General features: G+C 39.9%; 1 protein-coding gene and 1 non-coding gene across 2 annotated transcripts; both read right to left on the minus strand.

The window, feature by feature from the left end:
• Positions 1 to 7,493: 7,493 nt before the first annotated feature.
• l(2)k05911 (lethal (2) k05911) lies at positions 7,494 to 36,485 on the minus strand. Its single transcript, XM_067146202.2, has 8 exons — positions 36,379 to 36,485; positions 34,750 to 34,976; positions 25,035 to 25,538; positions 21,191 to 21,279; positions 20,711 to 20,846; positions 19,665 to 19,803; positions 19,429 to 19,574; positions 7,494 to 9,349 (listed from the first exon to the last, which is right to left on the minus strand). The coding sequence occupies exons 1-8, from the start codon at positions 36,416 to 36,418 to the stop codon at positions 9,197 to 9,199; spliced, it is 1,434 nt and encodes a 477-aa protein (XP_067002303.2). The 5' UTR covers positions 36,419 to 36,485; the 3' UTR covers positions 7,494 to 9,196.
• Positions 36,486 to 40,912: 4,427 nt separating this feature from the next.
• LOC136872838 (5S ribosomal RNA) lies at positions 40,913 to 41,031 on the minus strand. The gene has a single exon (XR_010860003.2). It is a non-coding gene; the product is annotated as a 5S ribosomal RNA (ribosomal RNA).
• Positions 41,032 to 72,089: the final 31,058 nt, after the last annotated feature.

Raw genomic sequence — 72,089 nt, forward strand, 5'->3', positions numbered from 1 at the left:
CAGCCTGGGTACAAATGTTTAGCTCGATAGAGCACATATGGAGAGTTGTTACTCTCCTGAGCCTGTTCCTGTCAACATGACAGAAGTTCCATTCTTTGATGAGTCAGTAATCCTCTTCAGGGTGTTTACTTCCTCTTTTTAAAATCACTTTAACTCTACCCGGATCATCCTCAAAATTAGTTTCATCGTAGTTTACAATGTTTTCTGGAGGAATTCTGTCCAGTGAGGTTTCTAAGTTGTCAAAGTATTCACAAATTTCTACTGATTCTACGGAGGCTCAAGCATGTTTGATATTTTCCGCAAAGCAAAACGATAAATCTCGATGTCTACGAGAAAACGTTTTTAGCCAGTCTGCACCAGGCACATTATCTTTGAAGATGGAAATTGTTTTTCCCTCTCTGTCTAGACAATCCTTCACCACAATTCTGATATCTCCAGGTGTTAACAGATATCCCCATACAGCACACATAGTAAGTCCATGAATGAGTCGGCTTCTTCCAGAAAACAAACACCAGAGATAATAGGTAAATAAAAATATCTCGGTTAGCAGTACCTCGGGGGTATAAAGGAAGCAGATACATATAAGCGTCAAACCAAAACTCAGCTGAAAGAATGTATGGACGTCCTATTTTTCCTGTGCGCTTCTTGTTCAGCTTGTCTTGCAGGGTCGATCGCGGGACAGCATCTTTGTCCGAGGCTTGCCGAATCGTTATTGTGCCTTTCTTTATCTCTTCTAATGCGTTTTTTAGGTAAACGGGATTGTAATTACAATAGCCATGGCCACCTACAACTTTCTTGTATCTTCTTGGCATGGCCGAAGTTACTGTGGAAGAGGACAACTTTTATCACAAAACTATTCCATGAAAAACCTATTCGAATAAAATGCATCAAATTCAGTTGATCAGTTACCAGACATACTTACTTTCTAACACCATAAACCGCCAGAGTAGAGAATCAGATGCTGGGGCTGGTGCTGCGAAACAAATAGCTTTACTCGACAATAAGCCTAGTGTTGATAGAGCATTCTGTTGCGCGTGTATTTAAGTTGTTGCAAGTGATTCATCTTTTATAGTATAAGGTGCAGGAGAAAATCAGTGTTGCCGTGCGTCAGTGGCCAAATTTACCCTGGATGGCCGAAGTTACCCCATTTTACAGTATTAGTATTCACAACTTTTGTCCGACTCGTTGGCTGAATGGTCAGCATACTGGCCTTCGGTTCAGAGGGTCCTGGGTTCAATTCCCGGCCGGGTCGGGGGTTTTAATCGCTTCTGATTAATTCTTCTGGCTCGGGGACTGGGTGTATATGTCCGTCCCAACACTCTCCTCATCATATTCAGACAACATAATACACTACCAACCACCACAGAAACACGCAATAGTGCTTACATCCCTCCATAGAGGGTTGGCGTCAGGAAGGGCATCCGGCCGTAAAACAGGGCCAAATCCACACGTGCGACGCAGTTTGCACCCGCGACCCCACAGGTGTGGGGAAAAAGCGGCAGGAAAATAATAATAAGAAGAAGAAGTATTCACAACTTTTGAAGTGTACAGAAAATTGCAGAGATCCAGAGAACGTCTTAAGACCTAGATAACAGAAAAATAACACATAGCAAAAGAGAACTTTCTGGCTTAACTGGTAGCAATGTGATAAACACATCTTACCAGTTCAGGTGAATGATGTTTCATTTGTTTATATTGGTTCCAAGCCCAGTCACTTGCTGAGTTGTATGTCCCTCACCTGTTCAGAGAAAGCTCTCCCTGTGGTAACCCTCTGGGTGGGTTAAAGAAATGCTTTTGGCTCTTGTGTGCCAGTGGATCTGAGAGGTCCATGATTTTAACTAGTGCTGTATATTGACTAATCGTGTACTGAACCTGTGTTTCGTAAATAGTTTATGGGAAAGGGTGAATATAATTAAAAGTGGTTGGAGGAAAATAATTTAAAGAATTTTTTGACTTCTTGAAGTTAAAGAACCCAGGGCGTAGTTAATTGTTCATTTTAAGTTGACTGATGCCTCTAGGCATACATGCTCATTAGGTTACGAAAAGAAAGTAACAAAGAGATAGTCGCCACTCTGCAGAAATGAAGATGAAGTGGGCTTAAGTACAAAACAGCATGGAAGTAAAATATAATGATTTTGTTTGTGGTGCCATACAACATAAACTTCACGTATTTCTGTTTCAGAATGTCCCACCACATTCAGGCTGTAATGAAGCAAGTAATGATGATAAAGACTTATCAAATCTTAAATATTCGGGTCATTATCGTTTGGTGAAAGAAATGGAATTTGAGTTTTGAATAGCAAGAAAATAAAGCAATACTGTAATGATAAAAAGAAATGATCATATTTACAGAAAATTGAAACATTTAGGAACAAATGAAAGAATGAATACGCACGCTCCACAATGCCTTCATCTTACCCAGAGGTCCCAGGTTTGATACCCAGCCAGATCAGAGATTTTTACCTGGATCTGAGGGCTGGTTTGAGGTCCACTCAGCCTACTGATTACAATTGAGGAGCTATCTGACTGTGAGATGGTGGCCCCAGTCCAGGAAACCAAGAATAACAGCTGAGAGGATTTGTTGTGCTGACCACACAACACCTCATAATCTGCAGGCCTTCGGGCTGAGCAGCAGTTGCTTGGTAGGTCATGGTCCTTAGGAGCTGTTGCACCATGGGGTTTTGTTTTGGTAGGAATGAATATTGTATATTTCGATGAAAGTTGGGTGAATATAGGGCATAGTGTGTCAAAGGTTTGGAGGGAGATCCCCCTGTGGGTGGGTGCAGTAGAATAAAACTCACTGAATTCCATACCTGTCATAAGAGGTGACTGAAAGGGGCCCCAGGGGGCCGTAACTTTGGAGCGTGGGTTGGCCACCACGGAGCTCTTAGCTGAGTCTTGGCATTGCTTCCACTTGTGCCAGGCCTCTCACTTTCAGCTATCCTATTCGACCTTCCTTGGTCAACTCCTGTTCTTTTCCAGTGCTGTTAAGTTTCTGAGGGCTAGGGAATCTTTAATTTTCACGCCCTTCGTCGCCGTTGTTTTTCTTTGACCGATACCTTAATTTTTTGAAGTTTTGGATCCCTTCCATTTTTTCCTGTGTGATTAGTGTATTATAGAGTGTGGATGCGTAGTTGTACTTCCTCTGAAAACAATAATCACCACCATCACTTTTGGAAGGACAAACCAAGCTGACTGTCCACTGGTCTTACAGTATCTGTTGTTCATGGACCACAATTTGTATTGTTGCATGCCAGTGATAAGAAGGGCTTTGTAAAAAAAAGGAGCAGAACATGCTTTCTTAGCAAAAAATAATTGCTGGCTACCACAATGAAATGGTTGAAATTATTTCAACAGTGTTTCAGAGATCAGCTATTAGCCAATATTGAAGCAAGAATGCCCATTGTTATGGAAATGCATCTTAATCAATATAGGAGTATGAAACCTCTTCCCACATTTGAAACCTGTAAGGAAGGTATTAAGAAATGGCTGACTACAGAAGATATACCTTATTCAGATTATCTTAAAAGAGTTACTTGTTGTCATAAATTTTGAGCGAGATCAATTCATTATCAATATAGACTTCCTGGTGGTCATCATCATCATTAAGGCATCAAGTCTACAGTATATGGTCTGACAACACAGTTTGAGTCACATTAGCAGAAAGAAAAAAGTTACCTTCAGAATGTTGGCTGGCAGAGTATGAGAAGTGGTTGTATACAATTACTAGTCACTAGATTGTGTGCCAAAAAGCCTGGATTCAATTCCAACCTCTTTGAAGTGTTCAGATTGAGTGAGGGCATATGACACTGTTGATGGTGATTTGTCTGTCAGATGGAGAGGTTAAGCCTTGAGCAGACCCCTAGATGTTATTCGACAGGTGTAGGCTATATGCTGATACTAGGTTTTACCCTCTCCTGACCTCATTATCGTCCAGATCACCCATGGGCGTAAAACAGAAAGACGTGCAGCAAGTTAGCCGAACATTGAAATCTGTGCGCTTAAGAAAAAAGAGAAAAAAAAAAAGAAAACATTCATGGACTCAATACCAGAAGATCATGGAGCAATTGTTTATAGCTTGCCACCATACCACTGCAAATTGAATCCCATTGAAATGTCATGGAGTCGTCGGTGTGTTGAATAACATAACTTTTATTTCAAAGTGAAGGAAATAGAACAATATTATAAATAATGTATTTGAATCAGTCACCCCGGAGCAGTGGTTGAGTTACTGTAGTCACGTTAAAGGAACAGTTATGTAGATGGTAGATATGTTGCAGGATGACATGGGGCCTCTAATCGTTAGGTTAAACAACAGTTTGAACAGGCGCCCCTCGCTGATGGAGGGTGCTGAACTACTGCCTGATTAAGGTAACACTAGTTATATAAAGTTTAGGTAACATGTTAATTTTCCTTTTTAAATCCAAAATTGGTCAACTATGGACTGTGTAGAAACTTTTTTTCTCTCCCCAGAACCTATTCATTCTTTCATTACTGATCTTTTCTATGCTCTTTGGATATTATCAATTTGGGTGTACTTTTTGGTGGTTTCTTTTGAAAGTCTTGATGTCAGTTTGGCTTCTGAACTCCTTTCTGTTGTTGATCTTCTGATCTTTTTCGTCAATCAGTCCTAGTCTACTTTCAGCTGATGTCTGTAGAATTTCAACCTTCTTTTCTGCATTGAGAGTGATCTTTTCAGTGTGTCTCTAAAGGTACTCATTCTTTCTTTTCTTCCATTTTCAATCACTATCTGTTAGTGGTCCTAGAACATTTTTCAAGGTTTTTCCTTTTCTTTTGATCAGTGTGAGGCACTCTGAGCCATACAAACCATCTGGTTTTACTACTGCACTCTAGTGTCTTGAGTTTAGCCTTGTAGGAGATTGTTTGCTTGTTGTATCTGTTCTGAGTTAGTCTGTAGGCCATTTCCAGTGCTAAACATTTAACTTTGAGGTTCTAACCTTTCCTCCCAAGGTGAATTCCCTTCATTCCTTCCATTTCGAAAGCTTTCTCCCAGTTTCTCATGATTTTCGCCAGATTGATGTTGAAGAGGATCGGTGATAGGCTGTCTCCTTGTCTGACTCCTGCCCTTATTTCAAAAGGACAAGAAATTTCTCTGAAGAACTTGACTTTCAAGATGGTGTCTGTCATGGTTTGTTTTATTATTCCTCTCTTTTTCCATTCTGTCAATCTCAAACTCCTCTAGAGCCTCGAGTCAAGTTAGCCTGTCAATTGAGTCGTATGTCATATTACTGCGGTGTTCTGACTTTTGAAAGTGCTTGTTCTCAGAATGCTTTTGATGTTGAATATCTGTTCTATGCACAACCTCTCTTTTCTAAAGGCAGCTTGGTATTCACCATTGAGGTGGTGTGCTTGTTCTTTGACTGTGTTAATTACTAATCAACAATTTTTAAAGAGTGAATTTTAGTTTGTTCTTCTGTGTGGTCTTTTCCCAATTACTTATCTGTAGGAGCAGACTATGCCTTTGCTGGCAGGACCTAGTGTTTACAGTGCACTATGTCTTCTGTTATAGGCTGGAGCAATTTTGTTACTTTCATTGATCTGTCTCTGTCTTGGCTTTGACAATATGAAAGTGACCGAGGTATGAGCGATGCTAGTAATGCCAATCCTTATGCAGCCCGTCCCTGCTATGAATGGTGTGAAAATATTGCTCATAGGGTCAGTTGTTGCATGCATTTCAGTGGGCTTGGCAGACTGATATGTAATAGCAACTCTGGCTCGGTGAGGAAAGCAACGGGAAACTACCTCACTCCTCATTTCCCTAGTACACCTCTTCAGTGATGCCTAGGCCATCTATGACAGCTGATGGCAGAGGATCCTACCAGCGGAATCACTGACGGACTGAACATACATACAGGAGCAGACTGGAGCAGGTTGACCACTTTTTATACGATATCTGGGACGTATCCTCTCAACAAATGCTAACTGCTCACAAGATGTGGATAGGAGGATTGGTGCTGCCCACTCAGCATTTGGACGTTTATCCCGTCATGTCTTCATGAATAAGGACCTTACAATGCATACCAAGATCATAGTTTGCCATTCTGTTGTCATATCAACACTGCTTTATGGTTGTGAAACTATCACCCAGGATATCAAAAAGCTAGAGCGCTTTCATTTGCAAAAACTTAGATCCATCTTGAACATCAAATGGGAGAACCATGTCACCAACCGTGCAGTTCTTGAGAAAGTGCATGCTATAAGCATTGAGGCTACCATTATTGGCCACCGTCTCAGATGGATAGGGCATGTCCATTGCATGAGTGAAATCAGTCTTCCTTGTCTACTCCTGTATGGTCAACTCTGCTCCGGCACAAGACTTGATGGAACCCGTTTAAGGCGTTTCAAGGATCAGCTAAAGCACACTGTGAAAAGAGCTAGAATGGAATCAACACTCAATCCTGGGATACACTTGCTGAGAATTACACTTTGGTATTGCACTGTTTCTATATCAGTTATGACGACGATGTGAAGAGGATAAATGACAAGCACAGAAGCTCCCAGCCATTCCATGTGATCTGTGTGGACACATGTTTCATGCCAAAATTGGGCTACTAAATCATATGAAACATATTCACAAAGCATTGTGACTGTGAAAATGTAAACTGCTGAAGAATATGTTTACTCGGATACGAGTTGCAGCCGTTGCTGAGGATATGAACAGTTCTTCATTTGACATGTGTTACTTAAATAATGTAATGTGATTGTTGCCAGTTAAATATTTTTTGAGCCACTATATACAGGCTGGTCGGAAACAACATGAACCGGGTATGTGAGTGTTGGAGGGTTGGTCATACTGATAAGCAATTTAAAAAAATGATATCTCGTGCTGTTGTCATTTTATCAGGTGCTGCAGTTAGCCAATCAGATTGCTTTGCGGGCAACTTCAGAGGGGCTTTGCCAGGCAGTGTTGCTAAATGTTTACGTGGCTTAGGACTGGCTTGAGAGCACCAATAGAGGATACAAACTTCAAACTTGAGCAAGGACCTCCCTGCTGTTAGGCTCGGCCCATAGCAAGCACGTTACAATGGTATTGGCTGAAACCTACGGAGTGTTAGTGATTGATGCGCATTTGTCTGTGTGGCTCTCAAGCCCGACCAAGCCACGTGCAGATTTAGCAACATCGCCTCGTAAAGCCCATTTGAATTCGCTCACAAAGTGATCTGATTGACTAACAAAGCAGCTGATAAAATAACAACGGCACAAGATATCAACGTAACTTTTTAAAATTCCTAATTAGTATGACCAACGCTCTAACACTCATATACTTGGTTCACATTGCTACCGACCACCCTGTATAGGCTATTTACTAGTGCCTCTAGATTCCAAGGTAAACTCACCTGAGATTGTCTGTATATGGCCCTGATCTTAATTTTCTGGTAGGAGAAAGGCAGACGAATGAGGCTGGAAAAGGAATTGAGTTCCAGAAAGTTGAGAATGGATATTTGTTTTAATTTAAAATATATTAAAAAACATTTTCACAATAAGTTAAGTTTATTTAAAATTGACTGATAGTTTATAGAGATACAATTATATATTTTGATACATCATTTTTAAACATTGGTGTTTCTTATCACCAGTTACTTCATATAATGTCTACACTTTCATATCAGGCATGAGAAACATTTTGCTTTCAAATTATATTCACTTGCTATTCAACATGATGGCACAAATAGGACTGGGATTCCCTTCTAAGGGTATTCATTTATAAATAATATTAATTTGCTTCAGGAATTAGAATGTTTCCTATGTTTGACTGGCATAGGAAATTGGCAATCCATGGCTTTCAGGACTTCAGTATTTTGTTTTCAAGTGATTCCATCTGTTAGTGAGGGGATAATATTCAGAAGATGTATGAGAGTTGATTTAGAACTATTATTGTCCTTCATTTAGGAGCTGCCCAGGCAAAGTGGTAAAGATGTGCTTGGGTTACCAGGTAGGACATGGGTTTGATTCCCCATCAGGAAGCTGAAAAATTTAAGAAACAACATCTCTACTTTTAGAGGGCCACATGGCCTTGGGGTTCTTTTAGTCTACATCAGAAATGTGTACCAGGTTAATTCCTGGGAGCAAAGGCAACTGGACATAGAGATAATCTCTCCATCCCTCTTAGTGCCAATGTTACAGATAGTGGAAGCCTTAATATTCCACTCCTCCAAGGGTCTTCATGGCTGGTATGGAGATAATTTGATTTGATTATTGTGCTTCATTTAAATGAAATGAATTTTTATCATGTAACTGAAATGTACTGAAATTAAGTCTAAAATGAAACAAATCTCAATGTATTACAAAGTTTTATGAATTTACCTCTTTCAATTCAATGTTTTAACAGACTCTTGTGTACTGGTGCTATGTTTAATTTTCCTCAACTTTTGTGTATAAATATCTCATAAATTAACTGTTGGCCATATACTTTTTTCAATTATAAATTTGGTAATCCTCAAGAGAGGGCAAAGAAGAAATAACTTATAACTCACCAGAAAAATTATTAGATACTGGTTATATTTTGGGGGGGGGGCTGAATTGAAACATTTATAAGACAACATGTGCATGTTAGTTACTCTCCCTTCATTTGGTTTCTATCATATCATTGTAGCTGGATACATTATTATTATATTTAATATTGAAGTTATCCATGATTACTCAGCCATTATGACTGTTGATTGCAAAATATGATAGGCAAGGTAGAGAAATTATGTTTAAATATTTTGTCTGTTGCACAAGCACAGTTTGAAAGAACATGCATAGTTGTGTATGAATACAGAAATGCATTTAATTTCTGTATGTTTTACTCATTTTTAGTGGAATTAATTTTTGAAACAGTTCTCTTCATTGTAGAATGTCTGGCTGTAATCAGTCCCTATACAAAATCAAATTATTTATAACCATTTGTTCATTTATTCAGCTAATAAGTTATAAAGTACAAGTTTCTGGTGGTAAATCTTCATTGAATTTTGCCATGGACACCATCAGTTCACTTCCATTTGGCAGCTTCAAGGAAGATTGTACCATATTCATACATTCATAATACACAGGATTTTTGATTGATGTTGAGTCTATGAGATATCACAGGAGTCTATGTTCTGTATGATGTTTCTAGAACTATTGATGCATTACACTTGAAGGAGTCTCTTTTTTCATATAATTGTATCATCAGTGTTAGTCTCTGTAGTCCACTCTATTTGAGATTCTTTGTAATCCAAGGCATGAAATGTGTAACACGAGTGTATACACCAGGATACTGCCCCTTGCCACAACCAATTCCCCAGCTCACTATTCCAACTTGAGTCCACCTTCCAGAATTTACCATAAGAGGACCACCACTGTCACCCTAAAATAGAAATAAATAAGATTAAGGTTTATTTCTGTTGAAAACCATAGTATTCCATTCTGAATATATACACCCTAAGAAATAAATACAGTAGTGAATGCAAATCTAATGCTAACTTACTAGGAACATAATAGTAACTTAAATATTAATTTTCTTTACATAGGCAATTTATTATCATAATGATAATTTATGAGCATAATTTTGAACAGTAAAATGAAGATTAAAGAAGATGGAGGTAATGGTATATGATCGCCAGCTAATGGATATCAATATCCAAATTACAGGCACTTCACTGAAACAAGGGAAAACTTTTACATATCTAGGGTGGAAATTAATTCCAGATGGATAAAGCCCAACTGATATAAAGAGCAGAATTGCCCAAGTTAAGGTAGCATTCAACAAGAAAAGACCCATTCTAACAACTAAAAATCTATCAAAAGAAATTAAAATTTATAAAACATTACATCTGTGTAGTGTTGCTCCTAATGGTTTGGAAACACGGACTGTTAGAAAAAATGAAAAGCATTCAAGCTGTAATATTGGAGATGAAAGAAAAGAATACCCTGGATGGCAAAAGAGACTAATGAAGATGTTCTTACCAGAGTTAGAGGAAAGATAAACCTTTGGAAGGATCTATTAAAATAAAGAGATTTGTTTATTGGACACATGTACAGGCACAACATTTTAATGGTTATTGTTTTAGAGGGGAAAAGAGGAAGAGGTATGCTAAGATTACAGTTCCCTAACCAAATCATTGATGAAATAGCCCGCCTGGTGGCCATGATCATTAAGGCGTTGAAGTCTGTATGGTCTGACTAAGGTTAGCTGGTTCGAGTCCTGTTGGTTGAAAAAAAAATTTACCATCAGAATGTTGGCTGGCAGGGTAGGGGAGGTAGTGGTATACAATTTCTAATCACAAAATTGCATGCCAAAAGCCTGGATTAAATTCCAAAACCTCTCCGCAGTGCTCATATAAACAGAGGGCATATGACGCTGTTGATGGTGATTTGTCTGTCGGATGGGGATGTACAGCTTTGAGCAGACCCCTTGGTGTTATTCGACAGGAGTAGGCTACATGCCGACACCAGGTTTCACCCTCTCCTTACCTCATTATCATCATCATCCATAACCAGACATGCAGGTCGCCTATGGACGTAAAATAAAAAGAACCAGGCGAGCCAAACACGTCCTAGGACACTCCTGTCACTAAAAGCCGTACGATAGATAAATAAATAATTGATGGAATGTATACAAAATCCTATGTTAAAATGCAACAACTGTTTTTTTTTTTCAAGTGGTTTTACGTCGCACTGACACAGACAGGTCTTATGGCAACGATGAGTTAGGAAAGGGCTAGGAATTGGAAGGAAGCGGCCGTGGCCTTAATTAAGGTACAGCCCCAGCATTTGCCTGGTGTAAAAATGGGAAACCATGGAAAACCATCTTCAGGGCTGCCGACAGTGGGATTCGAACCCACTATCTCCCGGACGGAAGCTGACAGCTGCGCGCCCCGAACCGCACGACCAACTCGCCCGGTATGAAACAACTAACAGAAGAAAGGGTGGAGTGGAGAAGATGAATCACTGCCCACTAAAGTGGTATTTATGTATTGGTCATGTCCAAAGTAAGAAGGAAATGCAATGTGCAACTTTCCAACACCTCTGTCTGTACTTACATGTATCACAAGAAAATGGCTGAACAGAATTGAATGAAAATCAGGATGTGAAATCTGGGAATAAGGCACTACACTTTGGGGCTATAAACAATTTTATTCATCCGGAGTGAAATGATCAACTCTTGTTCTTTTCTGACCCCGATGGTACTAGAACACTCGGGGCCTGGGGAGTCTTTCATTTTCGTGCCCTTCATGGCCCTTGTCTTGCTTTGGTTGATACCTTCATCTTTCGAAGTGTTGGATTCCTTCCAGTTTTTTCCTCTCTGATTACTATTATATCGGGGATGGTTTCTCTTAAAACAATAATCACCACCGCCTGAAGCTGGGAAGCGGAAATTAGCTTGTTGGGAGCTGAGAAGGATAGATGTAAAAAAAATTGTCCTTTTGTGTTTTCATATTTGTCCTTGTCTACTCCTGTTGCTCTCTCTTCCCACACTGACCTAGCATTATGTACGTCCCGTTATGTGTTAGTTGTTCTGTTCCATTCTCTATATATATGATGTGATTTGACACCTTGTTTGTTTTTTTCCAATACTTATAATATGTTTAGATAGTTGGATGTAGGATAATATCCAGGTTGAGAAAGTGACTACTAAAATACTAGTGAAGTACTGAAATGTACCTATGATAACAAAGATATTTACAACAGTAGTGGCGCTAAGAAGCTCCCCCCACAACCCGTAATAATTGAAAATGGGCCCCTCATTTAGTGATAAGGAAAGTTACCGTTACAAGTTTATTTTGTAGTACAACGTTGCATATTATTACAATGAACAGCAACGGCAGTGATAATAATATTAATAAGTTACACAGTTTAGTTTTCAAATCCAAAGGAATTAAAATAATACACTTATATGGTACAAACAGGAACAAACAAACACACACACAAACAAAAAAATGCATATTCCAGTTATGGTGACCAAAACACACACAATATTAAGAAATAATCTCGTTCCTAGGACCAAATAATTCACAACTCAACTGTCCACCATAGGCCTATTTAGTTACTCTTGACTGCCGAGAGTTATAAGCCGCCTCAGAACTTCAGTATTTAGAGTTTAGATAAGGAGGATGTCTTTGTTATTGCATCTTCATTGACTACTGGGTTTTCAGAACTGGCTTATTACTTCAAAACCCTTGTTGATTGTTGTGAGTGGCAGCAAGGGATGGTTATTATTGATGAAAGAAGCTCTGCACTACGACAGTCTAAGTTTGGAATAACCCTCTGTAATACAAATTATACTGTGTTATGTGCTGTAGCTTTATCAATATGTCAAATCACTCTTCAACTACTGAATTAAGAAATAGTCATGCCCCGTGCGGGGTCTGCAGGTTTCTTAACGCTGCCACTGCTTCTGTCAGCAGATTTACTGGCACGTTAGAGAACACCTTACCCACACTCTGGCATATCGTAAGATCTATAGTAATTTAATGGACGTTAACCATCCATATAGCATTGATATTATGAATAACTGTTAATATTCTCGAGGTAAGCAAGGTGATGGTGTGCATGTTATGTACACCAGAAAATGAACTGGAATTTATAAGATTTCTGGGGATATACTAAAGGTAATGGGTTGGGAAATAGTACCATATCAGAAGTACTGTTATTTATTTTATTACTGAAGGAGCTAATAGACAGTTGATGTAGTAGCTTCCGTCAACAAAGGAAAGGCTGATAAACATAAAGCGGACAATTACAGGCCAGTCCATTTGACATGGGTTGCATGTGAGATCTGGGAAAGCAATTTTTTTAATTATATCTGACACGTTTGCAAAATTACTAACAGGTTTCGTAGAAGGCAGTTTGGGTTTAGGAAAGGTTATTCCAGTGAGACTTAAGTTCTCCAGCAAGATACAGCAGATATTTTAGATTCAGGAGGTCAAATGGACTACATTGCTATTCTGACCTCTCGAAGGATAGATCATGAGAGACTCCTGATGAAAATGAGAACTACTGGACTAGCCAAAAGAGTGACTGAATAGTGGTGGGGGTAAATTCTAGAATTAGAATAGGTGAAGTATTATCTGAGCCTGTAATGATTAAGAAGGGAGTCCCAAAGGTAGTATTATTGGACCTTTATGTTTTCTTGTATATACAATGTGAGAAAAGGTGGTGTTATATTGTGTAGAGTAATAAATAAGTTCCAGGATTCTAAGTAAGTGCAAAAAAGACCTTGACAATGTTGTGAGGTGGACAGTTGACAAGGATATGGTGGTAAATGGTATGAAAAGTCAGGTTGTAAGTTTCACCAAGAGGAAAGTTTTCTCAGTTTTAGTTAAAGTGTTGATGGGGTGGAAGTACCTCATAGGGGATCATTAAAAGTATCTAGATCTTCATTGGGGTAATCACATAATCACACTGATAGGATTGGAAGTAAAGGTTACAGATCTCTTCATATGGTTACAAAGGTATTTAGGGGTAGTAGTAAGCCTTTGTGGGTGAGGTTAACTTCCAAAAGTAACCAGGGGAACCTGACCCCAACAGAGTGCATCCCCAGATGGTGAATAGGGGGCCCCTACAGTATGTAGGGCTGGTTGAAATACCCAATACAACCCGTGGACCAACAGGTAGCCCCATTTCTGGGGGCTTTAAAATACTGGGACACCCTCTCTCCAGGGGTCATAAATATGGAGGGTTCTTGCCCTGGATTATGAGGGAAGTCCTCGACAGCATCTACGGTGGAGAAGATGAACTTCGGTATGGTGGAGACAGCGGAAGGAGCAAACCCATAGCGTCTGTACTTCAGAGGAGCAGTTATGTAAGGCGTCTGTCTCCATGTTAGGGGCGGCCTAATTTTGAACCTGGCAGTAGGTATAAATACCTTTGGGTGTGGCAAGCCCATTGTAACAATAGCCTATATGGATAAAGCAGATATGTGCCTCAGAAAAGTTTAGGGCATCCCCTGCAAAAAGCGACGCGCAGCTCTTTGGGTGCTGGGAGAACTGTGAGAAGTGGGCAATCAACACCATCCAGATTGCGACAGTAAATGTCCTGACAATTACGGGAAAGACAGAAGAAGTGGTTGACTTCATGAGAGAAAAAGATATAGCTATACTTGGATTGTGTGAAACCAAGAAGAGGGGCACAGGAGAGATTCCTCTGAAAGAAGGATACAGGCTGTATTACAGCAGAGGACCTTTAGCAGGAAATGGAGTGGCCATCATACTTAGAAAAGAAATCCAAGAATATGTGGAATCTACAAAATGCTTCAGCGATAGAATGATGGTGATGAGACTCCGGTTCGAAAATGGCATGAAACATCTATTTCAGTTGTATGCTGCATAAACGGGTTGCATAGATGAACATTTAGAGGACTGTTTAGAGGAACTGGAGAGACAGAAGATAAGGAAGTGCTATTGATGGGAGATCTAAATGCACAAGTTGGAATGGAAAGACAAAGAGAGGAAGATGTTGTAGGGCCCTTTGGATATGGAAATGTAAATCCAGAAGGTGAGTTGTTGGTGGATTTTTGCATAAGGAACCAAATGATTGTTGGAAACACCTGGTTTAGGATGAAGAACAGTCAGAAGATTACAAGGTATAGTTGGGGAGATAAACGAACAAAGACCATAATTGATTATATAAACATAGAGAAAGAACACTGGAAGAACCTTTTAGATGTTACAGCCATGCCTGAAGAAGCCTTTAGTGGAGTAGAGTTATGATAAGAAAACTGAGAGTGGGAAAGATTTAAAAAAAAAAAAAAAAAAAAAGCATGGAAGTTGAAGGAGAAAAGCATAGAAGAAGAATTTCAAAGGGAAATAATACACTTGGTACCTAGGACAGAGATGGGGAATGTTGAAGATGAATGGAAAAGATTTAAGGAAGCACAGGTTGGATGTGCAGAAAAGGTATGTGGTAGAACATCAGGAAATGTGAAAGATAAAGAGACACATGGGTGAAATGATAGGGTAAAGATTAAAGTGAAGGAAAAGAAAGTGGTATGGAAAGCATGGAAAACATCTAAGACTGAAGAAAGTAGAAAATATGTGGGGGCAAAGAATTTGGCCAAGAAAGTAGTGGAGGAAGAGAAGAGGAAAAGCAGGGCCTTATTCATACAGAAATTGAGAGATGATATGTAGGTCAGCAAGAAATTATTGTATGATATCTTAAGAAACATAAAGAGAGATCAAGTAAACACCAGATTTGTGAAGGATGAAGGCAGCATAATATTCCAAAACCAGAAGAAATAAGAAATAGATGAAGAGAGTATTTTTAGAAGTTGCTGACATGAGACCTAATGACAGTCATTCAACGGATCACCAGGAAAGGCAACTAGCTGATGAAGAAATGGATAAAGAAATTACAATGAATGAAATTGAAATGGCAGTAAGAAAGGTGAAGAATGGAAAACTGCTGGAATAGATGAAATTTCAGTGGAGATGATAAAGGCAGCTGAAGCTATAGGCCTTCAGTAGATATATTGATTTCTCAGGATTGTCTGGGAGAATAAGCAGGTCCCTGAGGATTGGCAACAAGGAATAATCATCCCAATTTTCAAGAAAGGCAATAAGAAAGTATTGAAGAACTACAGGGGAATTACTCTTATATTCCATGTTGCTAAGATAATGGAGAGAATACTAGAAAGTAGAATAAAGTTGAGGGTTGAAAATCAAATACTGGAAAATCAGTTTTGTTTCAGAAGTGGAAGGTCGACAATAGAGCCTATTTTCATGATGAGATAACTAATGGAAAAGCAATGGAAGTATGGGAATGATATGGTGATGACATTCATTGATAGTGAAAAGGCGTATGACCGTGTCCCCAGGACTAAAGTTTGGGACAATTGGTGCAAAAAGGAATTGGACAAGGATTAATAAAAATGATCATGGCAGTGTACAAGGAATGTTGTAGTTGCCTGCAAACACAAATTGGCAGGACAAGTTGGTTCAAAATCACTAGCGGGCTGAGACAGGGAAGTGTTCTATTGCCAATTCTGTTTACAATAGTAATGGATGACATCATGAGAACAGCAAAAGCACCATATGGAGGAAGAGAAATGAACATCATGTTATTTGCAGATGATATTGTGATTTGGGGAGAAGAGAACATGAATGTTCAAGAACAGTTGGATGTGATAAATGGGAAGATTGAAGAATGTGGTTTGAAAATAAGTGTAGAAAAGAGTAAAACTCTTGTTATGACTAGAGGGGAGAAAGAACGGAAAGATCAGATTAGTCTTGCAGACAAGCCCCTGGAAGTAGTGGAGACGTTGAAATACCTGGGGAGTGAATTAATAGAGAATGCTCGACTGGATGCTGAAATCAGTAAGATGATTCAAGCTGGAAGGTGTTATCATAGTGTAAGAAACATGTTATGGGACAAAGATGTGCCAATGCAAGCAAAGGAAAGTATGTACAAGGTGTATTACGTACCCATAGCAACTTATGGAGCAGAAACTTGGACAATGACAAAGAAGGATTAGAGTCTAAGACAGGCAGCTGAAATGAAGTTCTTGAGGAGTATGATACAGAAGAGTAGAAGAGACAAAATAAGGAATGAGAAAATCTGGGAAGAAATTGGAGTGGAAAAAATGAATGATAAGAGCTGACTAAGATGGTTTGGGCACATAAAGCAAATGAGTGATCTGATGAAAGAATACCAAAAAAAGGTGATGGAAATACAAATGCAAGGAAGGAGAGGCCACAGACGACCACGATTGAGATGTAAGGACACAATCCAACGCAGTATTAGAGAAAGAAACCTGGACTGGGGCACAGTGTTGGAGGAGGAGTGGTGGAAAGACCAAAGAAAGTGGAGAGTAACCATATTTGCCTCTACCCAGCTACAGCTGGATTATGGGAAATGATGATGATGATGAGTAAGGATACGAATGTAAGGATGTATGTCATTGGTCCGACTCCAATTAGAGTATGGGTCCAGTGTATGCTACCCACACAAGAATTACTTGATTCGAAAACTGGAAAAGATCCAAGGAAAAAGATGATTTGTTTTGGGTAATTTCTGACAAAAGAGTAGTATTAGAAAAATGCTGAGAGTACAGTAAGGAGATGAGCTGCTTGTCTAAGTGGCATGTGCCAAGCTGTCAGCGGAGAGATGGCGTGGAATGACACTGGGAGACAAATAAGTTTAGATGGAATTTTCAAAAGTAGGAAAGTCATAGTATGAAGTTGGAATTCAGGAGGACAAATTGGGGCAAATATCAATCAATCAATCAATCCTGATCTGCATTTAGGGCAGTCACCCAGGTGGCAGGTTCCCTATCTGTTGTTTTCCTAAACTTTTCTTAAATGATTTCAAAGAAATTGGGAATTTATTGAACATCTCCATTGGTAAGTCATTCCAATCCCTAACTCCCCTTCCTATAAACAAATATTTGCCCCAATTTGTCCTCTTGAATTCCAACTTTATCTTCATATTGTGATCTTTCCTACTTTTAAAGACCACTGAAACTTATTCGTCTACTAATGTAATTCCACGCCATCTCTCCGCTGACAGCTCAGAACATACCACTTAGTCAAGCAGCTTGTCTCCTTTCTCCCAAGTCTTCCGAACCCAAACTTTGCAACATTCTTGTAATGCTACTCTTTTGTTGGAATTCACCCAGAACAAATTGAGCTGCTTTTCTTTGGATTTTTTCCGGTTCTTGAATCAAGTAATCCTGGTGAGTGTCCCATACACTGGAACCACACTCTAGTTGAGGTCTTACCAGAGACTTATATGCCCTCTCCTTTATATCCTTACTACAATCTCTAAACACCCTCATAACCATGTGCAGAGATCTGTACCCTTTATTTACAATCTATTCCATGATAGGCAGAGGAATTAGGGACTGGAATAATGTACCAAGAGAGATGCTTGATAAATTTCTTTGAAATAATTTAAGAACAGACCAGGTAAACAACCGATAGGGGATCTGCCATCTTGCACTAAATAAATGGCGTGTGGCCTCCAGAGAGACCTGGTGCAGGTCTTTCGAGTTGACGCCTAAGAGGGAACCTAAAGCTGAAGACATCACAAGCACCCAGCCCCCGAGCCGTAGGAATTAACTAATGAATGTTAAAATCCCCGACCTGACTGGGAATCAAATCTGATACCCCGTATACCAAAGGCCAGCACGCTAACCATTTAGCCATGGAGCTGAACGAGCATTGTACTTATAACTTTGGAATATATGCATTTGGTAGTGAGGGAGGTGTTCTCTCTGTGCTCCTGTGCAAATTAGTGTGGGGTTGACCATTCATAAGGTGACCACAATGGATGTTATTTCACTGTATGTGGATGGTACCCTCTCATGGTTCCAGTGTTGTTGTATTGCGAGGCACTGTCACCATTCCCCAGTGAGTGGAAGTTCTCTCACAAGTCAGGTTTATTAAAAGTTATGAATTTCTTTTAATTTGAAAAAATTTTCACCTGCCTAAGTTACCACTTAATTCCCGTGAGTTCCGATAAGACTGATTTTACAGAGCCAGTGTCATTATGTCTGTTTAGTGTGGTTTTGTAAGAGGTGATATGTGTAAAAGTAGAAGTCATGGTAGTTGTTTTGCGTTTGTGTGCTCTTGGTCATGAGGTTTTTCCTGATTCCTGTTTTGATGAACAGACAACTAGGAAAGGAGGCTTCGTGGTTATTCTTACAGCTGACAAAAATTAAGGTAGTTGTTGACAGTTGTGCAACATCGAATTATCAACTGCTGCAGTGGAAATTGAAATTTCGTTTTACGCTTGGGAGGCATATTTTTTCTTTTTCCCCATACCCTAGCTATGTGGATGGTTATTTCTTTGTTTTTGGAACAAGGAGTGTGGGGAGAGAGACTGGTTTAGTACTACTTTCACACTGGTTTTGGGAGGCTGTTGCCTTCAGAGATATGTTGGGGTTTGATTTCGGTCCTGTCCCAGGTTGTTTCCTTTTTACAATTTCCTTTATGTCACACCAGCATGTACAGGTCTTATGGCGATGATGGGATAGAAAAGGGCTAGGAGTGGGAAGGAAGTGACCGTGGCCGTATTTAAGCTGCAGCCTGAGTATTTGCCTGGTGTTAAAGTGGGAAACCACGGAAAACCATCTTCAGGGCTGCCGACAGTGGAGTTCCCACTGTCTCCCAAATGCAAGCTCTCAGCTGCGCGACCCTTACCACATTGCCAAGTCACTTGGTCTGTCCCATTTTCTGGTTATGTTTGTTTTGTCTTTGTACTAAAGACCCTAGAGATTTGTATACCTTTAGTTTTTGGTTTTGGCATGTTTGAGCATACTTGTATGGTTTTTGTGTGTGTTTATTTGAGTGCCAGCCTGTGAGGTGGTTGTTGTGGTAAATTGAAGGTCTGTTTGTGTAGATGCAAAGGTGGTGTGGGTTGATTGTGATATAGTTAAAAATGAGCTGTTTCATTTTTGTATCTCAACAATTTTATGAATATAAATACTAGACCTAGCAATATACTTACACTGCAGGAATCACGACCTGCTTGCCCTGCACATAAGAAATGCTCCACAATACCTCCTGGGGCAGCATTACCATACTTTGCTCGACACTCTTGGTTTGTCCAGATTGGAATGGTAACTTCTTGAAGTACCCCTGGCTGTTGACCACCTGTAAAGGCATAGATAATCAGGATTATTGGAATGTGAATTTTTTGATTAAATTTTCCACATTATCAAAAGGATCACAACCAAATCTTACTTTCATAAAGACTGCCCCATCCAATCACAGTGGCATCTTGACCAGCGTAGAGAGCACTTCCACTAGGTAGACATATTGGATGTACCTGTGTGGTGAAAGAAACTGCAGAATCTAATGTGAGGATTGCCACATCATTGTACTGGAAAAGAAAAGTAGAAACAATTACAAGGACCAGTAGATGAAGTTACAAGACATAATGTTTCATACACTTTGGTGTATATTATATTAAAATATGAATTATAGTAGGTATATTTCTTCGTTAAATTTGTTTTTAAATGTTATTGTTTAAAGTGTTAAGTGTAAGAGAGGGCTATGGGCCCTAACTTTGCCACAAATGTAAGTCAAGAATAAATAAATAAATAAATAAATAAATAAATAAATAAATAAATAAATAAATAAATAAATAAATAAATAATACAATATAATAAGAAAGAATGCTTTCCCAAAGCTTACATGCAACACATGTCAAACTGACTGGCCTGTAATTTTTGGCTTTTTGTTTCCTGTTTCCTTTATACACAGGCTACAATAGCAACTCTCCATGAAGCCTATTTATGCAATACTTTTTTAAACCTGTATTTAAAAAAATTCTCCAATTTCTCTCTCTTTGTGAGATAAACATGTGAATTTACTCCTAATTAGATATTTAGTATGGTAAATTAGTACTAGTTTTTGACCATAGTGATCTCTGTGGCTATAGTCACCCCAGTTGATGGTATGGATTGGTAATATTAAACATTATTCTTCCAGATTAATGTTATTTTCAATTGCTGTTCATATCGTACTTCATTCCATGTTAGATCAGAGAGAGAGAATTAGATGTCTAGATTTCTAAATTAATTTTTCAAGAAACAGTTTATATGACATCTTTAAAATGTGTTGTAGCTAATAAATGACTTTTTTATCATTTAAGTATGGCAATGTGCATGTTTACATATATTTGGAATTTTACTGAATTTATCATCATCATCCAGGTGAGAGAGATGATGAAATCAAAAGTGACTTTGCAGAAGGAGACGATTTCATTTCCCTCCATTATGACTTACCAAAGTTCTGGAATCAAACCCACGATGCCTCACAACTCGTTTCACTTTCTTCTCAATGTGACGTACTTCATAATTCGTTTTAATATTATGGTCTCCTAGCCGGACTGTGAGTCGAGCTACATCCCAGGAGCTCATGCTGTAAAAATTTTAAAATTGATTAGTGTTTGAAGTTATATCTATATTCATTGAAGGAATTTCTTCATTGTATTTCTGAAACATAGTGGAAGGGTTAATTGATTATTTTTTGTTTTTTGTTTTGTTATCAGAAGATCTTATGATGTACTGAAAAGTGTCTTATTTACTGACATAAACAGATTATAATGAAGTTTTGAGGAGTTGATTATTTCTAGGGTAAAAGTTTATTTTCTTGGACTACATACTTGTTTTGATTGTGTACATGAGTGGAAATCAAGACATTTTTATAGTTACTCCCTGTTTTGTACCATCACTAACTGCTGGATAAGTAGTAAATTTACTTACTGTGCCACGCAGTGAGCAGCTGTTAGAATATGGATATCATCGATTAGTGAGCCACCACAGAATTGTCGCCCTCCATTAAACAGTGCTGCCTAATTAGAAAAGAAGAAGAAGAAGAAGCAAAAACAATGCATTAATTAGAGAAATTGATAGTAAATAAACACTATACTGCAGATTAAATAGTACTTTATCATTTTAAAATATTATTCATTTTATTTTCAGTTTTTGGGAAATACTTTGTAAATCTGTGAATAGCAAATTCAAAATGTTGGATCCATTAAGTTGAACCATTATTGAACTGAATCATTAGCCTTATTTCACCATTTATTGCTGTATTATTCATCATCATAAACTCACATTATAGATATACTTTTTTGGTGCACAATTATGAAGAAAAATGGGAAAGTTATCGTCTAGACTTGATGAATGGTGAAAGCAAAGGCTTAAATAATCACAAAAAGAAACAGTTTGTGAGGAAAAAGGATATTATGAAGTGTTAGGCCATGAGCTAGTAGCAACAAGAACTATTTCATAAAATATAGCAATAGTAATATTTGAATATTTTCTTTTTTCTTTTTTTTTTTTTTTACCAGGGTAGATACCTTTTTTTCTTTTCTTCCATGTCGCTCTATCCTTTGTGAAGTTTTCAAGTAGCTGCCTACAAATGTTTGGAACATTGTTGGATGTGTGGTTGGATCAGTTTATAAAGGCAAACAAGACTAGAGTAGAAGGAATCAATCTGAAGGAAATTATTAAAGTAATACTCATTACTTAAATACCGGTACTAAATTAAATAAAGCTGGAAATCTTACAACTTCTAATTGGTGGATGATGTTTAATTTTTCTTCATTATACAAAGTAGTTGTTTAGAAAAATGAAGTAACAAAAATAAAATGCAATAGTGACTTACGAGCAAGTTGTAGTGAATCAGCTCTTTAAAGCAAGCGGGGGCAGGGGGGTCGAGTAACTGCAAATGCATGCTGTACAGTAGAGGCCAGTGTAGTAATGCAAGGGGCTGAATGAGTTGTGAAGTGACAGTGTACTGAAGCATGTTCAATAATAATGGAGAACATAGTGGCATGTAATAGTGAAGGACCAGCAACTGCTATGACCTTTATGTGAGATGACTAATTTTATTTAACCCGAGAGTGGTCATGGTGGGTCATTAAGACCCACACGCTTATATTTCCATTAGCCCCACCTCCACCAATGGTGACAATGCAGCCCGACCTCCCACTATCATTCTAATTCTCATCCCTCTACACAGCGCAGTAGTCACTGATCAGTTCAAACCTACAAGTTGTTGATCAAAATTGTTTGCATATCATCATGACTCACCATGACCGTTTTCGTATGCATAATTTTTTGTCACTTTATATCTGTAGGAATATATTCTGTGGAAAGAAAATCCAATATAAGGTCCCTAACTATAAATGTCACAACTATAAATGCATTAGTTGTCTATGCTTGGAATAACAAAGACAAACATCTCATAAGGGGGCACTTCATGAAACAACTTGCCAAGAAACTGGCCCTTCCTTACATCAGGTCTCGTTTGCAGCCTGGAAATCTTAACCGTAAGCTAAGATCAGAAATAATGCATATCCTGAGAGAAGAGTATCCAGTCCCTAAAGACCATCAAATAGACAAAGGTGCCAGGAAATGAAAGAGATGTGTACTGTGCCACAGAACTGGATACAAATGTTACCAATCCTGCAAGAAGTTCATGTGTGGAAACCATGGGAAACTGACCTACCTAGACTAACTGGAAAATGTCTAAACTAGTACTTTAATGCAGCAAGAAGCTGGATTAGTGTAAACTTGTCTATCATCTCCATTGTTTGTAAAAACATCGCTTCATTTACTAATTTGTTAATTTTAGTTTATTTTCTCTGATTTTCTCTATAGCAAAAGTTCATGTGTGAAAAACATTGAAAATTTTAGTATGACGTCCATTTGAAAACAAATTTAAGTATTGTCTAAATTATCCTAGATATCATTCCAATGTAATACTTTTGTGCTTTTTTAATTTCCAAGAAAATATGGAGAATTTTTGAATTGCCTGCAATTTTTTGGTAATGATTTTTCAATAATAAATTTGTAATTCTTCTTCTTCTTCTTCTTCTTCTTCTTCTTCTTCTTCTTCTTCTTCTTCTTCTTCTTCTTCTTCTTCTTCTTCTTCTTCTTCTTCTTCTTCTTCTTCTTCTTCTTCTTTTATGACCACATAGGATCACTTTAGTCAGTCCGTCGTTCAGGTCTCTTTGAAGGGATTGTTCGGGCTTTGCGGTCCTCCCAGTACTTCTTCAGACGCTCCGATCTTCGTGCCCTTTCCTCAGTTGAAAATGTGCGTGTTGTTGGTTTGTTTTGTGTAAGGGTAAAGCGGAGGTTTGTATTCTTGAGTTTTGTATTCAATTTTATCTTATTTTTGGTGTCTTCTGTTGTAAGGCCTATTTCCTTCAGATCCTCTCTTACTTCTCTGATCCATTTACATCCTGTTGTGGTATTTTTTGAGACGAGATTGTGTTGTACTAGTTGTTTCAGAAGTCTTGAGTCCTGCATCCTCATGATATGTCCAAAGAATCCCAGTCTCCTCTTACGCATAGTATCTGTAATGGGTTCTAGCTCTTTGTACACGACTTTGTTAGGTATTAACCGCCACTGTCCATCTTTCTGATATTTTTTGTTGATACAGGTTCTTCCAATCCTCCTTTCAATTTTCTGAAGTCTGTCAGTCTTTGATTGTTTATTCAGGTAAAAGAGTGTTTCTGCTGCATATGTAGCTTCCGGTTTTATAACTGTGTTGTAGTGTTTTATTTTTGTATTTATTGATAGACATTTCTTTTTGTAGATATCCCATGTTATTTTTTGTGCTTTAGCTAATCTATTTGTTCTTACTTGGATTGAGATTTTTTCATTTAAGTTATGTGTTATTACTTCTCCAAGATATTTAAACTGAGTTACTATTTTGATTTTATTACCATTTATGGTGACTTCTTTTAGCTGTGTTGGTTTTTGGGGCATAACTCTATTGTAAAGATTTAAATAAAGGTATGGACATTTTCATATTATAAAAACACTGTTAATTGATATGCTGGAATAGTTTGTATAAAATATAAGATGTTATATAAAGCAAATCAAACAATATTTTGTGACCCACTGCAATCACATTAAGATGCACCAAAGGCACGACCATTGCCAGGTTAAGGATTCAAATTTCTAGCCATGTTGAGATCATTTATAATGTCTACTAACAATTCTTCTATGCCAAGAAGGTAGTCATTGTTACAGGTCATAAACTTCATTCCATATTGACAGTTAATTTTTACATTAATATAAACATTTATAGAATAAAAATTCATCTCAGCAGTTGAAAACTGTTTTGAATAAGAGGATAAATGTTTATATTACTCTAAAAGAAGGTAGTCTTCAAAAGTTGATTGTTGAGGGCAAAGGTCAAGGGACCAAATCATGAGGACGAGTACCAGTGCAGTGAATCGACACGGTGAATGGCCCAGTACAGAGTTCTCTCCGAGTAACCACAATGAAGGCTTTGGGGGAATATGACTCATCATCTACATAGGTGAATTATGATAGTCATGATGCTTCAGCCATGATGTAAGATGAATAATAATAATAATAATAATAATAATAATAATAATAATAATAATAATAATAATAAAAACCATTGCAGAAGAATCAAGCACACCAAATTTGTCAATATTTAGACTTTGAATGAAATGTAAAGAACTGGAAGAAGATTACTGAGACTTTTAGGGCTTATGTTTATCTAATCTTGTGATACATGCATTACACACATACATACACACAAACAACTTTTCCAACTTACAATCCATGGCCATTCTCCAACATCTGCATTATGTCCTCCCACGATTCTTTCTTGTTCCATAACGCCATTCTTGGCTCCACATGACGCATCTCCTCCTATGACTGGGGGACTAGCTTCTGTTGCTGGAGCTGCTGTTGTAGTAGTTGTAACTGTTGGATGAGTGGGTGCTGGTGGGTGAGTTGGTACGCTAGGAGGCCAGGGCTGGGGCTGCCAAGGAGGTCTAGCGGTGGTTGGTGGCCTTGTTGGGAGAGTTGGCTGAGTTGGTAGTGCAGGCTGCGTTGGCTTCTCAGTGGAAGGGAGTCCTGGCCAGCCAGGGGAAGGAGGATGGGTTGGTAAAGGGGGGATTGTATGGTTAGGAGGATGGGTAGGTATAGGTGGAGGCCAGTTTGGGGGAATAGGATTTATGATAGGTTTCTGTGGTGCTTCCGTTGCTGGAGGTGGAGTCGGTCTCGGTGGTTGCGGTGGACGTTGCGTTACAGGATTTGTACAGCATACTCCAAACATCTGAAATGATAACAATAGGCATGGATTATTTCAGATGATTGTACACAAATGATGTATAAATGGACAATATCATGTATTCTATCCTTTCTTACACAAACATATTTTGTTATGCAGATAATACATCAGAGTAATTAATTTGTATTCACTTTAATATAGGGGCTGCCTAGCCAATGTGGTAGAGCATGCTTGCTTCACCTGGAAGGACGAGCGTTTCTTTTCTCGTCAAGAAGTCAAAAAATTTAGAAACTTGTAGAGAGGAACCTGGTCCTGAGATCACTCAGCTTGCACTAAAAGTGAGGAGGTACCACTTTAATTCCTGGAGCATTTCCACTCCTCCAAGGGTGTTTTAAGACATATGGAGATGGCTTTGTTTTTTATTTACTCATTCTAATATACCGGTACCTTTAGAACAATTTTTACTTGATTCATAAATAATTTTTACTTGATGTGGCACATCTCTGAAAGGAAATAAGCTATACTGGTGTATGGATTTCAATCTCATGAAGTACTACAGTACCGGTATATAACTGAAACGAATGAGAAGGTTAAGGCTGAACGCACACTGGATCCGTATTCGTACGAAATTACGTCTTACGAACATGCACTAATATGTACGAACAATCCATATGCTAGTAATGCTATGCAGGCTCGCACACTGCACACGACTTAGTCGTGTGTATACGCGCGGTGGAGATACAACGTTCGATCACGTTCCCAACATGCTAGGATTTTACCGGATCTTTACCTACAAACTCCGAGCAATTTGAAAAGTTCATTACCGAGCTCGATAGCTGCAGTCGCTTAAGTGCGGCCAGTATCCAGTATTCGGGAGATAGTAGGTTCGAATCCCACTGTCGGCAGCCCTGAAAATGGTTTTCCGTGATTTCCCAGTTTCACACCAGGCAAATGCTGGGGCTTTACCTTAATTAAGGCCACGACCGCTTCCTTACAACTCCTAGCCCTTCCCTGTCCCATCGTCGCCGTAAGACGTATCTGTGTCGGTGCGACGTAAAGCAGCTAGCAACAACAACAAACATTATGACACGGTTTTTATTGGTCATATATACTTCATTTTAAATAAAGTCATATTTAATCAAAATGATAGGAATGGGCATCTGTGGTTGTATTGTAATTGCTTTCTTCGTTCTCCAAGTATTATTATTATGCTTTGTGAGGATAATGCAAAGTTATTTTGTTTGAGTTTTGTTATTATCTTCAATCAATCACTACTGATCTGCATTCAGGACAGTCACCCAGGTGGCAGATTCCCTATTCGTTGTTTTCCTAGTCTTTTCTTAAATGATTGCAAAGAAATTGGAAATTTGTTGAACATCTCCCTTGGAAGTTATTCCAATCCCTAACTCTCCTTCCTATAAATGAATATTTGCTCCAATTTGTCCTCTTGAATTCCAACTTTTTCTTCACATTGTGATCTTTCCTACTTTTAAAGACACCACTCAAACGTATTCATCTACTGAGGTCATTCCACACCATCTCTCCACTGACAGCTCGGAACATACAACTTATAATACCAACATAAAAGGTCCGTTATTGGACATAAATTTTCCAGCTAACTCATTCCTGGTTGCCAGCGTTTCGCCCCATATATACTGGTATTATAAATTTACTCATTCAGGACAAATATTTCAGGTTCCCTATGGGAATCAATATCTATATCACATACCACTCAGTCGAGCAGCTCGTCTCCTTTCTTCCAAGTCTTCCTAGATATGATGTAATTCCCCTAATTATTCCCTTTTCAGGTATATTTCATTAACCCACTCACTTCTACGATACTGTCTTTTGCATCTCAGAAGATAATTCTCCAACATAAAGAGGTTATTCACGTTGACAATGGAAGACAAAAGCGAACAGTGAACAGTCGTATCGGACGAGCTCGCTACCAATGTGCGCGGCTCATACGTACGACTGCGGTCGTACCTAGCCGTACGAAACAAATACGGATCCAATGCAAAGTAACTACACTATTAGGTAGGCTACTCCGGAGGTTGAAGCTCCCATTGGCTGGAGCGCTATGACGTCACGCGGTATGAACGATAGCGAACACAGTCGCTGTAGAGCAAGCCTGTCAATTCTCGCGCCTGTGAAACATCTTCCGAATCTTTCATCAAATAATAATCTGGTTTACTCTGATTCGATAAGTAACGGTACTTCCAATAGATTTAAAAAGTGGGCTGCCGTTGATCTGATTGAGGAGCAACTTATACATTTTTTTTTTTTTAAATCTACTGTATGCACACCAACAGATTTTAAGCACGCGATGCCACTAAGTACCTATGTATTTAGTTTTACGTCCAGTGGCGACGCGTGACGTTTTGAAAAGTGTTACCACATTCCTTTTGAGAGTATATTGTAGCTCGCACTGCAGCAATTTTATGAGCAGTACAGTTGTCATTTCATAAAAGTGAAAGATTTGATAATTGATATTACTTGTGTATAAGATAACATCATTTGAAAATTATGAAATGACACCAGTAGCGTAGCCAGGATCGGCCAATGGGGGGGTTACAGTTACAAAATTAAGATATAACATAATGAAAGTGCTTGTGCTTGTGCGTGTCTGGTACGCGCATGCATGACTGTCATAAGGATACTGATACAAGAGTGAATTACTGTATGTGATATTCAGATTGCAATACACTACAAAATTCTTACTCTAAAATACAGAACAAGAACAATATGATCGAGGTCAGCAGTTTTATCTCAAACGGTATGTTCAATTTACAATCTAAAATCTAATTTTCGAGGCTTCCTAGAAAATAAATTTAACACATCTGTTGGTTTTACAACTATGTCTCTGTGAATGTTCAAGGGAGCCAACCCGTTGAGTCGACTTTCACTTGTGGTATTTCTGAGGTAGGTTTTAAAGCGTTTTAATGTTGAAAATGATCTCTCACTGGCTGCAGTGGTAACAGGTAGGGTGGCAAACACTCTCAACAAGCAGTAGATTGCAGGGAGTTTATCTTGATCACATAAAAGAAGTTTATTGTTTACTGTCAGTTTCTATTTATTTTCTTTTTGTGAAAGTTCAATGGGGGGGGGGGGTTCTAAACCCCAGTAACCCCCCCCCCTGGCTGCGCCCCTGAATGACACATACTATATTGAACACTAGTGAGCATCAACATCATAGAAACTAGTAGTCTCGATCATGCACTAATTGAAAATAGTTCACATCATGGAAAACGTATGGCAGGCTACTTATGCACTCATAAACATAAAGTTTAAAATTAATTTCTAACGGAGCTTCAAGGCTTATCTCAGTATTTCCTATTTGTACTTCAGGTCGATACGACGTCACGTTGTGGCATCAAAAATATCTATCACAGCATCGTAGAAATTAGGCCTCTTCAGTAATCAGTCGCAATCAAAGAAAGTGCAGAGAGCCTCTCCTGTACTTGTGAATTTCTTTGGAAGGCGTGTATCCTTTTTAAGGCCGAGAAGCTTCTTTCAGCGGAAGCGCTAGTTGCCCTGATGGTGAGAAGTCAATCAATTTCGTTGCTTCTGGATATGCTTTTTTTAAGACCACTGGTGTGCAAATATTGGTAGGGGTCATATTCATTATTTTTCACAAGGTGTAGACGACAGACAGAGTTCACTATTAAGTTTCATGCAGTCAAAATTTCGTCCATAGGTCTTCACTAACGACTGATAGGCACTGTTCGTGAACTCCATCGCGAAATTGTTAAACTGGTTAATATCAATTAACCGAAGGAACTCTAGCTTGTTAATATCAGAAAATCGAACTAATAGTTGGTCGGATATGATGTCAGTTATTTCCAAATACAATCGGAGATATGATGATTTCTTAGTTCCGATAAAATCAATTCTCTCGCGCTTTTGAGGGTAATCTTGCCTCCCTTCATTGTCTTGCAACTTTGACCACATAGTTTCAAAATTATTTCTGGTTGTGTGCAAAAACGCTTTAAATTGCTGGATCTCTTTGGAGCAGAAGGCAATATCACATATTTTCTTCTGAAGGATATGATACAGAACATCGGATTGACGATGCACTTCATCAAATACATTTAATAGGAAATAGAAATCAAAGCCTTGCAGGGTAACATAGTGACCCTTAGTTTGAATTCTCGTTCCACCGTCCCATTTGTCTGCGTTATCTTTCATTTCTCTGAAGAATTCAAGGATATCTGTATAGAGAGAGGACACAACATTAACGAGCCTACCAGCATATATCCATCGAGTAGGCGCTACTGTTGGTAATCGTCTCTGTATTACTTTGTTAAGAGCAGCTGCCCTTTTAGGAGATGATGACAAAAAACCTGCCTGCTAACCCAGACAAAGTCTGAAAAGATACTTTGCATTCATTGATGTGGTTAACAGATTGCTGTAATACCAAGTTGGGCCTATGACCATAGCAGTGAACAAATTTAGTCTAGTCATATTTATCCCTGACTAACTTCTGCAACCCACTGTGCTGTCCTACCATCATGCTGCGCCATCAAATGTTTCTACTACTAACTTTTCACCGCACTGAAATTCTTGTAACACTCCAAAGAGATGTTTAGAGAGAGAAACAGCAGAACGGCCACCGCTTACATCACTGAATATCAAAAATCTCTCTTGAATTTCGCCTTCGGGACTAACATATCTAAATACAGCCGAGAGTTGTGCCCTGTTAGAAACGTCTGTATTTTCATCCAAAATAACGGAAATAAAGTTTGCTTTCTTAACCTCGTCTTTAATTTTGCCGGTCGTAAAAGTAGCTATGGCTTTGTATATCAGATGAAAGTCCTGAGAAAACTGTAGATGTTTCTAAGTGGTGCCGAAATACGTCATCTTTCTTAGCTAGTAACTCCCTGTAATTACCTCTGTTATCGGATTCTTCAGTTTCTCGATGACTCCTGAAAGGTAATCCTTGCTTTAAAAGAAAACACACAGTATCTATTAATGTGCCGACAATATATCTGTTATTTTTTACTAGCTTATTATGCTCGTCAATTTTCTTTCTGTAAGCTGTACTCAAACAGAACTCTATTATGGACCTTCCGAACTGAATCATATCAGCAACAGCGTTGATGTCTGCTTGAGACACCTCATGGCGTCTCTTTAAAGCTCTGAAACTATCTAAATTGTCCACACCGTCTTTATTCCAATCATGATTTTCTGAGGAAAATAGAATACATGGTCAACAGTACAGTTTATTCATTTTTGCACAACCACATACCCAGTCCAGATTTATGTAACACGAGTCATGAAAATATCGTACTGTTCTTTCCGATTCCTTGAATAAATTTTTAAGACAAGGCGTGGGTCTACCTTTTTCAATTATGCATTTCTTTTCTTCAAAAGTTCTTAGCGAAAATGGCGTGTTCATTAAGCTTTCTATTATACATGAACATTCTGGGCCCGCCAACTCAATTATTTTCGAGGTGGAAGCGAGAGCACTCATTTTAATGTTTAATACGTTGTGCAGTCCTTAGCTAACATAAATCAAATATAAATTCATACTTTAACAAGAGAAGTCACATCGTATTATAATAGAAAACAACACAATAATATAACAATACACTGTTGAGCACGGCGGAACGAACGGACGGAACAGCTCAGCACCGACGTTATAAGCTTTTGTTTCCACTTTCCACTGTGGTAACACGACCGGAGAACGTACTAGGATACATCTCAGTGTCGAGGGGAAAGGGGCTTTGCTTAGCGCAGGCGGAGTAATACTCGCCTAGTTGTTAGAAGAGATTCAAAGCGTAACCACTGCATGGAGTGGTAACAGCCTCTCGCTCAGATTTGACGGTGGTAAACTGCTACAATAGAGTTCTCGCGACACATTCAGGTGAAGAAACAAAAATATTAAATATGAATATTAAATAATATTCGATTTTTATATTTTCAAACTGTTACCAGTGGTAACAGTGGATACTAGCACGCTTCGCCACTGTTTACGTCGCATCAAGTCGTCTTATGGCAACGATGGGTTATGATATGTTTAGAATTTGGAAAGAGGCGACTGTGGACTGCATTTACCTGGTATGAAAATGGGAAATCATGGAAAACCTTGTTCAGGGCTGCCAACCGTGCGGTTCGGAACCACCATCTCTCAAATCGAAGCTAACAGCTACACACCTTGAACCACATAGCCAACTCACTTTATAATATCTATTAGATTATTTTATTTCATAACAATCTGGAGAGAGGAATTTAATGATGAGTATTAAACTGAGACAGTAGTCTGGTTCCTTAAGTCTGGCCTTCTATAATGAAAACTCCCCAACCCGGACTTTACATGAGAAACGACGTTTCTCGGGTAACACTAAGAGCAGTGCAGTCTAATAAAATGTTCTTATAGCTCATTCCATGTTAAGAAAACAGTCTTGCTCTAATGGGCTCTGTTCAGCACCATCACGGGGAAACGACGTCACATAAATTTGTGAAATTTAGTATTTAAGTTCAAGACAAAAAAGCGGAAGAAACTAAGCTGCAAATTATTTTTGTGAGCTAGGGGACGGGGGGTTTACAGGGGCTACTTTTGGTTTGTGCAGAATCGGAGGTAAACGACGGCACACAAAAAACCTCAGTATTGAAATGCAAGGCAAATTGAGGGAGAAAATAGACAAATAATTGCTATGGGCTCGAGTGTTCACGGATGCTTTTAATTGCGTTTAATAAATTTCTTCAGGCATTAAAGGCTAGAAAAACCGATGCAACAAATAAATACCTACTATAGATGACTCTACAAAAGATCACAGTATTAATGTTAAAGGAAGAAATGACACACGTAAGTTTTATCGCATAACTCTCACTCAACACAAGAAAAGTACGCACTGATGTAAAGCCTAAAAACACACACACACAACTAATAAATACTGTAGATGTCTTCACAACAGAAGTGAGCTTCCGACTGATCACAGGGTGAGGGACTACACGAGGCTTGTACCAGAGCAACATAGAAGAAGGAAAATGAAGGAAGGCAACTAAGCGATGACTGCTCCAGCCATTGTGTTTCCCTAGAAATGTATTTATGAAAAAGAAAATGTTATATAGTTATTTTAATAACTCAGGGCAAAAATGTCTCATCCGTTTTATCTGTCTTTCATAATACATTACAAAGTACAGTATAATATCCTAAGAGGGGATGTGTTCACTCCTTGTAGGTCCATAAGAGCAATACTGTTTTCTTAACGTGGAATGAGCTATAAAATTCCGTAGTTAATATAGCTGCCTTAAAGAGTATTTATTTACGATTCGTACATGCATACAGAATCGGCTCATGTTGTACGGAGATTGTTTCAAGAGAGATTCAGCCTCGAAGTCTAAGTTCGATTCACTGATTTGTAAATCAATTTCGTAAAAGGAGAAGTATTCACGATAAAGCGTGTACAGTCACGTGCAATATTCGCAGAAGAAACTATAGATGATCCCGTCGATGTCTTTCTCAGCAAACGGGAATTTCCTATTCTTCTGTTCAAGTGACTACAAAGTTCTTGTTTGAAAAGGGAGAGTAAATTTACTTTTTAAGCGATTATTATTATTATTATTATTATTATTATTATTATTATTATTACATGATCTACGGGCTTCTCTGTAATTGGTCTACCTCTCTAATGCATCTAAGGTATCCTTTGCCTGTCGTAAGGGAGACTAAAACGTGAACTTCCTGGTGCTCTCATCTTGGGGAGGCGTGCGTTGTTGGCCTTTAGATGTGTATGATATTGCTTCTACTTACGGTACTTCCGCCATGCTTGTTGTCTTCCGCTCCCGATGTTAATAGGTTTTGTGAGGCCTGGGGAGTCGTTCACTTCTACGTCCTTTGTGGCCTTTCGCTTTCTTTTCTTTCTTCGAAGGGTTTGATCTCTTTCTTTTTCTTTTTTGATTAGAGATAAGAGCCTAAGAGAGAATGGTTGCCTAGTTGTACTTGCTCTTAAAACAATAATCACCACCACCAACACTTCACCGGTGCTCTTCATCTTTCATACCCTATTCCTGTCGTTGGTTGGATACTCTCATTCTTCGAGGACCTGGAGATCCTATCCTCCTCCTTCGATTAATATGAGGAGTGGCTGAGAATTTCGTTATTTTCCCTTTATTGCCATACATAGATCTTATTTATCCGTCCGAGTCCATGGATAACTGGAAGGAGTCCCGATTTCAATTCCCAGTTAGGTCGGAGATGTTAATTTCATTGGTTACTTCCTCTGGTTCATCTTAGAATACATTAGTATTCATCGTAAGTAGGGCTCCATTATCATAGGCGCACATGTCGCCCATAGGTGTCACCTCAAAAGATCTTCAGCAGGCCTCTCCGGAGGCCATACACCATTATAATTCAGTACTGTATACCATTATATTTATATAATAGGCTACTTCGCAGTAAACTTTGATTGAAATACAGTAACATTACTTTCAGTGGCGGCTGGAGAATTCTCAGGACCGGGGGGGGGGGGGATGGCGTCCATAGTACTTTTTCCAACAATTCTTCTTTTGCTACTGACTAGTACTCATTCAGGTCTTCCACGCGAAAACAAACTAATTCAGTGCTGCCAGCCGTCACAAAACGCGGGATGCAAATCAGACGCCCAATTCGAATCAAAATTCCTGGTCTCAAATGTTACATTTCAATAGAATTATTTATTATTTTTCTTCTTAATAGGGAAAACAAGGTCATAAATTATTATGTAATTTTATTGTATGCAACCATGGAGATTTGGCTGGCGCGTGCTATTTACTGCTACACTGCTATGGACTTTGCCCACGTGAAAGCCTCTTCCCGCACACTTCCTCCCCCCACCCCCACCCCTCCCCGAAACCGTCCACCAGCGCGCTTCCCCCTTACATCTCAGCCCCCTCACCGTCACTATATCCTCGGACGGTAGTTCGAGAGTCTGTACCTTATCTTGAACCTGAAAACATTCACCAGTGAAATACGCGCTGAAAGTCGGTCACCTAAGTTTGATAACTTATTGCCGAACAGTCTTCCTTATTGATGAGAATATGCAGTTTTACAATGAAATGTCATTTTCTTAGCATTATTCGAGTCCAATATTTGACTTCAAATGTCGAGAGAAAATAAAACTTTCTAATTTTCTATTTCAGAATTAAAATAATGTTCGCATATCTGTATTTACACGATGAAATCCGATAAGATTAACAATGTCCTCATAATTTCGATGTAAGTCATTAATTTATATTAATATATTTTTTATTCAGTTGTATGTTTGTTATTCACCTGTCTGCCCGTGGCTGTGAAGTAGCTGCAGGTATCGTACATTCCGAGGATCCATGTTTCCCAATTGTTGAGTTCGGGAAGTTTGAAGTAGGGGTAACACTGCCGGAAACTTGTACAGCGTCCCAGTACGCCTTTACTCGTAAAACAAGGACCTATGGGCAGCACTCCCGGCCACCCACCAGGATACTGACGTTTTTCTCTTGAACTGCTTACTTCGAACGGCGCAGCTGCGGACAGAAAAGTACATTTCAGGTTCAGTCTTGTTGAGTGAAAATTGTAAAACTAATTCATGTCTGGAAATACAAGTAACACATAATGTTTCTACTGCAATACCATATGATTAAGTTATAACTTATTAAATAATAATAATAATATTAATGTTATTTGCTTTACGTCCCACTAACTACTTTTACGGTCTTCGGAGACGCCGAGGTGCCGGAATTTAGTCCCGCAGGAGTTATTTTACGTGCCAGTAAATCTACCGACACGAGGCTGTCGTATTTGAGCACTTTCAAATACCACCGGACTGAGCCAGGATCGAACCTGCCAAGTTGGGGTTAGAAGGCCAGCGCCTTAACCGTCTGAGCCACTCAGCCCGGCCCTTATTAAATAACCCTAGGGGCCGATGACCTTAGATGTTAGGCCCCTTTAAACAACAAGCATCATCATCATTAAATAACCCGATCAGATTAGTGAGAACGTTTTAGTGTATTGGTACTGCTGACTAAGTAGTAGGTTAAGGACTTGTATCTGTTGGTAATCTTATTTAGACATGTAGCCTACTTTAAAACTACTATATCACAGCGTTCACAGTCTGCTAGTTTCAGTTTTATTTATGTTGCTACGGGCGTACAATGCATAGAATATAAAGTGTAAAAGAAATTAATGAGAGGTAGAACTTGGAATTGTCTTTCCCTATGTTTGCTTTACGTCGCACCAACACAGATAGGTCTTATGGCGACGATGGGATAGGACAAGGATAGGAGTGGGAAGGAAGGTACAGCCCCAGCATTTGCCTGGTGTGAAAATGGCACGAAAAAACATCTTCAGGGCTGGCGACAGTGGGGTTCGAATCCACTAGCTTTCGAATGCAAGTTGACAGCTACGTGGCCCAAACCGCACCGCCACTTGCTCGGTTTTTTGGCATTCCTGGAAAGAAAACTCGAGTATCAAAGAAGTCTTCGATGTTCACATGAACAATTAATAAAATCTTCTACTACCTGATTTTAAGTTCTAGCTTATATTTAAAGGTAGGCCTACACAGACCTGGTAGAGGATGGTTACCTAGTTGTACTTCCTCTTAAAACAGTAATCACCACCATCACTACACAGACATGATAATGCCAGGGATTGTGATGGATAATTCGCTGCTACCCCTTTTTATGTCGGCAAAATGAACGGAAACATTGACATGTCCTGTTTTGACCCCTCAATATTGCTACGCCACTGTCTACTAATACAATAATGTGCAGCCTACTGCACACGCTGACTACAGCTGAACCTAAGTGCCGAGTTTCGAGAAATTCTGCTTAGGCGTTTCCCGTGATGTTGAAACAAACAAACAAACAAACAAACAAACAAACAAACACACAAACAAACAAAACAAAACAAACATTGGACTGAACTTACTTTCGACTTTTGTATCTCTAATCCGAGATAAGTTCGACATATGAGGCAAACATTGACGTTTGCAGAGAAAATCATAATATTGCACTTATATCGATGTGAAAAATCTGTAGGCTACTTTATGAGCTTCTATATTACACAATCAAATGTTGAGATTATGATTAAAAAAGATGCGTTACACTCTTCACTGAGATGTGTATGTTCTAAGAAACCGTATTCACAATGAGCAAACAGCTGACATTCAACTCGCCTACATATTTACAGCTTAGCACCACCTATTAACCACACGCTGAATACAAACAAAAGGCCATTATGTCTTCAAGCTGAAAGTAAATAATCTCCGCCTGCTCGATTAGTCACTCAATATTAAATACTAACAGAGCACCGAGCGAGTTGGGCCGTGCGGTGAGAGGCGCGCAGCTGTGAGCTTGCATTCGGGACATAGTGGGTTCGAACCTTACTATCGACAGCCCTGAAGTTAGTTTTCCGTGGTTTCCCATTAACACACCAGGAAAATCGCGGGGCTGTGCTTTAAATAAGGCCACCGCCTCTTCCTTCCCACTCTTAGCCCTTTCCTATCCCATCGTCGCCATAGGACCTGTCTGTGTCGGTGCGACGTAAAGCAATTTGTAAAACAACTAACAGAGGAAAATAAGATGTCACTCTGATATTGTTTGAGATTTTTCCTTTTCTCCTTCCTTCAGTCGTATTTTGGGCTTCTAAGAGAAATATTTCGACATGCAGGAGTTCTCAAACAGGGAAACGATATGAATATTTCCGATGTAGAATTATGCTATCTGATCGAAAGTAACCGGACATTCCTCCGTGACAGTAAACTGTAAGTTAGACGTCACTTCGACGGTAATGTTAGACGAAGGCAATGTCTAATGATCAACTGTAGCTTAAACGCCACTTTGACGGCAATATTCAGTGATAGCAAACTGTAGTTTAGACAACACTTTGACGGCAATATATAGAGATAAGTAAAATGTAGCTTTGATGTCACTTTGACGTCAATATTCAGTGATAGCAAACTGTAGTTTAGACATCACTTCGACGGCAATATATAGAGATAAGTAAACTGTAGCTTTGATGTCACTTTGACGGCAATATTCAGTGATAGCAAACTGTAGTTTAGACATCACTTTGACGGCAATATATAGAGATAAGTAAACTGTAGCTTTGATGTCACTTTGACGGCAATATTCAGTGATAGCAAACTGTAGTTTAGACATCACTTTGACGGCATTATATAGAGATAAGTAAACTGTAGCTTTGATGTCACTTCGATGGCAATGTTCAGTGATAGGAAACTGCAGCCTAGACGGCTCTTTGGCGGCAATGTCTAGTGATAAATACACTGTAACTTAGACGTCACTTCGACGGTAAGATAAGACGGCGGTCATGTCTAGTAATAGTAGCTAGTTTAGTGACCAGTGTCTAGTGACTGTAGCTTAAACGTCACTTCGAAGGCAATGGCTAGTTTTTTACTATTTGTTTTATGTCGCACCGACACTGACAGGTCTTATGGTGACGCGATCGTGGGATAATAAATCATAGCGTATGGCCTCCGTAGAGGTCTGATGCAGGTCTTTCAAATTGATGCCTATAGGCGGGGAAGGGGTCCTACCTATGATGAATTCTAATGCTGACGATAGCATGTACACACCCAGTCCACGAGTCAGAGGAAATTAACCAATGAACGTTCAGATCACCGACCCAGCCGGAAATCGAACCCGGGATGCCATGGACCAAAGGCCATCTCGTAAATCATTTGGATATGGAGCCGGACGATGAGGGATAGTAAAGGGATAGGACTGGGAAGGAAGCGACCGTTGCCTTAATTACAGTAAGGTACAGCCTAAGCATTTGCCTGGTGTAAAAATGCGAAACCACGGAAAACCATCTTGAGAGCTGCAGACAGCGGGATTCAAAACCACTATCTTCCGAAAGCAAGCTGACAGCTACGTGACCCAAACCGCGTAGCCAATTTGCTCAGTATCATGTACAATGATAAGAAAACTGTAGCTTAAACGTCACTTCGCCTATACGGCTCCTCTACTTACTCTTCTTTATCCACAGCAAGTTTTCTTTCATTGTTGACTAGTTTCACATTCATTTGTTTCCAGGTAGTGAGATTGAAACTGTCATGCTCGTTTCTGTGATCTTAAATTTCCTTTTAATGCTCGTTAATCCATACTTCTTTGCTTCTCTCATCTTTCTCCTAATAGTTCTTCGGAATCTCTTTCAATCTCTTATGCAGGTAAAGCCGTGAATCTGACCTAAGCCTAACTGGCTCCTGGCCGCAATTAGTGGAAGGAAGGGACAAAGGTTCCGAAAAATAACCGCTCAATATTTCGGTAGCTATTGCTAGAGGAAATCCCTCGTAAACGTGCCACTGCAGGTCAGGTATCAGGCCAATTGTATTGTGTTAACATATCTGTCCGTTTCAATGCCTTGAGTGTAATACAGTTACATAGTTGCAATATCCGCGGATAACCATTCGCGGATGCGGATGTGGGGCGGATACAGATAATATTTTGTGTATCCGCGTAGAGCTCTAGTTACAGAAGGAAGGTTGGGTGTAGAGCAACTTGCAGCACAGACGGGTCATTCATGCGGAAGTTTTCAGTTCCAGTTTATTGAATAACCTTTCATAAAGATTTATGACCTCCTGAAACACGTTTGAACGGTAATCTTGAAACCTTACCTCACAAAATAGCACTTAACCTTAAACGCTGGTTGAGATTAACACTCACGTCTTCGTGATGTATATCTCTTATATTTATTACTGTGAGCAGCTGCGCAGTGTACATTGTTGACTTGGCGTTCACCTTCTGTGTTCAAGGTTGCAGAACTGAACCCAGATGCAGTCGATTTTTGATTTTGCAGAGACTATAAACACGCATTTTCAGTGTGTTAGTAAACTGACTGGTAATTTGAAGTAGGCTACATTTTTTCTGAAAAGTTATGACATCCTAGCATCTCATAAAATCTATACCAATTGAAGGAACATTCTTACTGACCTTTCCCCATTCTATTGGGAGTCATCCGTTGATGTGGATTTCCCGAGTTTTACGATTGATTATCCTTCCTAACACCAATCCTATGTCGAGGGATATCTTCAGTGTTGTATGTTTCTCTGGTGGTTGTCAGTGCGGCATGTTGTACGTTTTTTTGCTAGTTGCTTTACGTCGCACCGACACAGACAGGTTTTATGGCGACGATGGGATAGGAAAGGCCTAGGAATTGGAAGGAAGCGGCCGTGGCCTTAATTAAGGTACAGCCCCAGCATTTGCCTGGTGTGAAAATGGAAAACCACGGAAAACCATCTTCAGGGTTCGAGCCCACTATCTCCCGGATGCGAGCTCACAGCTGTGCGCTCCTAACCGCACGGCCAACTCGCCAGGTATGTTGTACGTAGATACAGATAAGTGTATTAAGACGAACACAAACACTCAGACCCCGAACTAGAGGAATTAAGTATTCGCAAAACCTTGGCCTGGCCGAGTATCGAACCCAGCGTTCTCTGAACCAAAGGCCAAAATGCTGTCTATTTAGCCAAGGAAATGGATTGAAGAAACATTAAATGCGTATAATAATAATAATAATAATAATAATAATAATAATAATAATAATAATAATAATAATAATGTATGTGTATGTTGAGTATTCAGCCCGAAGGCTGGTTTGATCCTCCACAGCTATGCCAACAGCTGTCATAGATGGCCTAGGCACCACTGAAGAGGCGTACTAGGGAAATGAGGAGTGAGGTAGTTTCCCGTTGTTTTCCTCACCGAGAATAATAATAATTTCAGTGTGTTCCGCTTTTCAGAAGAAAAGTAATTAAAATTACCAGTCAGTTTACTAATAAACTGAAACATGCGTGTTTATACTCTCTGAAAAATAAAAAAAAAAACGACTGCATCGGGGTTCAATTCCGCAACCTTGAACACAGAAGGTGAACGCCTAGCCAACTATGTACACTGAGCAGCTGATCACAGTAATAAATATTAAGAGATATACATCACGAAGACGTGACTGCTAATCTCAACCATCATTTTGCTGAGAAAATGAATACCAGGACTAATAGATCATGGACTGAAGAACGGAGGATCAGTGCCCAGATGAAGAGATTTTGTGAGAAGAAAATAGTCAACATAAGCTAAATAAGTTCTATTGCATTCCAAAGATGGGCATAACGCTGTGAAAAATGTAAAAAAAAAAAAGTATTCTCACGACACCATATAATTAAATCCTTGCTGGCAACATTTTTGAAGGAGGCTGGATTCGTATGCGAAGATCTGAAAGCCCACGGTAGCTCGAAAAGGATCGACGTTATTGCTGTCAAAGAAGGTTTCCTTAATTTCTTCTTCTTCTTCTTAATCTGCTTACCCTCCGGGGTCGGTTTTTCCCTCGGACTGAGCGAGGTATCCCACCTCTACCGCCTCAAGGGCAGTGTCCTGGAGCTTCAGACTCTGGGTCGGGGGGTACAACTGGGGAGGATGACCAGTACCTCGTCCAGAAAAGGGAATTGAGCCAACGGCACGTGGTATTCCCAAGCGGTCACCCATCCAAGTACTGACCACGCCCAATGTTGCTTAACTGCGGTGATCGGACGAGAACCGGTGTATTCAACATGGTATGGCCGTTGGTAATTTCTTATTACAAAGATAAATACCATTTTTTACCCCAATAGGTGGAAGTGTGAGAATATATCCATGGAATCTCCTGCCTGTCGTAAGGGGCGAATACCCTCACCTAGGGAGCGTGAGTTTGCGCGCTCGGGGCCTTTAGCTGAATCCTGACATTGTGCCAGAATCCTCACTTTCATCTATCCTATCAGATATTCCTTGGTCAACTCTTGTTCTTTTCTGACCCCGGTGGTGTTAGGTTTGCGAACCTAGGGTAACTTTCTTTTTCACGCCCTTCGTGCCCCTTCACTTTCTTTTGCTGATACCTTCGTCCTTCGAAGAATCGGACTTCTTTCTGTTTCCTCTGCTGGTTAGTGTTAATAGAGGATGGTTACTCAAATTTATTTCCTCTTAAGGGAACCGGGAAGTGTGAAAAGATAGGAATATATAACTTCCGTTGTTTAGTTACATATCTCAGAAACTAAAAGAGGCATTTCCTTGAATGTTCTTTTGATATAATCAGAATACATTCATAATTATTTGGGTAGAATATGAAGCTTCTATGCTTGCTTTGTGTCAGAAACAACATCATAAAATTATTATTTAAAAATATTGTTAAAAAATTCCCTTAACTGATATACCTCAAACAAGACGAAAGAAACATTGAATGCATACATAATATTTAAAACTTTTTTGAGCTGCTGAAGTAAAATTTTTGTCCTATTGTTTACAGGAGTTGAGAATTTTTTCTATATCCTAGTTGTAAACTGAAATTTTCTGTAAAAGTTTCAGTGCTCTTCAAGCTGGCCTCCGTGACTTATTCAAAGTATCTCATTAAATTTACTTCCGCAAGCAGATCTATATAGTGTCTAAGAGACTACAAAGTTTTTTAAATATGACTTACGGAATATCAAAAAAATCTTGATTGGTAGCTGGCACAGAATGATATTCAGTGTGCAGAGTTATGTTCAAACTTAATTTTATTGCCTCAAATATAACTTCAGCACAATAATTGATACACCAAACACTTCAGTGAAGACTTTTTAAAGCTCAGAAACGAAAATTGACATATTTGAGCCCGGTTCCCTTAAAACAATATACACAACGACTACACCATCTAGTCTTCAGGATGCTCATAGGACAACGTGGAACGATACTCTCCTTTTTTGCGAATTCAGCGTAACCAGCTATACCACTACTGATAACAGCAGCGTCTCCTACTAGCTTCTTCCTCTTATATTTTAACCATTCTTTTACTGAACTATTGAGATTAGGGAAAGGCAGCCTTGCTAGTCAGGAAGCACATGGATTGAAAATATACCACCATCATAATCAGCAACAAGCAAGCAGGGTGTTTGGCCTTAAACATTACAAGAACAAGATTTATGGTAATTGGTAAGTAGGTAATCTATCACCCAGGGCGATTGAAAGTATGTCACATTTCAGGTACAAAGGAGAGGGATCCGGATGTAGAGACCAAAACTAGAATCTACATTACAAGAGGCGTGTTTCTGAAGTTGAAAACATCCGGTGTGCAACCGTGATCTCCGATTCGAAACTCGTTGGCATGTCGTGGAATTTTATGTAATAATGGTGCTTCTTTATGGTGTCGAATATTGACCATAAAGGCTTCGTCGATGAATCGACTACAGACTTTTGAAATGTGGTTGTATGGCAGAATGTTCAAGATTACAAGGTTAGACTACGTCACCAACGAGGCGGTACTCCGTCGTATCAGGAAATCTAACCCTTGCGAAACGCAGGAAATCACCCTATTTCGGCCACATATTCCGAAAAGATAAGTACAGTCCGTTACAATTGATTATAGAAGGCAGATAGAAGGGAAACTTGGACGTGGGTGGAGAAGATTATCCTGGGCGTAGAACCCGACAGTTGTTCGACGATACGGGAAACAGAAATCATCGTCAGCTTTCTGTTAGGAGAAGGCGCAGGAAGTAGATCATTCTGCTCTAGGCAATCTTAGAAGGGGTACCGTAATACATGGTTTGTCACTTCATATCCCGGCGAATACTGGAATTGACTTTACTAGTCCTAGACGTATACAGCAGATGCCACTGTCCCACGGGGTATGAGACGGACTTTACACGCACTAGCTATGGAACTCTTTGGCTGCGGTTACGGAACGTCTCGCTTCTACCAGCGCTTTAATATGCTAGTAGCTTTGATAGTAGACGCTTTCGCGCTTGTTCTCGATAGTTGACTGGATGCCAGTCTGAGCGAGTTCTTTACAAGCGATGGAGTTCTCTGTTAAGTGAAGAGTTATTTTGTATATGAAAATAGTTTTCTGAAATCTAGATATTTACATAGACGAAGGCATTCAGTGCACCCAATTTATGAAAATCGACGTGAACTCAGTAAATTCCATCATTTGCGTAGAATGCTTAAAGACGAATAAACCTGTAATATTATCGAATGGGGGCAGTTACATGTTATTATATTATCTTAGATAATATAAAGGCCCTTACTATTAGGCACAGAAAAAACATTCCTTTTCAGCAGAAGAGAAACTTACAGTAAAACCGAGGCAAGAGAATTGATGAAATTAAAATATTTTGGAATATAATAATATTATATTTTCTATAGTTTGTTATAAATATAATATTCTTTTAAAATGTTAAAATCTGAGTGGAATGGAATGAAACCAAAATGTCTTCGTTTATTAATTTTTCGCAATCCATGATTACCATTCTGCTGTCCGTCTCCATGGCTGAATGGTTAGCATACTGGGCTTTGGTCACTGGGGTTCTGGGTTCGATTCCCGGCAGGGTTGGGAATTTTAACCATTATTGGTTAATTCCGTTGGCACTGGGGCTGGGTGTATGTATCGTCTTCATCCTCATCACGACGCACGGGTCGCCTACGGGCGTCAAAGCAAAATACCTGCAACTGGTGAGCCGAACTTGTCCTCGGACACTCCCAGCAATAAAAACCATACGCCATTTCATTTACCACTCTGCTGACGAGCTTCAACTGGCGACAGGAAACCGACAGCGGACCGTTTCACTTGCCTTAGATAACGCCAGCTCGCACGCGAGAAAATGAGAATTTCAAACGCTTCAGCACTAAGCATTGTTTAAAAGATGTGGCGCTAGCTCTCGCGGGTAGTCGCTAGTTATTCCGTAACCGCAGCTTTTGGTTTGGACTAGACCGATTGCAATGAAGCGGTTGAATGATCAATTAAGGGTCCGTTCAACCATCTGCTGGTAAATTAGATGGCAGCTACGTGACAGGTAAACTACTCGGCGGTGTAAATCACCTGGTACTTTGGCTTGCGTACTACCACCTTCTATCCGGAGCTAGAAATGATATAAGGGGTTGGCTAGACTGATTTTTCAGCAACTTATCGCTTTTGACTGAGATACTCTCTATTGTCAGAAGTATGAAGCTCATTTTGATCATCTTACAGTTGTTTATCACCAACTTATGCTGCTGGTAACACTCCCTAATGTCCAGGTTTCGCATCCATACAGTAGCGCACTTCAAACAAAGGTCTTGAGAAATAATTTTCTGGTCCCCAAACTCAGATGGTTGTTTAGCAATAAGTTTTTCTTCTTTTGGAAGGCTTGTTTTGCTACCACTATTATTTTCTTCATTTCTGAAAGGGATCTGTTATCAGAGGTAATTACACTACCCAAATAGGAGAATTCTGTGACTTGTTCTATCGGTGTGTTATTTAATGTTAAGTATTTTCTACCTGCAGGCTTCTTTTTGTCTACTATCATTAATTTTGTTTTCTTTATATTTAGTTTAAATTTTTCTAAGGATTTGTTGAATGTTCTTAGCATCTTACTCATATCCTTTACATAATTCTGTGGCTTGGTTCTAAAAGGGCCAATGTCATTTAAAAAAAAATAGAAATTGAGATATTAACTGATACAAAAGCGTTTTATCCTGGCTTGCAACATGTTAAAAGGGCCAGTGTCTCTGTTAAGTACTAAACGAACAGTTAACGTTTAATTAAATAAGCCTTTGCCAATAATGTTATATTACCAATAAAGATTAGAGACCTGGCAATTTTTAAAGAATATGATAGAAAAAATTAGCGTTTAATAAGGTGACTTCCACAAAGAAAGTATAAAATTATTTAAAGTTAGTTGTTGAAAAAGAATTGGAAAACTATAAGCAAAACTTCAAATGCTCATAGCTCAGAAACAGTTTTTTTTTGACATTGGCCCGTTTAGAACCAAGCCACAGAATTAGCTGTGATAGCGATATCATCTGCAAAGCTGATACTGTGCACCTGAATACCATTACCATTTTCGGTATAGAGTTTTAAAAATAGAACTATCGTATATTTCTGCAGTGAATACGCAAGGTCATTCTACAGTACATCATCATCAGCTAAGTGTTCCGAGAGACCTAGATATTATTCATCAAGTAATTATAATCCCTACCAGCGTTTTACGTCAGAATGATTCGTTCTTTTCAATTTAGGGCGCATTAATTGATCATTCACCAGTTTCATTTAAAATGTGTCAACTCCAACCCAAACAGTTCCCTTGACGGCTGTCGACACTTCTAAAATGTAGCGAGCATAAGAGAAAAACACAATCGTTAAACTAACAACGGGGCTCGTATTTAATCTCGTACACCGTTATACGTCTTCGTTCTCTTTTCCCTTTCGTCACATAATTTGCATGCAAATTACTCAGATAACTTGCTTATTGCGGCCACCCAGTGGCCGTATCCCCTCATAATAATGTATTTATATTAATTTAAGCTTCCGTCTTACCTAATGTGTACTTAAAACGCTATTTAATTACGTCTGCTACATTCCGTCGGCTTCACACGCCAAGCAACCTTTCGTATAATTATGATCATTACTTTAATTTGCACTTGACTTTGCTAAATGCCGTATTGCATGTCTCACGGTAAATCTTTTCCGGAGAGAAACGTCAATTCATCGTTAAATCCTCTGTTATTAACCACCCCATCATTTACATAACTGTTCACGTTCCTCTCAATTCAAACTTATGTAGCTCACCACTGCATTATTTTGAATGCAACAGAAGAGCGATTTCATTTACATTGTTGGATGCGAGAATTGCAACACTACTATAGATAGAAGCATCCGAAGTCATATTTGTCGTATAGATACCTTATGATAAGGGTGAATTGATTACATTTACAGCTCGGTTAAACATGTGGGAGATAAAGAAGCTATCGTGAACAAGACTCCTGCTACGGTGGTGGCGACTATCGTTTTAAGAGGAAGTACAACGGGTCACTATCCTAACACCATTCATAGAAATAAGGTAGGGGGGCCAAATCCCGTCCCCGCGCCTAATTTCGTCCCCCTAGGGATCTCCAGTTTGCACGGTTGGTACCTAATGTTCAGCCGCATGCACACGCGTAGCCTCATCCCATTGTCTTGTTGTGTGAGTTAGTTGTGTGTACCACGTTTAGTTTCCGTATACGAGGAGGATTCACTTTTCATGCTGAACAGAGCTTGTGCAGCATTCAAATTAAGAGCCTGTTATTCTTAGACTGACCACTGAGATTTGTTTGAAATACTGGACTGCATTTCAGCCCTGTGGTGTAGTTTCTGGCTTGTAATCGCTACAGTGCGGTCGTCGGCGTGAGTTACTGTAGCGGCCATTATAATAAATCAAGGAGTGTTCATAATTTCGTCCCCCTTACAGTTACTATTTTCGTCCCGGGACGGAATTTGGAACTGTTCTTAAAGTTTCATTTTTCTTATTTATGAAGTTTATGATTATTTTCATATGGGAAAACGCAAGCAGTGGGATAAGGAGGTTATGAAGAAGGCTATCACGTGCAAGTAAAGCGTTTAAAATCCCACGATGAACGCTGAAAGACTATATTAAAAAGAATCCCACGGATTTGATCTATAGATGGAAGAGAAATTCGAAAAGACCATATCATGGCATTTGTCGCTTCATGTACGATCTTTTAGGCTCGCGAGTCTTTAAAATATGCCCCGATGCTGCCGACGACGTCGAACTCTCCATAATGATACTACTCGCTGTGCAGCACATTCCAATTAGTTAATTCTTGGACTGATCATAAACTAAATCCAGTTGTGGGCTTGCTTTCGGGAGATAGTGACTTCGAACCCCACTGTGGGCAGCCCTGAAAATGGTTTTCCGTGGTTTCCCATTTTCACACCAGGTAAATGCTGGAACTGTACCTTAATTAAGGCCACGGTCGCTTCCCTCCCACTCCTAGGCCTTTCCTATCCCATCGACGTCATAAGACCTATCTCTGTCGCTTCATATGATACACAAACAATAATGAACATAACAATCGAGGTTTAACATAGGCGATGTTCTTTAAAACACATGCTCTGCATGTCGGCCGTCATTGATCAACAATACCTGTAGTTGAGGTACAATGTTGTGAACAGCACTGTACAGCATATCCGTAGGTATGGTGAGAAATTGCCGTCGGATATTGTCTTTAAGGATTCCTAATGAGTCCGGACGATCGCGGTAGACTTGCGACTTTAGGTAACTGCACAACCAATAATCGCACATATTGAGGTCGGGGGACCGTGGAGGCCAAGCATGACATGCCGTGATTGCAGGCGCATCTGACGCCCTCTCTCACGACAGCTCCTTTTATACCGTACACGGATCTAATGCGGCATCACTGACGTGTTGCTGTCCAGCGCCGTCTGTTAGCCTGTTTGTGCACTCGTTGTTGGTGTCAATAAAACCCCATGTCATGGAAAGCATGTGTGGCCATTTGTATCTGACGTGTTGCTGTCTAGCGCCATCTGTTGGTCATTTTGTGTACTTTATTTTCGTGTCAATAAAACCCCATGTCATGCCAATCATGTGTGTCAATTATTACCTCTCTACCTCCAATATTCGGTGAAGTATTGCCTCGTCAAATGTTAACGGACTTTTCGGTCATGCAACGAAAGGTATCTTTAAAAAGAACAAATAAAAATACGTCCTTGACGGGAATCGATTTCGCGATATTTCCCCTAGTACGTAGCGGCTTACTGTACATCGACTGAACTTAGACGGATAAACCTATGACATGTGGATTTCTTAATTTACCATATTAATAAGAGCTAATGTAAACTTGAATTTCTAACAACCGAGCTCGATAGCTGCAGTCGCGTAAGTGCGGCTACTATCCAGTATTCGGGAGATAGTGTGTTCGAACCAAATTGTCGGCAGCTCTTAAGATGGTTTTCCGTGTTTTCCCATGTTCACACTAGGCAAATGCTGGGGCTGTACCTTAATTAAGGCCATGCCCAATTCCTTCCCACTCCTAGCCCTTTCCTATCCCCATAAGACCTATCTGTGTCGGTGCGACGTAAAGCAACTTGAAAAAAAGAAGAAAAAATTCGTAACATTCCGCCATTCCATTGTCCAGATAATAACGTTTTTAAGAACGTGCGAATCGTGCTCGATAGACTACCGCATACACAGGTAGTAACGAGGAACATTCACAATACCGTGTGCTCATTCCTTTATTGAGCGACTGTACGTACTTATATGTAGCCTATTTGCCGAAAATGTCAAGCGCATCCTTCATGTATTGTGTACTTATGAGGGAATATCAGCCAACGTATTCTAAAAATGGCTGTGTTAATAACCCTAGTGTCGGATTCAAAAGTATGGATGCTCGACAAAGAATGAAATGTTGGATAAATCCGAAACCCAGTCACACCAAATTATAGCGGCTTTCTTTCTACGTTTAACGACGGTATAAAATTTGTTTTTATATGTACAGCGCTGAGGGTATTTTAACCGGAACATAAAAATAACCTGTTTTTCGGCCTGTTACGGAAAAAACATGGAATTTAAAACTCTTACGAGTCTTCCCATCATAATAAACTCCCAGTATTCTTGACAAGTTTCCAAAATTACAGGATTTTATTGCGATAACTTAAAATGTTGTCCTCAATTTAATGTGGAATGAGTTTCTCAGTACTGCGAAGTCGGACGTAGTTGTGCGTAACATCCTTATGTGCGCGGTATGTTTAATGCTTATTTTTATTTAAAGGAGAGGGAATGTTTACTGCGGCACGAGTTGTTGGTTCAGTACTGTTGCCACTTACACCTGCTATTCACGGCGGTGTTGTTCGTAAGCGAGATCACGGTTTTCGGAAGTAGAGATTGTGATGATTTTCATTGGTATTTGCTTTTTTAAACGGGTAGGTGAAACAAGGGAGTAGCGTGAGCGTATGAGAAAGAACCATAACGTCTTGGCAGTAATAACTTTTTTTTTTGCTACTTGCTTTACGTCGCACCGACACAGATATATCTTACGGCGACGATGGGATAGGAAAGGCCTAGGAATTGGAAGGAAGCGGCCGTGGCCTTAATTAAGGTACAGCCCCGGCATTTGCCTGGTGTGAAAATGGGAAACCACGGAAAACCATCTTCAGGGCTGCCGATAGTGGGGCTCGAACCCACGATCTCCCGATTACTGGATACTGGCCGCACTTAAGCGACTGCAGCTATCGAGCTCGGTGGCAGTAATAACTAGAGCCCGGTTATGTAATATAAACATGATAAATATGTTCATATATATGTAGCTAAAATGGACAAAATATGTAGTTAAATATGTAATAAATAAAAAATATGTAAATATCTAACCTTTATTGGTACACAGAAAAGGAAACAAAACCGAAGAAAGTTAAAAGTACAGATGTTATTCAACCTCGAAATTTCATTTGGAGGCACAATTAATTACTAAGTAGTTTTCCAAATGTTCTGCGGTCGTCGAATGCCTTCTGTCCGTTAGGATGTTCTTATATATAGAAAAAGACCTTCCAGCTTCATATGAAGTCACAGGCGCGTATTTCAAATTGCCCGGCAAAGAAATATTTAATTGTACACTTGCTCAAGCAAGGAAAGTCCTTATTAAGAGACAAGAAATTTGATCTCGTCAAACACAAATATGTTCACTGGTATTAGAAAAGAAGTTTCTGAAGACTTTTGTGTGGAGTGAAGCATGGGCAATAACCGAAGAAGGAAGAAAGAAAGAAAGAAAGAAAGAAAGAGAAAAGGCGCTTTTGACATATGGCATTAAACCGAGGACTGGCGAAGGGATCACAAAAAGAAGAGTCACTAAATCTGAGACGAGAACAATGTGGCAAAATTTGTGCAAGGGAGGACTGATAGGCACAGTTCGAGACACCCAAGACTTGCACCGTCAACATAGTTAAGGGATGCGATTCTTTGACAGAATATTTCACTTTAGTGTATTAAGCTATTTTTAGATGTTAGAGACGTACAGGATTTTTAAACTGTTTTCAAGTGCTTAATTAAAAAAGTCAAATTGATGTAAAATTAGTTAAAGAAAGAAATGTGTTTTCTTTCAAATGCGCTATATCCTTCAAAATATTTAAAATATATAATATTTATCAAAATATTTATTATAGATCGAAATATGTAAAAATATGTAACCTTAAACTCCTGGAATAATGGCCCTTTTAGTGTGATTCGCTGACATTTTGGTTTTTCTTATTGCTACATTTATGGGAACAGAATAGGCCTATGTAATTACATATAATCCGGGCTCTAGTAATAATATATAGGTCTATACTGTAATATGCGTCGAAGCTTTGCTATCTATAACTCCTGCATTATGGATAAATGTGTTTAGGAGCTTCAAAATTTTGAAAGTCACAACTCGGATAAAAACGAACTCCCTTAAATATTCTTTCGATATATCCTATTATAATTAGCATAGATTCGGGCTATGACTCATCAGGAGAAAGTGACTTCTCTGATGAGGATATCTGTAAATAGTATTTACTGACATTTTCTGCAAGTATGTAAATAAGTATTCAATAACGAAACAATATATGCAAATTGTGTAAATAATAACAATAATAAATGGAGCAACTCGAAAGTTGACACATGATAGGCGACCTGCGCGTACATGATAAGGATAGTTCATGATAATGCTATACTTCATAACGCAGCTCGCTGTTTTTAAGCTTGGCGTTGGAAGTCTAGAGCTGTTTACTAGCAGGTGATTGGAACGGTCGATGTTATAACTTTGCAAAATATTACTGTTTGACTCTTAAAGAGAGTTAATAAAACATTTCGATACCAATACAATGCTAAGCGCGAGGAAATCAGGGAAGGTGACAACACAGCACTCTCGATACTGCTTTTGAGTGTCGCTGTATCCTTCGCTCGGAACTCACTAAGTATTCTATCAAATAATAATCGGTATAAAATCAACGGAGTGGTGAGAATTTTCTGTAAATATTGATTTAAAACATAAAACTTCGCCTGAGTTTGTAGTAGTGAGGAATCCATTCCGCAATGAATTGATAACAACATTTTAGACCGTGACGATAATAGCTTGTACTTTCGGAAATTTATCAAGAACGCCAATGGCTATAACACTTTAAGAGTTTATTATGATCGGATGGCACACATTTATTTTGCGGAGTTTTAAATTCGAGGTTTGTCCGTAGAAGGTCGAAAAACAGGTTCTTTTATGTTCGGATTAAAATAGTTCACGTAAAATAATATTTGTGTGATTAGGTTTTAGTTTTGGTCTATCTGTTCTCTTTTCTTATCGCTCGAGTATCCATACTTTTGAATCCAACGTAAGATATATTATTATTCATTAAGTGTTTTCCCATTGCTATCCCAATGATCTCAGGTCCAATTACTAGTTCTTGTCAATGTGTAAGATTAAAACGTGGATTGAAACTGCGAAGACAGTTGTAATGTTTCTTTAGATGAAATGTAGCTCCTGAAGTCGAAGAGATAAGGTTTCCAATACAGTGTTACGCTGATCACGCATAACTCATACCGTGCAAGCAAGGCAAAGCAAAGCAAACGACGCGCCAACTCAGATAGGTTTTCGGCGACGATGAGTTAGAAAAAGCCTAGAATTGAGAAGCTGTCAACCGTGGGTTCAATTAATTTATAGCTCAGCATTTGCCAGGCGTAAACATGGGAAACGTCAGAAAACCATCTTCAGGGCTACTGATTGTGGGGGGTTCAAATCCTTTATCTCCCAAATTTAAGTTTATAGCTACGCAGCCAACTCGCACAGTGCAAAAGCGATAAATCTAAAATATAATTTGTGTCATTTTCAGATTATGGGTTCTTGCAATTCATCACTAATGTCGTATTTCATGAGTGCTACTTCTCATGAATATTAAGACCTTAGTAACTAATGTAGTGCCCTCTGGGAAGAAGTTAAGTACTCATATTTTGTTTAGCACGTCGAAACCAGCTACCCAATAAAATAAAAAATTGAACGAGGTGTGCACTGGCCGTTAGAATGATGGTTTCCCGTTGGAGCGTGACCTTTATCGACTGCATTGCTCTCGCGCGAATCGTTTGTGACGTCAGTGGTCCAGCAAGGACGACCACTGAAGGTGGATGACCGCTCCGTGCCTTGAGTTGAGTCTTCGCTGACGCGCGCAACGCACGGGCTATTGCCCGGCATGCAGGTCCTCGCCCAACAAATGAACTCGGTCGACGATTTCGGCAAGCTAGTATTACCGTTACTGAAAACATGAAGTCGCTCAGACTCGTTTTCGCAGCACACGGGCTTGTTTGTGTACGTGACATGCGCACCATCGCCTCACTTACCTCGCAGAATATTAACAGTTTTTCATAATATCAATGCTGTATAGATGGTTAACGTCCATTCAATTACTGTACATCTTACGATGTGTCAGAGTGCGGGTAAGGTGTTATCTAACGTGCCAGTAAATCTGCTGACAGAAGCAGTGGTGGCGATAAGGACCCCGCAGACCCCGCGGGGCGGGGGCTATGGCTTGTGAGAGGCGCATGACTGTTTCTTAATTCAGTAGCTGAAGAGTGATTTTACATATTGGTAAAGCTACAGCACACAACACAGTATTATTTGTATTACAGAGGGTTATTCCAAACTTAGGCCGTCGTAGTACAGAGCTTCTTTCGTCAATAGGAGTACGGTAGTTATTTATGAAAGAATGTGGCTTTCCCGTCCTGTTACAATAATAACCATCCCTTGCTGCCACTCACAACAATCAACAAGGCTTTTGAAGTAATTAGCCAGTTGTGAGAACTCAGTAGTCAGCAAAGATGCGATACAAAGACATCCTCCTTATCTGAACTTTATAACTCTCAGCAGTCAGTGTAAGTAAGTAGGCGTACGATTGACGTTTGGGTTGTAAATAGCAGTAAATTATTTGGTCCTAGGAAGGAGATTATTTCTTAATATTGTGACCATCAGCGTGTTTATTGGAATATGAATTTCTTGTGTGTGTGGTCGTACCATATAAGCGTCTTATTTTAATTCCTTCGGATTTGAAAAATAAATTGTGTAACTTCTTCTTCTTCTTCTTCTTCTTCTTCTTCTTTTTATCATCATCATCATCATCATCATCACTGCTGTTCACTGTAACAATATACAACCTGAACTACCAAATAAACTTGAAGCTTTCCTTACGAGGAAACGAGGGCGCCGTTTTTGAATTATTGCGATTGGGGGGGGGGGGGGGTGAGGGCGAGCTTCTCAGCGCCACTACTGGACAGAAATCTCTGACATTTAAGCGCTTTAAGCAACTGTACTGGGACTCGATCTGGCAATCTTTGGCATAGGGTACGAACACATCATCAACTATGCTATTCAGCTGGCCAGTTATCTTCCAAAATTACGTGGAAAACGTATAGCTAAAATAATTTCCCGAACCTCTGTCACAGGCTCTAGCACATTCCAGGTGCATGCATGTTAATTATGAGGCCATTATTAGATCTGGAGTAAACTTCGTCTTTTTTTTTTTGGCGGAACATTATCCTTATTGACTCCTAATGTGGAGATCATGTGTGGCAATTTCAGAAACCTGAGCTACTTCAACTTTTCCTTCTATTTGTCTGTTTCAGAGCTTTGCCTTTCATCTCCAGTGTTTGTAACGTTAAGATTTTTAGAACAGGAAAAGGTATTAATCGATTTATTTATAAAAAATGGAAAGGTCCAAGAATTTTTGCATTCAAATATAAAGGGTCGTTATTCCCGTCTGATTATGTGTTATAAGAGGGAATAGGGAAGTTTGTATGTAATTATATATATTGTATTGGGACATACATTTGTCCGACTCGTTGGCTGAATGGTCAGCGTACTGGCCTTCGGTTCAGAGGACCCCGGGTTCGATTCCCGCTCTGCCACGAAATTTAGAAAGTGGTACGAGGGCTGGAACTTGGTCCACTCAGCCTCGGGAGATCAACTGAATAGAGGTTGGTTCGATTCCCACCTCAGCCATCCTGGAAGTGGTTTTCCGTGGTTTCCCACTTCTCCTCCAGGCAAATGCCGGGATGATACCTAACTTAAGGACACGGCCGCTTCCTTCCTTCCTTCCTTCCTTCCTTCCTTCCTTCCTTCCCTCTTCCTTGTCTTTCCCTTCCAATCTTCCCATCCCCCCGCAAGGCCCCTGTTCAGCATAGCAGGTAAGGCCACCTGGGCGAGGTACTGGTCATTCTCCCCAGTTGTTTCCCGCGACGCTCCAGGACACTGCCCTTGAGGCGGTAGAGGTGGGATCCCTCGCTGAGTCCGAGGGAAAAACCGACGCTGGAGAGTAAGCAGATTCAGAAAGAAAGAAAGAAAGAAAAGAAAGAAAGTTGTACAAAATTAGATTAAATGAAAAGGAACGTATTAGTTAAGAAAGAAAGAATGTATTTCCTGGAGGAATACATTATCTTAGAAATTCTAAGGTATGTTGTTAATAATGCGTATTTATATCATTTTGGCAAAATAATAATGAGTGTAGTTTTTTTAGTGTAAACCCAATTTAGCTTCAAATTAGATACAACAATTTACTAACTAACCAACTAACCCCATGACACTACAGCCCTGAAGAGCCTTGCCTACCACGTGACAGCTGCTCAGCCTGAAGCCCTGCAGATTACGAGGTGTCGTGTGGTCAGCACGACGAATCCTCTCGGCCATTATTCTTGGCTTTCTAGACCGGGGCCTCTGTCTCACAGTCAGATAGCTCCTCAATTGTAGCCTAATCACGTAGACTGAGTGGACCTCGAACTAGCCCTCAGATCAAGGGAAAAATCGCTGACCTGGCGGGGAATCGAACCGGGGACCTCAGGGTAAGAGGCAGGCACGTTACCCCTACACCACGGAAACAATTTACTAGAGCTTTTAAAAATCTGAACTTCATTTAATGAAATGGTTCATGTTTGTGGGTTACTGTAGTCACGTCCTAGTTCGTGAACCATGGGCAACGGCTGAGTGGCCTAGTAAGTGGTCCTGAGAGTCGGGATACCAGTTGCTATGGAATGGGAGTGGGCATCTCGGACATATTCTGAGTCGTGGCCCTCCTTGTGCTCAGGCGGCTAGGACTATACAATTCACCGGTGGTCCATAACCCGTTAGAGGAGAGATCCTCACTTGGACTATGTGCAAGTAGGGCAGCATCCTGCTTCATGAATTTACCGAGCTCAGAACACGTTAAGCAAGCCTCGGACCTATGGGAGTAATGGAGTCCCACTCCCATTTGACAGGCGAGGGACTCCTTGAGGCTTGCAGACTGAACGCTGAAAGGCATAACAGTCTATAATGATAATGTATGTATGTATGTATGTATGTCATTTAATGAATTATAATGGACGAACTTTAAACATAATTTGTAACTTTCATTTTCGAATTGACGTTTGACTTATGTGATAGGAATTAATCGACGGATGTTCCACCATTTAACACGTTATATAATCTGTATCATTTATATAAAATGTTGAATGGTGGAACATTCCTCGACTGATTCCTATCACATAAGAACTTTAAGCAAGCAAAATAGTTATATGCGCCTGCTGAGCTAAAAGAAAAAAAAACAGATTTTAACCAAATTTAAGCTAGCGAAAGTTTCTCTTACCCTTAAAATGATCATTTCCGTCGTCGATACGCTGCTGCCAACCTTCCTGGAGGTATGCACTTCAGTTCATCAGTCCACTCTATCGGTACGAACATTTCTTGCAAAACCCATACACCTATTCCTCAACCTCCATATTCTCCTGATATGACACGTTTCAAAATTTTCCGTCTTTAACAGCCGAAAATAACGCCGAAAGGAAGGTAGCACAAGAAAATTACAGCTGTCTAGAAAGCTCCAATGAATGAGTTGGAAAGGATATCGGAAGTATCTTCCTCAGTTTGCTTCAAAATCAGAAACGCTGGCAGCAATATCGATTTCTTCGAAAGAAGCATTAGCGACTGAAGTGAATAGTTACAGTGCTGAAACTTTTCAAAGAGTGTACGTTTGCTATGTCAGTGCACACAAGATAAACTACATGCACGATTTATTAAAGTTGACTACGAAGCTAACAGGCAGTACTGTATATGCAATATCTTATCTTCGTGACTGCATTTTGCAGTGTTTTGTTACGGCTCGGCGACTCCAGAGAGAGGAATCTACATATCTTAATCACTAACTCACAACTCCTTATCAGATTTGTTTCATTCCTGAAGCGGTAACTTCGTGATCACGACGGGAATGTGAGTGTTTGAATGTATTAGTGCAAGGGTTTTTAATTCCTTTTATAAATTCATTAGCAGCGAATTAATCCAAAGAAAATATAATAATTCATATACTTTACTAATATAATAAATATAATAAACATATTTAATAAACACTTAGTACTAAAATTCAATTTTATTCTTCTCATACTTTCCACGTTAATCTGGGGTCGGAGTACCCAGCCAGACTTAGTGAAGGACCTGGTCGGGGGTTTAAATCGGGGTGCCCTTGCTACGACCATACACTGGTCCTATTTAAAGTTTCACACTTTTGGGTCAGAATCCGAGAGGCTAGACTTTCGCGCCAGTGTCTGCTATTAAAATATTAATTTTTCTTTGTCATTTACACCCTGGTGTTGGCCGACCCCATAGGACTTCGCGGCATATATCTCACTACAATACTGCTGCAAGGTGGTGTTGAGGAGCTGAACAGAGTTTGGCTACGACTCGGACGGGAAACGTACCCTTTATCCAGAAGATTGATTTCAGGTATGAAAATCAGGAGGGGATAGGCCAGGATTTGGACGATCGAGGTAGCATCTGGCATTTGTTTATTGTGTCATATAAAACTGAATAATGAGAAAGATTTTCTTTTTTTGTTATTTGTTGTACGTCGCACCGACTCATACAGACAGGTCTTAGTGACGATGGGATAAGATATTGATAGGACTCAGAAAGAAGCAACCGTGAACTTTAATTACTGTACAGCCTCATCTCAGCGCTTGACTGGCGTGAAAATGGGAAACCACAGAAAACCATCCTCACTACTGCCGACAACTGGGTTGGAACCCAGCATCTCCCGCACGCAAGGTTACAGGTACGTGACTCAAAACGCGTACCCAGCTCGTTCGCTCACATTCACTACCATTCTAGTGTTACACTACACACTGCGGTTACCCTTAAATGAATATTGTATACATTGGTAGTGTCGTTACATATTAGTACAGAGTTCGCAATTGAACAAACCTATGCATATCATTGCTATTGGTTAATACAACACTTTATGGTTTTATATATATATATATATATATAAAATACAAAATTTATATGAAGAAACAAATAAGCTTCTATCAGTTTAAGGTTTGAAAGTTGTTTGTTTGTTTGTCCAACCCTTGTTCCGTTTCTCTATGGGGTGAGAGGAATCTGTCGTAGCGGGTTTTTGAATGACCGGATGCCTTTCCTGACGTTAACCTCATCAGAGGAGTTAATGAGATGACGTGATATATGATAGTAGGAAGGGAGAGGGTGAAACCCGGTGCCGGCACATAGCCTACTCCTGTCGAATAGCACCAAGGGGTCTGCTCAAGGCTTAACGTCTCCATCCGACGGACGAATCACCATCAACAGCGTCATATGGCCTCACTCCATATGAGCACTGAGCAGAGGTTTGGAATGTAATCCAGGCTTTTGGAACGCAATCTAGTGATTAGAAATTGTATACCACCGCCTCCCCTACTCAGTCGGCCAATTCCTGATAGTGAAAATCTTTCCGACCAAAGGGGCTCGAACCGTTTAGACTTCAACACAGTTTAAGGTTTGAAAGTAAAATATTCAATTGAACAGTTACGAAATATTTTCAGAGAGTGTTTATGATGAGCAGTTTCGGTGCATTAAATCAAACATGAAGAGAAAGGGAGATGTACATTACATCTTGGGACGAATAGGAACTATTACCAGTGCCATTAAATAATTTATAAATTGGTAGAAGAGCCATAACAGTTCGTTTATTGACTAGAATATTATAACTAAATCGATCCAAGAAATTGAGATAGCTGACATATTGAAGGTAAATTCTTGTTATTCTGTAAGTTACTGCAAACCACCGTTTTTGGAGCGTCATGGATTCCAAGCAATAGCAGCATATGCTAACCTGCTTCTTACGAATGAGTGGTAGTGGTGGTGGTGATTATTGTTTTAAGAGGAAGTACAACTAGGCAACCATCCTTTATGTAACACTAATCAGAGAGAAAAATGGAAGGGATCCGACACTTCGAAAAATGAAGGTATCGGCCAAAGGAAGATAAGGGCCACGAAGGGCGTGAAAATGAAAGACTCCCTAGCCCTCGCAAACCTAATAGCGTCGGGATCGGAAAAGAACAAGAGTTGACCAAGAAAGGTCGGATAGGAAAGGTGAAAGTGGGGAGCTTGGCACAAGTAAGTGGAAGCAATGCCAGGACTCAGCTAAGGGCCCCGCGGTCGCCAACCCACGCTCCAAAGTTCAGAGCCCCTGGGGCCCCTTTTAGTTGACTCTTACGACTGGCAGGGGATACCGTGGGTGTTATTCTACCGCCCCCACCCACAGGGGGTCGAATGAGTGGTAGTCCACGCTGATTGATTGCCTTGCCTTTCATTACACTATTACTTGTTTCAGCCATTCTGACCCTGCAGGAACGAACTCCATCCTATGCTTACGTTGTTGTGACCGGGCGAGCTGGCCGTGCGGTTAAGGTGCGCACAGCTGTGAGCTCGCACCCGGACGATAGTGGATTCGAACCCCACTGTCGGCAGCCCTGAATATGGTTTTCCGTGTTTTCCAATGTTCACACCAGGCAAATACTGGTACTGTCCACGGCCGCTTCCTTACCACTCCTAGGCGTGTCCTATCCCATTGTCGTCATAAGACCTATCTGTATCAGTGGGACGTAAGGCAAATTGTTAAAAAAAAAAAAAAAAAAATGTGACGTATTATACCCTGTAGATGGTTGCCTAGTTGTACTTCCTCTTAAAACAATAATCACCACCACCAATCCATCATGCCGAACACTCGCTCAGCGCTCAACTCCAGCGAGGACTTGGAGGATGACTTTTGATTCCATGCCTCAGTAATTGGCGTTAGTGATAAAGCCACTGTTTGCAAGTGTTTTTTATTAAATTCAAGGGAGAGAATTTCAGCTAAGAAGACGTAGATCGCTGTGTTCGACCTTCACCAGTAGACGATGATCTCATAAAAAGCCAACGCGAATATTATGTGAATTCCCCGAAGTAGTATTCATGAACACCTACTGCTGCGTGAGCGTACTTGTTATGAAGTGTGGGTCCAACACCACCTGCTGAAGAAAACTTTACGATCCGGTGTTCTATCTGGTCTGTAATGTAATCAGTCCAGATGCTAGTTAGATTCTCAGAGAACACCACCAAAAATCATGCAGCTATCCGGAAACAGCAAAAACCGATGGTGGCGCTTACTGAACAAGATCAAGTGCGAGGTAGTTCGCCATTGATTTCCTGACATAGTCAGAGAGTACAATTGCAGCACCGCTAACTCTATGAATATCAACTTCCACTTCCACAGCATTCAGACGCAGTAGTCGAGCTCTAAATGTCATTACTAGGGATCGGAAGTTGAGGAAAGAATTTTTTTTTTCTCGAGTGTCAGAAGATGAGGCCCAATATAATATAATATGTTCATTCTGGGTCATTGTAGGCCAGTAAATAGTGGACTCTATTGGTCCTTTTCTTGCCTTTTTCGGCGTTTTTGGTTTATTAGTCCTTTTTAATGCCTCTTTAGGTCTTCTTAGTCTGTTTACCCTCCAGGGTTGGTTTTTCCCTCGGACTCAGCGAGGGATCCCACCTCTACCGCATCAAGGGCAGTGTGCTGGAGGGTGAGACTTTGGGTCGGGGGATACAACTGGGGAGGATGACCAGTACCTCGCCCAGGCGACCTTACCTGCTATGCTGAACAGGGGCCTTGCGGGGGGGGGGGTGGGAAGATTGGAAAGGATAGACAAGCCGTGGCCTTAAGTTAGGTACCATCCCGGCATTTGCCTGGAGGAGAAGTGGGAAACAACGGAAAACCACTTCCAGGATGGCTGAGGTGGGAGTCGAACCCACCTCTATTCAGTTAACCTCCCGAGCTTGAGAGGACCCCATTCCAGTCGTCGTACCACTCTTTAAATTTTGTGGCAGAGCCGGGAATCGAACCTGGGCCTCTGGGGGTGGCAGCTAATCACACTAACCGCTACACAACAGAGGCGGACCCTTTTTAGGTCTTAACGGATCTTTTTTTTTTTTTCAAATTCTTCTTCTCTCGACTACATTGTTACCGCCCATTCTCAGTTCGAATCACCATTAGTTCGTCCATCACCTCTCAAACATATTTTCTACAATAAGGTACAGTAAGGTAAGGGTGTATTCTGCCCAAAGGCAGGTCCGAACCTCCGCAGAGGTGTGCCTGAGCCGGAGTTTACGGACGGTAGGGTGGCCAGTTCCTTTCCGCTTCTCCATTCCCTTACCCTTTACCAACAGCGCGTGGCAACCCATCCAAATCTTGACCACGCCCAATGTTGCTTAACTCCGGAGATCTCACGGGTTTTCTATAATAAATACATATATTTGAATCATAACTGAAAAGAGAGAAATAGAAATGAAAATGAAATGGAATGAAATGAAAAAATGAAACTAGTGCTTCAAAAACCAGGGGTGTGAAATTGTGTGCAAAATAAGTGAAATATTGAAAGGAGAAAATTTTTACGTGAGTGTTCTTGAAGAGGAAGATCTCACTTGCTTCAAGTATGAACCCTCAACATCCGTTGATATGGAGGGAAGTGCTGTCTAAAAACAGACGATCCTTTACATCTAACAACCTGGAGATGACTATTGTGATATACTGCAAAGCCAACTGAGGTAAGGTTTCCGAATTCCAATTTCAATTTCGTTCTCCAGGATGACCATTGCGGGTTTGCCAAATTCATACTAGGTCGAAAAAAATACTCCATTCTAAATTCTGAAAGTATTTTTCTTTAACAAACACGGAGTGCCTTTCTTTAAATTGTGTTAATCAAATAATATATAAAGTCTGAAAGAAGAAGTATTTCATATATTTTTGCACTGTCTGTTGCATACCACCAGAATTTTGCATTTTTAAACATTATATTCCTTCATTAAATATGTAATTACAACTAAAATTATGAATGTATTGGGATAGCAGTTTTAGGTCCTCTTTCCGGATATTTGTAGGTCTTTTTCAGCTTCCGAGCCCTACTTATTACTCAGCACCACTCATACCTCAGCAGCTTCCAGACTGTTACAGCCCTAAATGGGAATGAAACTTCAGCGGGAGTTATATTTTGTTCTCGCCTGTGCCAAGCGACAGTTGCAAAACTACTTCGTCTATCAAGAAATCAATATTCAAACAGCTGTATTTTAACTCTTCAAGTTTTGAGAAATTACTTTCCTTGGAGACATGTTTGCGTCAAAATCAAGCAAATTCTTCTTCTTCTTCTTCTTCTTCTTCTTCTTCTTATTATTATTATAACTGCCTCTGTGGATTAGTGGTAGAGTGTCTCTGATGACACATTTGGGATGTTTACCCGACAAAATTAATTCAGTCTCAGCCACAGACGCCCAAGATAATTTTGGTTTACTCGGTCTGCCATCTAGTAGGCCCAGAGTAAAACAGAACGTCGAAATTGACGAGCAGACAGCCAGATGGCATCAAATTGAAATGTCTGCACACGGTAGCTGAGGCCATTATCATTATTATTATTATTGAACTATTTAGGTTATCATCATCATCATCATCATCTGTTTACCCTCCAGGTTCGGTTTTTCCCTCGGACTCAGCGAGGGATCCCACCTCTACCGCCTCAAGGGCAGTGTCCTGGAGCTTCAGACTCTTGGTCGTGGGATACAACTGGGGAGTATGACCAGTACCTCGCCCAGGCGGCCTCACCTGCTATGGTGAACAGGGGCCTTGTAGGGGGATGGGAAGATTGGAAGGGATAGGCAAGGATGAGGGAAGGAAGCGGCCGTGGCCTTAAGTTAGGTACCATCCCGGCATTCGCCTGGAGGTGAAGTGGGAAACCACGGAAAACCACTTCCAGGATGGCTGAGGTGGGAATCGAACCCACCTCTACTCATTTGACCTCCCGAGGCTGAGTGGACCCCGTTCCAGCCCTCGTACCACTTTTCAAATTTCGTGGCAGAGCCGGGAATCGAACCCGGACCTCCGGGGGTGGCAGCTAATCACGCTAACCACTACACCACAGAGGCGGCATAACTATTTAGGTAACATTTTAAATTAATATTTTAGTGATCATTGCGTGTTGGGATTGATTTTCTATTGTATCATCTGCTTCATAGATTGCATATTTAGTCATTTTTATTAGATTACTTTTGCCATTCAGTCTATTTATGATACTTTCTCCATAGCAGAGGACACATCTTCATGAAATGTCATATTGTCGGATGAAGATGCTAAATCTGTGGCGGTTTTGTCTTCCCTTATGTCTCTTGCCACCTGAATGACCCTCCAAAACCTTCTTCGGCTCCGTACTGGTATCCATCCAAGAGACTTGTCCCAGACGACGTGCTTTTTCTATCGTACCTACTCATCAATTATTGCTCCTAGTATGCCCTCATATACAATTCAATCCCTGTTTCATTCGACATTAATATTTTTCTCAGAACTTTCCTTTCTGAAGTTATTAGCCTTTCCTCATCCTCTTTACTTAATACCCGTGACTCGCATGCCTCACCTGCCTCACCTCCGTTTGTCTGTTCGGAGGACTATTTTGTATATAGTCAACTTGACACTTCATGAGACTTGCTCACTTAGACATATGGGCATTAAAGCAGAATTATTCTTTTTTTCGTCTCTAAACCAGCGCCAATATCTCGTTATTTCATTTTTTTTCATTTTGAGTCGAAGTTATAGAGCCCAAGTAATTCATTCAACAGCGTGGGTCAGGTCCAGTTTTTGCAACGACATTAATCTGTGCGCTATTTACGAGAAAAGGGGCTGCCTGGCCGAGGCGGTAAAGCCGTGCTCGGTTCGCCCGGAAGGACGTGGGTTCGAATCACCGTCAGGAAGTCGTAAAATTTAAGAAACGAGATTTCCACTTCCGGACGTGCATATGGCCCTGAGGTTCACTCAGCCTACACCAAAAATGAGTACCAGGTTAATTCCTGGGGGCAAAGGCGGCCGGGCGTAGAACTAACCACTCAACCCCATCACGTGCCGAGGTTAACAATGGTGGAAGCCTTTACCTTCCACTCCTCCAAGGGTCTTCATGGCCTGTACGGAGGTGACTTTGCTTTGCTTTTTATTTACGAGAAAACTCAGCGCTTTTGCTTCAGTCGTCAGTTTTCAGTCTTCTGATGTGAGCGAACGGCTGATTGATAGCTCAGACAGAAAAAGCACTGGCTTTCTGAGTACAAATTGGTGGGTTCGATCCTGGCTCAAATACGCCAACCTCATGTCATTACAGGCACGTAAAAGAATTCGTGTGGGACAACATTCCGGCAGCGGCTTCTCCTAAAACCTTAAAAGTATTTAGTGGGACGTAATACCAGTTATCACTTACGTGAAAAGTATATAGGACTAAATACGATGTTTAAGTCCCTAAATGGAATATAAATATAGACAACAACATAATTTTTATGAAGTAATACAATAAATAAACTATATTCAAGATTCTGATTTTGTTATTCTCTGTGTGTAGTAGGCCTCACTGACGCCAGTTTAGGTTATGTGTCGATCTGGTCCACATCTGAGTGCAATAAACATTGTCTTGACAGATTTAGATGCGCTAATTAACCAGCTCACTGCCTGCGGCAATGACATGGAGTATAAGTAGCACAACATTAATAGAAGTTTACTTTTAGCGAACATTTCAGAACTGAGTGAGTGGTTAGCTGTCAGCCTGCATTTGGGAGATGGTGGGTTCGAATCTCACTGCCGGCAACCATGAAGATGGTTTTCCGAAGTTTCCCACTTTTACACCTGGAAAATGCGGGAGCTGTACTTTAATTAAGGCTTCCTTTCCAGTCCTAGCCTAGCCCTTTTCAAACCCGTTGTGGCCATAAGACCTGTCTGTGTTGGTGTGACGTAAAACAAATAGTGGCCGATGACCTAGATGTTAGGTTCCTTTAAATAACAAGCATCATCATGAACAACAACAAGCAAAACAAATAGTGAGAAATTTGCTAAGCGCCCTATAAGTCTTCCATGTAATTTGTTGATAACTCGCGGTACTCGAGTAGTCCACATATACAGACCGCAGTGTTTTTAAGGATAAATGGGGTAGGGTGAGTCGGAGTACAGCCCTAAGTTTTTTTTAACGCGAATACTTCGTGTGAATGGAAAGAATTCAATTAAATATAAGTTTCAATCAACTGTGTGTAATTTCAGTATTCCAATATTATTTTATTCCGGTTTTAATACATATTTATGCAATACATAAATTGTTACCAGTTCCTGAAAAATCGACCAGGTCAGAATTGGATGAATGAAGCCCCCATCTAGCGGCGAGGATAGGAATTGTGCCGGCTACCGAAGCCTGTGGCACTCTTCTGGGGCAATGATCAATGACTGACGGATGAAATGAAATGCTAATGGTGAGTGTTGCTGGAATGAAAGATAACAGGGTAAACCGCAGTACCCGGAGAAAAATCTGTCCTGCCTCCGCTTTGTCCAGCACAAATCTCGTATGGAGTGACCGGGATTTGAACCACGGTATCCGGCGGTGAGAGGCCGGCGCGCTGCTGCCTGAGCCATGGAGGCTTTTCGTTACCGGTTCCTATTTCTTCTAATTACCGGTTCCTGAAATTCCACTTGAATAAATTCGCCATCTGCCTCGACATTTTTAAATTTTCGCACTGACTTTTGTAACTTCGTCTCACTCTTATTTTAGCGTAACAGTGCTATAATACTTTGAATAGTCTGTATACAGGGTGGTCTGAAACAACGTGAGCCGGCTATATGAGCGTTAAAGGGTTGGTCATACTGATAAATAATTTGTAAAAAATAATAATTCGATATCTCGCGCCGTGGTCATTTTATCAGCTGCTGAAGTTAGCGAATCAGATCGCTTCGCGGGCGAATTCAAATAGGCTTTGTGAGGCGGTGTTGCTAAATCTGCAGGGGGCTTAGACGGGCTTGAGAGTCACGCCGAGAAATTGATACCAAACACAAACACACCGTAGTGTACCTGCTAACTGGGAGGTCCGTGTTCAAATCCCTCCCGTGGCGAAGTTTTTATTCGATTAGTGCTCTCAAGTCGATCTTAGGCTACGTGTAGTTTTAGGGCTGTCGACCGGGTGGTAGATTCCCTATTCGTTGTTTACCTATATTTTCTGAAATTACTTCAAAGAAATTGGAAATATGTCGAACATCTCTCTTGGTAAAATATTCATGTTCCTTCCTACTTTTATTACTCGACTCAAGCGTATTCGTGTACTAATATCATATTTACCGAGCTCGATAGCTGCAGTCGCTTAAGTGCGGCCAGTATCCAGTATTCGGGAGATAGTGGGTTCGAACCCCACTGTCAGCAGCCCTGAAGATGGTTTTCCGTGGTTTCCCGTTTTCACACCAGGCAAATGCTGTCTCTCGAATGCAAGCTCACAGCTGCACGTCCCTATCCGCACGGCCAACTCGCCCGGTTTTAGTTATCTTATATTTACTTATATTTGTATTTATGCGGTATTTATATTTTATAATTATTTTATATTTTTATAGTTTATCATATTTGCGTAAATCGGTTGAAACGTTTTTTCACCACGCACTCTCAAAGTACAGTAAATTGGCCACCTGGATCCAAACGTTCGAGAAGTGCATCGATTTCTTGTCATTATCTCGAATAATTTTGAGAATTGTTCTTATTGGCGGACGCACGAACTCTTGCCCTACGTATATGTATACGTGACTCAACTCTATCGTGCGCCAAGTTTTTAAAAATAACCTTTTTACATTTTTATCTCGCTCAAATGTTAAATCTGGTATTCGGATTTTTAACGCGCATAAAAGCTAGAAAAGCAAAACATGTGTTCATAATGTTAACGACCAGTGATCGAACCAGAGGTACTTTGAACTAAATTGTATTATACAATCACCTAACTTAAATCACGAACTAGGAGTCAGTATGTGAACGCCCTGAGCAAATCAACATGATGGAGAGTAGTATTTCTGATTCATTACAAGTGCGAATCAATTAGGCGGCTGTCTTCTGCCCGCAGCCTTGTGAAGAATGGTCGCTCGTGTGGGTGATGTACATGTTTATTTTGTAAGTCAAACCCGACCCGTGTGGTCGTAATACAGGTTCTGGTGTACAAGGGAGCAGCAACCCATACTTGTTTACTCGGGTTCTTCTTTCGCACTTGGGTCTATGAACTCGATGAAAGCTGCTTCATAAATTTCGAGCTTGTTTTTACTCTTTGCCAAATTCCTTAACGATAGTAATTTACAGTCCCCCGTGGGGAACATAGTTTGTCTCCCCTCTCCTCACAGTGGCCTTGGCTTATCAGGCTTCATATATTTTATTAAGTCAATATGGGATCAGTCCTTTGAGGGCGTTTGGAATATTTGAACAGCGCTCATGAAAATTCGACAGTCTCCAAAACTTGTGACTTTATTCAGTTTCAGATAAATTAAGAGATGCTGTCATCATTAAAAAGCTGTGAACCAGACAGATTACGTCAAATTCGAGACCACGTTACTGAAGAGATCAATATACAAAACGACGGAAGGCAAGGCTGTATCTTTTCTTCAATATTTTTTAACTTATACGCGAAAGCTATACTTTTTGAAACACCCTTGATGAAGTTGAAAAAAAGATCATGCAATAAACACCATCTGTTATACAGATGGCACCGTGAAACATGCTAATTTCAGACCTTCGAAATGTGGTTGTATCGCACAATGTTGAGGATACGAGACTCTTCCGGTATGAGCTGCTGATCCTTTATCTGATGCTAATTTCCACGTCGCTTTCCTATGTCTTGCAAGTTTCTTTCTCTCAGATATCACGAGGATTTCCTCTAGATCTTTTGCCTCTGAAAGTCGGTTTAAAATATGCTCTTGAGGTCCCAATTTACGTTGCTATCTTCACATGTTTCCAGAGTTTCTCGCCAATCATAGAATTACTGTGCTTCAATACTCAGCATTATTTACCCGACTGTAACTTTACAATAGCAAACAAATAGAGTTTGGGACAGCACAAATTAAACATCATTTATAACCGGTTTTTGAATTCCATAACATTTTAATTTAAACAGAATAATCCATGTTCTTATGGTGATAGGGAAAAATTCTTTCTTTCTTTCTTTCTTTCTTTCTTTCTTTCTTTCTTTCTAGATTAAAACGAACTGGCTGCCAATGAAATTTATATTGAATGGCGCATTTTTCTGTGGACAGCTTTTAAATTTTAACATTTTAAATGTACCTTGAAATCAGCTTAACTGGTGATGGAATTTAGATTCTGTGGTGATCCGGACTCTTATTTGTTTTCTATTGTATTGAGAATCATCAGCGCTGTTTTAAATATGAATTTGTCACTTTATGATGACTATGGACCCCTGTGACTTACTTCGTTCCAAGGATGAAAAAATAAATTATGGAAGGTGCGCAATTTTGCATCAGGAAATGAGTAAAGAGCAGAAACACAAAATGTATTACGGGAGGTCGCAAAAATATTGCTTCAAACAGTGCTTCCAGAAACTTACCCACCGATGGCTAAATAGTCTAGTCACCCAAGGGGTTTCTTTGGAAAAAAAATATGGTGATCTAAATAATTCACGCTACGAAACCACTCGCATGGTCTTCTAACGCGTAAGTACTACTGACGCGACCTGTTAATGTGTAGGCCTACTGGTAATGTTTTTAGTTTCATGTCCCACTAGTCACATTTTTACTGTCTTCAGAGACACCAAGGTGCTGACATTTGCACGCGTACGATTAAATCTACCGACACGATGCTGGCGTATTTGAGCACCTTTAAAAACACCAGACTGAGCCGGCATCAAGCTCGCCAACTTGGGCTCAGAAGGCCAACACTTTTGCCGTCTTTGCTGTACGTGATTACTATTAATTAATAATATTATTTGCTTTACGTCTCACTAACTACTCTTACGGTTTTCGGAGACGCCGAGGTGCCGGAATTTAGTCCCGCAGGAGTTCTTTTACGTGCCAGTAAATATACCGACACGAGGCTGACGTATTTGAGCACCTTCAAATACCACCGGACTGAGCCAGGATCGAACCCGCCAAGTTGGGATCAGAACGCCAGCGCCTCAACCGTCTGAGCCACTCAGCCCGGCTGATTACTATTAATGAGCCAGTTTACTTGTTGGCATTATTTTAAGAAAATTGAAACCTATGTTTTGAGAGTTTTTACAGTGTACAGTGGTGGAAATGTGTTGAAGAACACCAAAGTCGGTACACACGAAGAATGTGATGATTTGTAGAAACAATCAAAATATGGCGCCCCTGGGAGATTCAGAACGTTTAATACAGGATGTAGAAACAAAACAGAAGACACACACCTTAATAATGAACGTAACCACATGGAACGGCCACACAAGCAGCTAATCTGGCTGGCAACCTCTTGTAAAAATTCTGTATGTCTGTCTAACGTAGAGTACCACACGCTCACTGCACAGCTTGGCGTAGGTCGACGACAGTCATTGCCAGGACAAGACTCTCTTACAGGTGCCCGAGGGGGCTAAGGTCCGGAGACCTAGCAGGCCAGGGTAGAAGCAGTATGCCGTGCAGAACACGATGTGTTGGCCTCGTGACATGCGAACGCGTTAACCTGATGGAATACTGATTCCCTCAAATTGTCTGCATATGGTCGGCGAACAGGATTGATGACGTAACGCATTTATGAGGCACTCATATTTCTAACCTGAATGAATACTGGAGGTGATTCGAATGTATCGTTTATTATCCCTCATACCATAAACGCACATAATAAGTTTTTGACGTGTTAACATCATTTTAAAACATGCACCCATCCGTCTCCTCACATCGACTCCAGCAGCGTTACATAAACAGGAGTAATGTCAAACCCTTATAACGCACTTCGTTTTCACTGGATCCTATCGAAGCACCGGAATACTATATACTACGTACTAATAGTTTCAAAATTTTATAAAACAAAATCTTGTCCTCCGCGTTAGTATTTGAAGATGTATCATCATTACGAAGTTAAGTACGAAAATCGTTAATCCAAAAATTCGAAGCGCTGTAACATCGAATGTTGAAAAAACATTGAGAAACGAATGGGGGCTTAAATTAAATGTCTGAGGAAACTCTTTCATTACGAAAACAGGTTACACACTATACTTCCGAAAATGTTTGGAAAACGTCATCAAAAAGATCTATATGTTGTATTGAATTGATAGTTCCTATAAATAGGAGATATAAAACATCAACACCAACAAGCGCAGAAACACATAAAGGAGGAACTGGCTATTAAGAAACAAACTGGTCAGGCCCTACACAGAGCGTATGAGCGAACACAGGCAACATCGGAAGGTCGCTGCGCTAGACGCGCCATCTGAGTCATTAGGACTAAAGAATAAAGTCTATGGTTCTAACATTTCTCAAGTTCGGACAAGACGTTAACGCGTGCGTTTCAGTCCGTATAGAAATCCTGTGATTTTTTTCGTCGCACCCACATGTCTACGGAGACGAATACGGCAATCACTTTTTTCAAGACAGGAACGACTCTCATTGCCTGCCTAGTGCAGCTCTTCCATTTGTCCGCGCACAACCACTTAATTGCACAATAAGTGTTCACAGTCGTCTTCTTCGAATTGCAGATACACATTGTAATCCACACACACAACGGAATCTCACATCCAGCCAATGTCTCTTTTGTTGTCAGATGACCTTCAATTAGGGACTCGGTCACGTAGTTGCGGGTGTGCTATGACCTTATTATAGTTATTATTATTCGCTCTGAAAACTTATAATATACTTTGTTTTGTTTATAAGAAGCATTTGTTGTGGCAGGCTCTATTAATAATGAAAATGAAGGAATGTACAGCTCACTTTTAGGTTTGTATCATTGAGATAGATTAGTCCTTTCTCAAGACAATGGCAAATAGGTAGGTCGCAACAATCCATGTAGCGTATAGAAGTTCTGCTGATGAGACTCGGAGTCAGCAAGTGTGGCGTTTCAAGGGTGGGAACATAATACGTCCTTTTGTAAAAACTTTGTTATGTATATCACACCATGTATTTAGGCTATGTGAAATGTTTATTTTACTTGTTTGTCTTTTTATCCATCCAAATGCGTAATAAATCTAACTGTTGGTCTGCTTTCTTGAAATGAACTTCATCCATGTTGTCTTGTGTCAGGGCCGACCAGCGCAACGGTTTAAGAATGTGGACTGGATTTCGCGACTGACGTAGCTCTGTATAACGGGCTTATTGCTAGTCCTGTGACCGCAGGCGAAGCAGGAACATAATAAAGATAAAAATTGCAGGCTGGCATATTAAACAAAAATGACATAAGGAGAGCAGCGGAATGTGGGTGTTGCTGAGGGCAATAACGGGGATTGTCATGTTCTGACCAGATCTTGTTCAGCAGAGCTCAATTAACGGCATAATTTAGCACTAGCTCCAACACTAGAGTATGCTTACTCTAAACAGGGGCACCTCTTCCCTCCTGGTGGTACAATATAGTACAAATCATTATTTATTAACCCCAGCGGCATCAGAAACAATATTCAAATAACATTGCCAAAATATTCTGGCAAGGAAGTAACTACATTATTTCTTCTCAAAAGGTCACAAATTAGTGGTAGCCCTGTCTTTGTGATGTACAGGTCGTACTATAGCTCCGATGACGTCACGCAAAGAGGCGAATTGTTTCCTCCGTCCGACCCGCGCATTGCAAGAATATGAGACGTCTGTGCCTTGTAGTTGCGTAATATTCATAAATGTTGCATTCATATAACAAGTGTGATCATTAACACCTATAATCATTTCATATATCGTAAGGTCAATGTATTAAATTGTGATCGACGCGGTCAAAGCATAACGATTGTTTTACTCGTCAATGTAACCAAGAAATAATTATTTTGAATTAATAATAATGTGTAGACAACGAACGTACAATATGATGATGATAAAATAATAATAATAATAATAATAGTAATAACTATAACAACAACAACAACAACAACAACAACAACAACAACGATAATAATATACTCCATGCCTCTAGATGGTCATACATATGGCATATCTCGTGTATTTTTTCCTTGAAACTTTGGGCTTATCCTTAAATGACCTTTTTTTGAGACCCTTGCTTCCACACAAACATTTGCATAATTCTTTTTGTAGTTGTTTAGGAATAGCCCATGTTAATGCACCGACCAGCAAGTTCTGTTAATGGCTTTCCACATTCAAGAAAATTGCCGAGGAATTAACTTGCATTTCTTCTAACATCTAAATGTTATCTACTATATTAGATCAATTAAAAAATTAAAACATGTACGTATAATGTAGCCAAAAATAATTTAATAGAAGGCTTTCTATAAACTGTATTTAGTTACATCTTTAGCCTGGGGTTTGCTTTTACTTCACATTCATTTCTTGGGGAGAAGGCAGCGTGTTCTGAACATTACCTAATCCACAAAATAACACATATGTAGGTTCGCTTGTTTACTTTTATGCTTTTTTATCAACAGTAAAATGCACTGCTATAAATCTATATAACAAGAAGAAAGTCAAGAGCAGAGCTATCCATCAGCTCGGGAAAATGAGCGAAACATAGGCTTGTATTCTTCGTAACAGTTACATTTGCGCTGGGATTTTCTTCTTCCATGAATGCATCCTGTCTTCATTCGGAGGAAATGAAAATA

Source organism: Anabrus simplex, chromosome 4 (genome assembly GCF_040414725.1).
Source record: "Anabrus simplex isolate iqAnaSimp1 chromosome 4, ASM4041472v1, whole genome shotgun sequence".
Taxonomy (NCBI): domain Eukaryota; kingdom Metazoa; phylum Arthropoda; class Insecta; order Orthoptera; family Tettigoniidae; genus Anabrus; species Anabrus simplex.